This window comes from Bufo gargarizans, chromosome 11 (assembly GCF_014858855.1).
Source record: "Bufo gargarizans isolate SCDJY-AF-19 chromosome 11, ASM1485885v1, whole genome shotgun sequence".
Lineage (NCBI taxonomy): Eukaryota > Metazoa > Chordata > Amphibia > Anura > Bufonidae > Bufo > Bufo gargarizans.
In genome coordinates this window covers 87835434-87906989 of record NC_058090.1, presented here as the reverse complement: position 1 = coordinate 87906989, position 71556 = coordinate 87835434, and the positions used below count along the sequence as shown (strand labels likewise).

Genomic DNA, 71556 nt, shown 5'->3' with positions numbered 1-71556 from the left:
ATCACTTTATAACTGAAATGGTGCTTAAAAAAATGGTTTGGGTTGAAAAAGTACATCTAAAATTATAAGCCTACAAAAACGAAGCCAACATAAAGTAATAACTATTTTGTGAGGTATCACTATCTGCCATAAAAGAAGAGAAATTCATATTTAGAAAATAGTGATTTATTTTTCCAAAATTTCTGTCATTTTTGGGCTTTTTAATAAAAAAAAGGTGAAATATATCGATTGAAATTTACCACTGTCATGAAGTAGTATGTGTCATGAGAATCTCAGAAAGGCTTGGATAAATCTGAAGTCAGAATTGTTGTAAATTTTGCTATGCATAAGTATGCCTAAATAAATTAAGCACTTGGAAAGCATTGAATAATTGTGAACAGAACGAGTTTTACTCCAACAATCGCCTGATCTACATCAAAGTTTGCGTAGTAAACAGTGTATGAAAATGTAATGGAACAACAAAATTTCAAAAAGTCTTGTTTTTCAGTTTAAAAGTCCTACTTGAGCGAGGCCCAGTACTGGTCAAAGTGCTTCAGGCATCTGCTTTTGCGTTTGTGAACGATCATATTTTCCCATTGCAAAAACCAGCAGTTGGGATCATGTTGGGATTCCAGTGGCCTTGATAACTGATACCTGTTCTCCATTGTAGAAATATCTTTTTGGAACCACTCTCCGTGTTCGTCACTTACGTGTCCCAAATTGGGTGGGAAAAAGTCAAGATGGGAATGTAAGAAACGCACTTTCAATGACATCCGGCAGCCAAGTTGTTCATATGCTGTAAGCATGTTGTCTACTAATTCAGCACAGTTCGCAGCTCGTCTGTTCCCAGGAAGTTCTGCACCACTAGCACAAACGCATCCCAAGCTGCAAGACGCACTCGCTTTGTCAGATTCTTGCGCTGATCATAAGTAGTGGATTTGCCACATATGGAGCAGAAATTGTCTGGATCGTTAACACACTCGCATTTATCCATCTTAAGTTTCAAAACTGATAGCACAGTAACAGATCACTTTATTAAAATCTGTCCAGCTTGCCTTATATACTTACTGCTGACATCAGCATGAGTGCGTCCGGACAGCTCTGGACATGTCCACTGGAATATCTCCAATATAATGCATTCATATTATAACTGAATAGGCTTATACTTAAAATGTCAGGCAAATTCCGAGTTCATATTTGGAATCAGTGCGCTTATTTTAGTATAAATCACATGTTTTTCTCTCAGTAGCAAAATCATTGCAGCCCAGGCCTTGAAAAGAGTCAACTCTACCTGAGAAGAGTCCTGGTTATTCCTAATCTCCTGCTCTCTCGCCCATCTGCTGATGGTTGGCAGTTCTCTCCTAGAGAGAAAGGGAGAAAACTAGGTAGAAGACTGTCAATCATCAGCAGGTGGGCAGGAGAGCAGGAACTCATGAATAACCAGGACTCTTCTTAGGTGGTCGTGACTCTTTTCCAGGCCCGGTCTGCAATCATTGTGATGTCTGTTCTCGACAACCACTTACTTTTAACTTATAAATGACAGATCGCTGAAATCAACTCACCTGTCTCTACTTTATTCTGCCATTAGTATGGGCAGCACAGAGTGGATGACAGGTTCCCTTTAAGGTGAAAAGTGTCTTGGTGGGGAAGGGGTTAAAATTTTGTATTTTAGGAGCAAAACAGTAACAATGCAGTCACATGACAAGAATCTGCATAACTAATCATATGCTAAATAAAGTCCAATTTATGTATGAGATAGTCTATAGAATGATGGTGGTCTCACGTTCGAAGCTGTAGAAGATGGTGAGATGTGGAGCCTGAAAGTCAAAAGTTCTAAACATTGTTACCCTTTTGCTCAGTGTATAACTTAACATTAACAGTAAGACACATATACCCACATATTTTATAAATGTTCGAAATATTTAGTTTGCCTAGGGTGTTTTTAAAAAAAATTCTACATTGTACCATTTTGTGTTTTAGAATGGAGTCATCAGATTTCCTATTTCTTGAGTTTGCACGTATGTTTTAATAAAAGTTTTCCATTTTTTAAAGAAATTATGTGTTTTCTTTGTGTTTTACTCTATCTATTCTCTCCATACACATCGTGTATTTCATTTGGGATATTACTTCTGAAGTTGTGAGGGTTGAGTGGTGTGTCCAGAAGTTCATGATACATCTTTTAGCTACTAATAGTACGGCATGGATTATTTGTGGGATTTGAGATGTTTGATTTTTCCCGTCTTGTTCTTTGTAATGAAAAATATATGATATCGGGTCTAGTGGTATATTTATTTTCCAGTATGCTTCTAGATAGTGTTGGATGTTTTGACAGAAGTTTTGAATGTCCATACTCCCTGCAATACATCTGTGTTCGATGAGTTACATTTAGGACATTTTGTTATTCTTTTTGGATTTTTATCATTTTTGAGATGTTAAATCGTAGATATGCTTTATGTATTATCTTTCGTTATATATACATTTTTTTTTACTTTTGACCATCCTTCTATTATTTTTTTGTATACTTTGATCTGAAAGCTGAAGGGCCCATGTCCTAAAAAGTTTTTGGATATGTGCATGTGAATAGATATTTTGTATGTATGTTGATGTTTTTATATAGGTTTGAAATTGATAGATGATTTTGAGGTGTTTTCAATAAAAGATTAAGAAATGCTTCTTTACCTAAATTATTTAATTTAGATTGCAGAAAAGAGGATATTTGTGCGTAGGTGACGAATTTGTAATTTTTTAGGTTATATTTCATTATAATTCCTTTTTGTGTAATTACTACTATCATTAATGGGACAATGTCAATTACTAAAAATGATAACTTTTCCAAAATTACTATATCCACTTCAAACCATCCCTATATTATTAAAACACACAGATATAACAAACATAAACAAAATGTTCACAAAATTTCTATGGCAAAGCAAAAATACAAAAACTGCACTACAAAAACTAATGTTACCAAAAGAGGAAGGAGAAATAAACTTCCGAATATTCGAAACTACAATATTGTCTGTTTGAGTCAACACATTCTAGACTGGCTACAAGACTCAGTATTATTCCAACACTCCTTTAGAAGAAGCATTAAATCGCAAAAGTCTCTTACATACAAAATAAACCTACTGGCCAACCATAAATAGTCCTAAGAGACACATTGGTACGGCCACCCTAGCGCCGATGCCGTTCCCTCACCAAAAGAGGCGCGCGGCGTTACATGTGCTTCTTGTCTGTCTGGTACCTAGTGATACCCACCTCTTGATGAGCCGCATTGGCGAAACGTTGCGCATAGAATAGGGTCTTTGGTACAGACATAGAGCAAATTTTTGTAATAGATATAGGGCAGACAGCCGTCTACAATGTTAGCCAAGACCATCTAGCTGTTTGATATTAGGGGGAGTGAGGGGACATGCATACTACCAGTGAGAGTGCTAGTGTCACGGGTAATGGGGAAAACACCAGATACACACAAAAGAAATAGACAACAGTCTAGGCCTCAAAAGCTAAGGAAGAGGGATGTGACCTCCTAGTAATCCCTAGGCCTTTCCCTAACTCGTGCCAGTATGAGCAGATCCTGATGGTGGAAATGCTCATACACCGGATATGATAATGTAGGGATTCACATATCCTTCCTAATTTTAACGCATATCCAATAAAATATAGAAGTTTTATTTCACTTACGTTTCTCTTAGCTGTGGTCCCCATTAATCTGTAAATCTCTACCACTTTTTTGTGTTTCTTAGTAGACATTGGAAACATGGAAAGAGATCCGAAAAATACACAAACTACCGTATCGCTTATCTTAACACATGCCACTATAGAACCATATAGAATTTACTCCTGGAAAAGACAGACGATTATTCAAAGAATGCTCAATTGAACTTTTATCTGCTTTCCCTATGTGTATTCTCCCCGTTGGTGCCACTATCTTCAGAGAGCAGAATGGGTGGTCTGGGTGTCACTACGGTTCCCAGAGGCCCTCTGCTTCTCCTCTGGGCTACCTGCATCCTGTCCTCTCCTGTACACTGCCACCATTTCCACTTTATGGTTCCTCCGATATTCTGAAGCAACAGGAGCAGTACATCAAGAAGGAAGTATGCAGCGCACAATAATCTGTCCACTTTTATTACAATAATGCCCTACACGGCTGTCCTGGCCAGAAAAGCATGACCACTGGTGCTTCAGTGGGAGATAGTTATACTCCACTCGCTGATTCTTGACTGAAAGCAGCTTGTGCAGAGGCATGTGTCTGATCTACGCAGTGAAGACATCTCACTGCACAGAAAGAACAGCTGCTATCTACTAAGCATGCTTGACCGTAATAACTACAGGAGGACGTGTCCATGAGTAACCAGATATGAAGAAACTTGGACCATCTATGAATCCAGAGCTATGTTGACATTCACCTAGATTTGAGAAATTAATTTTAACAGTGAGGGACAACAGACATGAAATGATATTATGGGAATACTGAGTGCAAAAATTAAAAATCCCCCATGCCATCTTTCTGGGTCATGTGCTCCGTGATGCTCAGTACTGCTGAGGAGAGACGTTTCATGTTAATCTGTCGTCCACAGAAAGGAGACCACAAAAATATAATGGCAAATATGTAATCTCCCAAAAAACAAGGGGTGCTACTAGGTACTAACCATGCAAGGTGCCCAAACTTCCCAAAGGGAATGTGTCATCTTTAACTGTATGCCTTTTGTAGACCATTTCATCTTCAACTTGCTTTACAGTAATAGTAATTTTGGCCAGGGGTGCCCAAACTTTTTCATGCCACTCCGTCCGCTCCCAATCTAAGTATGGTTCATACATTAAGGTTTACAGTTTATTTTTTTTAAAGTGTTTTTTTGTTTCCTTAAATGCTGTTATTCTCGATTAAAGGGTTTATGCCACAAATTTAAAACGGTCTTACTCAAGTATCTGGTGGACTTTATTTCCCTTTCTGTGGGTGGGTATCAAATTATTTAGTACTTGCATCTCCATTACCTTCTTTGCTGTCTAGAGAATGATACTGCTATATATAGGGGTTGGGATCATTACCAGACTGAGGGGAGAGAAGCAGGGAAGCTGCTGAGCATGTTAGTCCACCTCTGAATGCAGGAGAAGATGGACCAGAAGAAGAAACAGCAGGGAGCGATACCAGAGAGGAGAATGTACTGTGCATAAAAAACTAACAATATGTTTATTGTATGTATATTACAAAACTACTTAGTAATACTTTCATAAGATAAGCCTTCAAGAATGTAGACAAGAAGACATACCCGATGATCCTAACCAGTTACGCGATCATCCAGGAGTGGTGCTCTTGAGGAAAGTGTACAGAAATGCCAACCCACGAGAAATCAGAATGTTGTGCTTAAAGGGGTTGTCCAGGCTTTTTCATATTGATGACCTATCCTCAGGATAGGTCATCAATTTCAGACACCCGGCACCCCCATAACTGTATGAGGAGACGACGCATGCTGTGTGCACGTGCCGTCTCCCTTCTCTCTTCCTGTCCCACAGACATACAGCGGAGTGCGGGAAAAGAGAAGGGAGGTGGCACGTGCCGCGCCGTCTCTTCATACAGCTGATCAGCGGGGGTGCCGGCTCCACCGATCTGATATTGATGACCTATCCTGACCTATGAAAAAGCCAAGACAACCCCTTTAATACTTTGAACCCGGGATGAGTTGTGTGACCGATTTTACTAAATTAACCAAAACATGAAAATCTCCTTGTAGAATTGGAATATTTACATGGTGTGTTCAATAAAAACATGGTAACATGTAATTCTTTGTGTGTTATTAGGTTAAGCAGACTGTGATTGTCTATTGTTGTGACTTAGATAAAGATCAGATCACATTTTATGACCAATTTGTGCAGAAATCCATATCATTCCAAAGGGTTCACATACTTTTTCTTGCAACTGTACGTCTCAGTTCGATAACCTCCGTACCTCTTGCAGATGTCCAGACATTCAGTGGAGAAAGTGGGAGACATAGACGAGCTGTGGGTGTATGGTTAGATGTACAACTATGCTCATTCTGCAGAAATATTATCATACCAAACATGTCCACTAGGTGGAAGTATTTCCATTGCCATGTGTGAGAACACAATTTTCTCTTCCCTTCTACTATCCAAATTGTAATACTTTTTTTCTTCAACCGATCTCGTCAAGAAAATGAGTTCATGCTGAACACCTGTACATCGGGCTTCTTTAAATCACTGGCACAAGAACAGAGTACTTCACTGCAGTGGACATGATATGACAGTGCAACCGACCTTACCCAGAGTTAGAAATGGTTGTAACTATGCCCCACTGTGACACACCTACCACTAGCTTTACGTCCAGCTATTAACCTAAAAGGGGTTTCCAACCCTTACCAGGTCCGCCTTCTGCAAAGTGATCTCATCGCATAGACAGCTGAATGCGGAGCAGCCAATCACAGCGGTTTTCTTCTGGCCGATTCTCAGTATTTTTGCCGGGTTGCGGCCAGAGCTCCACAGGGCCGGACAGAGACTATGGCAATGCAGGAGTGCAGATAGGTCCAGCAGGATCTTCTCTGCCAGAACAGACTGCCGAATCCCTAGCACTAGTGTGAAACTAGTGTGTGGCACACCAAGCATGAGTGCTTGGCCTGTGTTCTGGGGACTCGGAGCTCCCCTTTATTCAAACAAATAACTGTCCCTTCTCTCCCTCTCCATCTTCCCCCACATCCAAAACCAGACCACCACCATAAACCTCTTAGTCCCTGACCCAGAGGTGACAACGATCACTGGCCCCCACGACACTTTATATAAACATGTCTGTATAGTGGACAGCTTCAGAGGGGTTTAGTACTTGATGATAGGGGCACGCTTCCGGAAAGTGGGGGCAATCTGCTCTCCACACCTCGCTGTCACCGGAAAAATCTTACTCCGGTCATAACTTAAAAATACAGCTGAATAGAGATTATTGAGGTACGCCATTTTAACGGTCAGGGGGTGACGGTGCCACACATACCAAAATCCAACCACTTTTGTTAAATCCTGGCTCAGCACGTGGACACCCTGTGTTTGGTACCCCTGTGACCCCAATACTGAGAGCTGAAAAATGAGCCCACAATTATCGGGCGGGCATTCTCCTGTGTAGAGTTATGGGCAGAAATCCATTTTAGACCAGATTTCCGCGTGACGGACCGGTCATAAAAGTCACAGCCAACCCGTATGTCACGGCCTAAAGGCGGGTTTACAGACCGCCTGGACCAATTCTTATAAACTGGACAGAGCAGATTGTACCGGGTTCCCCATTTTGAGGCCAATCTGATTGCCTCAGGACCTGATAGCTGCAGGTCTCTGTGTGAGTAAAGTAGGCCTCCGTTTTCTTTCATCCTTTTTATTTTAAAAACTGTTCTGTGTATATTTGTATCTTTCAATTTTTATTAAAACCAATTATTTAACCTAGCACGGGCAATATTTTTTAAGGCAATTAGAGTTCCTAATTTTCAGTTACCCGTTTGCTTTAAAATGCGAATCTCAGAAGTTTATTCGTTGTTAGAAGGAACCGGCAACAATTTGATCTCTCGTGCAACCTGGTAGATTGTAGGAAGCAGGGTGATCAAAGTCCATAGTGTGTGTAGTGTCAGTACTTGTCCCCATTGACCGCGGGTACCTGATCCCGGTCTGATCACGAACTGCGACCTGGGGAATCTGGCAAGATCGTGGCACTGTACTACACCTGCTAGTAAAGTATTTGCCATGTAGAAATATAATTTCTACTAAAAACAGTGATTGATCAGGTTAGTGAAGTCTGACTGCTATTATTTTGAACACAACTGTAGGTATGGAGCAGCATCCAATCCTGTAGACATGAACAGGATCTGCGGACAATTCGCTTATGTTTCTGTCCAGTGGATGTGACTGGGGAGGCGATCCCTGTCAAATGTTCCACCAACCTTGATCTGGCCTTTAACATGCGACTGGGGAAAGGGAGGGGATTGTTAGCCGTAAATACGTGTGAAAAGTCTCATTTGCAGGTATCAATGTCACCGAAACCCAATGATCTCTGCGTGAACACAACTTATTTCATTCCTCAAAACTGAACTTCAAAGGTTCAGTATTTTATTGGCAAAAGCATTATTAGAGCAGTGAAGCTGTCAGACGGGTAGAGCGGAGCGGGGCGTGCAATTACAGCTCCGTGCAGCAATCCTGTAAAAGGACGGTCCCCAATGTGGGGGAGGTGAACTGTACAGCCTATATATAATATTCTATCTATTTCTGGATTTCCTACTTCCTATCCTAGCTCTTTAACTCTTAGGATACAGGAGGTTTTTTAATTTTTGCGTTTACATTTTTCTTCCCTATCTTTATTAAGCCATAACATTTTTATTTTTCCATTCACACAGCTGTATGAGGGCTTATTTTTTTTGCGGGAAAAGTAGTACTTTCTAATGCCACCATTTAATATGGCATATAATGTAGTGGGAAGTGACAGCCTGCTGAGTCTGTCACTATACTACGCTGCCCTTAGTGAGAACGGCAAACAGGCTGGCTTAACTCTCTCAGTCAGACCATCACTGGGACCAGAGGTAGCCCCTCTTTAGTGACTCACTTAAGACATGACACATTGATCGGCCCTTACCAGTACCTCATCTTCCGTTATTTTTCTGGAAAGTGCTTTAACCAGGTGTCCCACTTTAGTTTTATGTAATTGCTTTTCCCTAAACATATTCCATACATTTTTTCGCTTATGTAATTCCTTGAAACCATCTCAATTAAATTTTCTATCTTAGGGATATTCTACCTTCTTTTAAAAATAAAATATATCGACAAGACATCACACGTTACACATGGACATCTTGTCAAGAGAACAATAGAGCTATCATACTAATTATACACCTATTACTAGCATGTGGATTACCCTTCAGATTACATCTTCCTCTCACAAGAGAACAATAGAGCTATCATACCAATTCTACACCTACTACTAGCATGAAGATTACCCTTCAGATTACATCTTCCCCTCACAAGAGAACAATAGAGCTATCATACCAATTCTACACCTACTACTAGCATGCGGATTACCCTTCAGATTACATCTTCCTCTCACAAGAGAACAATAGAGCTATCATACCAATTCTACACCTACTACTAGCATGCGGATTACCCTTCAGATTACATCTTCCCCTCACAAGAGAACAATAGAGCTATCATTCCAATTCTACACCTACTACTAGCATGCAGATTACATTTCAGATTACATCTTCCCCTCACAAGAGAACAATAGAGCTATCATACTAATTCTACACCTACTACTAGCATGTGGATTACCCTTCAGATTACATCTTCCCCTCACAAGAAAACAATTGAGCTATCATACCAATTCTACACCTACTACTAGCATGCGGATTACACTTCAGATTACATCTATCCCTCACAAGAGAACAACAGAGTTATCATACTAATTCTACACCTACTACTAAGCATGTGGATTACCCTTCAGATTACATCTATCCCTCACAAGAGAACAATAGAGCTATCATACTAATTCTACACCTACTACTAAGCATGTGGATTACCCTTCAGATTACATCTTCCCCTCACAAGAGAACAATAGAGCTATCATACCAATTCTACACCTACTACTAGCATGTGGATTACCCTTCAGATTACATCTATCCCTCACAAGAGAACAATAGAGCTATCATACCAATTCTACACCTACTACTAGCATGAGCATTACCCTTCAGATTACATCTTCCCCTCACAAGAGAACAACAGAGTTATCATACTAATTCTACACCTACTACTAGCATGTGGATTACCCTTCAGATTACATCTTCCCCTCACAAGAGAACAACAGAGTTATCATACTAATTCTACACCTACTACTAGCATGTGGATTACCCTTCAGATTACATCTTCCCCTCACAACAGCAGTAAACTGATAATAGATTAGATATATTTGTAGGAGTTTTATGTGCTATCTGTGCTGATTGCTGCAGAAGGACCATGTTTTGTATCTAATTTTCAATGGTACAGTACTGCCAAATTGAAATATCTCTTTTCTGATGTAAGAGGTTCTTTAAAAAGTCACAGAGTTTTGGGAAAACTTTTTATAGGTCATAAAGACACATGAAAAGCTTTGCTCGGAGGGGTCTGAGTGATGAGACTCTCACCGATCTCTATTTCATCTATTTATAAAAAATAAAAAAAATCCTACAGTTTTCACAAACTAACAGGCACCACTAAGCCAATAAGCCTAACAACAGGCGCCACGTCTTGGTCTGTACAGATCACTTTTGAGCAGTTATCTTGTTATCATCACACTCAGGTTTACAATGACAGATATCACCTATATATCGATAACACAAAATCCACCACGCACAATAAGTGAGCTTATCTACTCCCTCCTGACCTCTGCACAGATCACACAGCATTTCTAGAAAACTCTCGCACGTAAGTAAATGAGATCCCCTCCTGTCCATTGTGTCTATAGCCCATGGTAAAGAATATCTTTAACCCCTTAAGGCCAAATTTCACCTTAAGGACCAGGCCATTTTTTGCAAATCTGACCAGGGTCACTTTATGTGTGAATAACTTTAAAACGCTTTTACTTATCCAGGCCATTCTGAGATTGTTTTTTCGTAACATATTGTACTTCATGACACTGGTAAAATGGAGTAAAAAAAATTCTTTTTTATTTAAAAAAAAAATACCAAATTTACCAAAACATTTGCTAAATTTGCAAATTTCCAAATTTCAATTTCTCTACTTCTATAATACATAGTAATACCTCCAAAAATAGTTATTTTACATTCCCCATATGTCTACTTCATGTTTGGATCATTTTGTGAATGCCATTTTATTTTTTGGGGACGTTACAAGGCTTAGAAGTTTAGAATGAAATCTTCCAATTTTTCTGAAATTTTCTAAAACCTACTTTTTCAGGACCAGCTCAGGTCCTAAGTCACTTTGTGAGGCTTACATAATAGAAACCACCCAAAAATAATCAAATTTTATAAACTACATCCCTCAAGGTATTCCAAACTAATTTTACAAACTTTGTTAACCCATTAGGCGTTCCACAAGAATTGATGGAAAATAGAGATAAAATGTCAAAATTTCACTTTTTTGGCAGATTTTACATTTGAATCCATTTTTTCCAGTTACAAAGCAAGGGTTAACAGCTAAACAAAACTCAATATTTATGGCCCTGATTCTGTAGTTTACAGAAACACCCCATATGTGGTCGTAAACTGCTGTACGGGCACACGGCAGGGCACAGAAGGAAAGGAATGCCATACGGTTTTTGGAAGGCAAATTTTGCTGGACTGGTTTTTTGACACCATGTCCCATTTGAAGCCCCCCTGATGCACCCCTAGAGTAGAATCTCCAAAAAAGTGACCCTATTTTGGAAACTACGGGATAGGGTGGCAGTTTTGTTTGTACTACTTTAGGGTCCATATGATTTTTGGTTGCTCTCTATTACACTTTTTGTGAGGCAAGGTAACAAAAATTAGCTGTTTTTGCACCGTTTTTATTTTTTGTTATTTCTAATATTCATCTGACAGGTTAGATCATGTGGTATTTTTATGGAGCAGGTTGTCACGGACGAGACAATACCAAATATGACTACTTTTTGGGGTTATTTGTTTCAGTTTTACATAACAAAGCATTTTATTTAAAAAAATGATTCTTTAGTGTCTCCACATTCTGAAAGCCATAGTTTTATTTATTTTTTGGGCGACTGTCTTGTGTAGGGGCTAATTTTTTGGGGTGCGTATAACTTTTTGATCGCTTCCTATTACACTTTTTGTGATGTAAGGTAACAAAAAATTGCTTTTTTTTACCCCTTTTTAATTTTTTTACAGTATTCACCTGAGGGGTTAGGTCATGTGATATTTGTAAAGAGCAGGTTATTACGGACGCGGCGACACCTAATATGTATACTTTTTTTTATTTATGTAAGTTTTACACAATGATTTCATTTTTTAAACAAAAAAAATCATGTTTTAGTTTCTCCATAGTCTGAGAGCCATAGTTTTTTCAGTTTTTGGGCGATTATCTTGGGTAGGGTAGGATTTTTGCTGGATGGGATGATGGTTTGATTGGAACTATTTTGGGGTGCATATGACTTTTTGATCGCTTGCTATTACACTTTTTGTGATGTAAGGTGACACAGTTTACACAGTTTCTTTTATGGTGTTCACCTGAGGGGTTAGATCATGTGATATTTTTATAGAGAAGGTTCTTACAGACGCGGCGATACCTAATATGTATACTTTTTTATTAACTTAAGTTTTACACAATACCAGCATTTTTTAAACAAAAAAAATGATGTTTTAGTGTCTCCATATTCTGAGCCATAGTTTATTTTTTGGGCGATTGGCTTAGGTAGAAGCTCATTTTTTGCGGGATGAGGTGACGGTTAGATTGGTACTATTTTTGGGTGCATATGCCTTTTTTATTACTTGGTATTACACTTTTTGTGATGTAAGGTGATAAAAATGACCTTTTTTATTTTTAATTTTTTATGGTATTTATCAGACAGGGTGGATCATGTGATATATTTATAGAGCCGGTCATTACGGATGCGGCAATACCTAATATGTGTGGTTTGTTTATTTTTCCTGTTTTTTATTATAAAATAAGGGGAAAGGGGAGTTTTTTTTTCTTTTTTTACTTTACTAATTTTATTACTTTATTAAATTTATTAAAAACTTTTATTTTTACTTTTTTTTCTTTACTTTATTTTCAATGTTCACTTTTGGGGGTCTGATCCCCTCTGCAATGTATTACAATACATCTGTCTTGTAATGCATTGCCTGTTAGTGTATTACACAGAGTAATACACAAACAGGTTACCTAGGTGACCCAGCCTGGGGACTCGATGGGCTCCCTCAAACACAAACCCCTTCTATGCCGCGGCATAGAAGGGGTTAATCCGCAGTGATCACCGATACGGGGGGGGTCACAGGACGGCGGTGGTGATCGGAAATGCACAGGGCATACAGGTATGCCCTGTGTCCTTAAGTACCGGGACATCAGGGCATACCTGTATGCCCTGTGTCCGTAAGAGGTTAAATGCTGTAACCCCCACAAAAAAATATTCTATAGTTTTCAACCCAGCACCTGGATCTGAATACTTTTGTAATTGCATGTAATTAAGAATTTTGTACAGCCACTGAGCTATTAAATAAAATGTATCTGTACAGCGCCACCTGCTGTTTGTATTTTTCCTTATTTCTTTGTCCAGCTCACTGAGAAGGTCGTACGTGCTCAGTTTCATCCTTCAACTGCCTCCTGAGCTGTGATAGGGAGAGAATGGACACGCCCCCTGAGCTGTGATAGGGAGAGCATGGACACACCCTCTGAGCTGTGATAGGGTAAAAACTGCAGCAGAAAAGGCAGCTTGGTATAAATCTAGCAGAGCAATGAATGGGGAGATCTCTGGATCCATGTGAGGTACAGGGCTGGTTCTAGCTTTGTTGGAAAGAGACTGTCTGGTTTTCATCTTTTACATTAGTCATGAGATAAAGGAATAGAAATAAAAAAATACGGCAATTAGAAAATAAAAACATAAGAAAAAAAGATAAGTATCTGGTTATCTCCTTTCCTTTAATATACTGTAGGAATACAGACCTCCTAGCTGACCTTTGTTTGCTCCCCGATGACCCGGTTCTGTTAGGTGGTAGAACCAGCAGTGTTTAATGGGCCTGTACTCCACAACCGGAAGAGCTTGGAGTCATCCAGGGCAGGATACGGCATGTGACCAGACTCCAGGCTTGCTGAACCTGTCCTCCCAGAGTAGCATCACTACTTTGAGTGACTGATCCGATAATGGGGCCTGTGAACAAGAGAAGACAGGTGACTATTACATCAGTGCTCAGGGACATGTTCATACATCTCAGTGTAATCTACGGCACTGCAAGATCTTCTGTTAAGTAATTCATTCCCAGATGCGGATGGATGTGCTTAATATAATATGTATATTTCATCATTTTAAATGCAAATGCCACATCTACAAATGTATGCAAATGTGTATATATCTCCAATCCATCCTGAATGCAGCAGCCGGGCTCATGTGTCCAACCACGACACCCACGTCTCCACCCTGGCATTGATCATGCACCCCCTACATCTTCTCCCACCCTACTAGTGCCCTCTATTCCACCAATAATTTACGACTACCATCCTCCATAACTTCTCACTCCCATCTCCAGGACTTCTCTCTGGCTGAACCAGTCCTCTGGAATGTGCTACCCCAAGCAGGTAGGTCCATTCCCAATATCCTCAATTGTAAGCATCCGTATCCCCCACACTTCATGCACTGAAATGTCCATCGTGTCTGTACAGAGATACAGGCTGGTGACCGGTTCATGCAGCATTGTATTACAAAAGATGGCTGGACCATTGCACCAATGAAGCACTTCTACATCTCATCTCAACCCCATTTCCTCATAGATCAGAACATCTTGTGATCAGGGCCATCACTCTTATTTGGTGATGCTGGTACATGTTCTCTCTGATCGTAAGGGGCAATTGTTTAAGAATCACCCCATCCTGAAGAGCTACCCTGTCTGAAGAAGCACCTACTGTTTTTGTTTTTCATCTACATTCACTACAATATCATTAATCATCTAAAACAATAAAAACTGCACATGTGAACATACTGTAAAGCCTCAGGGATGTGTTACAAACGCATTCCTTACATTACATAACATGAAGGAAGAACATTTCTTGCTGTTCCACACATGTAATAAGTCCCCATGTTCTTCTTCCACCATACCAAGCAGATCCCTCAGCACATCTAGACTGTGTACAGTCCATGCGCGTTACATCACCGGCCGTGCCAGACTGCATATAACACGTCAGACTGAGCCCCCAAAGTGAACGTCTCACCTGATTTTCTTCACTAAATGAACCACTTCTAATTCTTTCTAATCTTTACTTTTATAATTGTAGATTTTTTTTATGTATTTTACATGATACATGATTATGGGAGCGGTCATCTCGTGGACAGCACTTCAAAGATTTCCGTATGGACATAAAACTTCGATATGACTCACTGACTTCTGTGTGACAGTGTTGAGGGCATGCTCTGTGGGAGTTCACTGTGCAGAGAGGGGGAGGAGGTGAGCGACGTTCATCACCTGTCAATGCTGTGATCCTGTCTTACCTTCTTCTGTGATGACTGCTGACCCTCCAACGAAGTTCAAAGTGATACAAAGCAGGAAAAATACCAACCCCAGGACCCTGACAAAGGCTTCCCAGCCATTTAATGGAGCTTTTCAGACTCCTGACCAATGTCCCTGCGGGGCGGGGAGGGTTGGGAGGAGGTCATGTGAACTGGTCAGCACCGGTCACATCCGAGGTGAGGCAGGGGACACCAGTGTTTTGGGTCCCCTGCCAGCGCTGCGATTGGCTGGAACAACGCTCCAGCCAATGGCAGCGCTATTTCTAGCTGGTGACTGCATGCAGAGAGGTTCTGTGCTGCTGTGGCTTGCTGGGACTTGTGGTGTACCACCACTGCGAATTTAACCCCTTCACTGCTGAAAAGAAGAAAGAAGAACAACATCTTGAATAGCTGCACAGATTATTATTATTTTCATTTGCAGCTGTTCCAGATCCCTCTGTCCCTGTCCCTGCTCAGTAGCATCTACACATTTTTGAGGTTTATTTTATTTTCAATATTTTTTGTGTGTGAAAAAAATAACTGCAGTTAGTGGTAGTTATATACACTCACCTAAAGAATTATTAGGAACACCATACTAATACGGTGTTGGACCCCCTTTTGCCCTCAGAAGTGCCTTAATTCTACGTGGCATTGATTCAACAAGGTGCTGATCGCATTCTTTAGAAATGTTGGCCCATATTGATAGGATAGCATCTTGCAGTTGATGGAGATTTGAGGGATGCACATCCAGGGCACGAAGCTCCCGTTCCACCACATCCCAAAGATGCTCTATTGGGTTGAGATCTGGTGACTGTGGGGCCATTTTAGTACAGTGAACTCATTGTCATGTTCAAGAAACCAATTTGAAATGATTCGAGCTTTGTGACATGGTGCATTATCCTGCTGGAAGTAGCCATCAGAGGATGGGTACATGGTGGTCATGAAGGGAAGGACATGGTCAGAAACAATGCTCAGGTAGCCCGTGGGATTTAAACGATGGCCAATTGGCACTAAGGGGCCTAAAGTGTGCCCAGAAAACATCCCCCACACCATTACACCACCACCACCAGCCTGCACAGTGGTAACAAGGCATGATGGATACATGTTCTCATTCTGTTTACGCCAAATTCGGACTCTACCATTTGAATGTCTCAACAGAAATCGAGACTCATCAGACCAGGCAACATTTTTCCAGTCTTCAACAGTCCAATTTTGGTGAGCTCGTGCAAATTGTAGCCCTTTTATTCCTATTTGTAGTGGAGATGAGTGGTACCCGGTGGGGTCTTCTGCTGCTGTAGCCCACCTTTCTTTCCCATTCTGACATTCAGTTTGGAGTTCAGGAGATTGTCTTGACCGGGACCACAACCCTACATGCATTGAAGCAACTGCCATGTGATTGGTTGACTAGATAATCGCATTAATGAGAAATAGAACAGGTGTTCCTAATAATTCTTTAGGTGAGTGTATATATATATATATATATATATAAATTTCAGTTAGTGTCAGTTTAGATTTTTGCACTAATGCACCATCAGCGTACGTGCATTTTGCAACCACTGAGCACCGATCAGTAGTGTCCATTACTGATCGCGTCTGCTCAGTTTGCGCTGCAAGTTTTTTTTTCTACAGAAGACCTTTTTGTGCAGAAAATATTTTTTTTGTAGAAAAAGTTAAATTTTTTCTTCTAAATTTAATTTCAAATTTATTACAAGCCCCTTCACGTGTGAAAACACTACATACACACCCCACACTAAATAAAGGTTTAAACGTTTCACACGTCACACCCCATTAAAATAAAAATGTCCCATTCATCCCAACGACTATACTCAGCTGAAGAGGCATTCGCCATGCTTGCCTCCGATACAGAGTCTGCCAGTGAGGGAGAAGAGGATGCCACTTTCCTCTACCCCCTCATCATCATCATCATCTGCTGATGAGGGACCCTCTAGAAGGGACCCCAGGGTAGCAGCGGAGGCAGCCCCCCAGAGTGAGCCCACATGGACCCCATCCCCTGATGATTATCAGCCCCAAATTCCTGAGTTTGTGGGCAACTCAGGAGTTCTGATAGATTGTCCGGACTTCACTGAGCTAGATTTTGTAAATCTAATGGTGGCCCAAACCAATTTGTACACCCAACAATTCATTGCTCAGAACCCTAGTTCGCCATACACTAGACCCCTAGGTTGGACCCAAGTAGATGCAGCAGAGATGACGTTTTTAGGACTCGTGCTGCATATGGACGTAGTAAAGAAGCCAAACGTTAGGCAATATTGGAGTTCTGACATTTTCTACTAGACTCTAATTTACAGTCGGACCATGATCCGGAAGCGATTTGAATCAACCCGAAAATTCCTACACTACAATGACAATGCACACGCCCACCCCAAAACGACCCAACATTTGACCAACTGTTCAAGGTTAGGCCTGTCATTGACCACTTCAACAAGTTTACTGAGGTGTATAACCCAGAGAAAAATGTCAGTGTAGATGAGTCCCTATTATTGTTTAAAGGGAGCATTAGATTCCGCCAGTACCTGCCTAGCAAACGGCAAGGTATGGCATAAAAATATACAAACTCTGTGAGAGTAGCTCCGGGTACACCCACAGGTTCCGCATTTACGAAGGGAAAGATTCCAGGATAGAACCCCCAGAATGAACCCCCCCCCCCCTGTCCTAGGAGTTAGTGGGAAGATTGTGTGGGAATTACTGCCCCCACTGCTGGATAAGGGTTACCACCTCTATGTGGATAACTATTATACCAGCATACCCCTATTCAGGTCCCTAACTGCCAGGGGTACTGTGGCTTGCGGCACAGTACGCAAAAATCAAAGAGGCCTCCCTAGATCCCTGGTAGGGCAACCACTGAGAATGGGTGAAAGTAGGGCTCTCCGCAATGAGAATATGCTGGTGGTTAAGTACAAGGACAAAAGGGACGTCCTTGTACTGACCACCATTCACACTAACGCCAGCCCTCCTGCCGCTGTACGAGGTACCACTACCACTATCCCTAAACCAGACTGCATCCTTGATTACAACAAGCACATGGGAGGGGTGGATCTTGCAGATCAACTTATGAAGCCCTACAGTGCCACACGAAAAACAAAAGTGTGGTACAAAAAGCTGGCCGTACACATTGTACAGATGGCAATGTGCAATGCATACATCCTATTTCAATCTTCAGGCCTTCAGTTCCAAGAGGTGGTTATCAAGGCCCTAATTTTTCAAACCCAGGCAGGGGAGGGTCCCAGTACTTCAGGATGGTGTCCGTGTCGTACCAGGGCAACATTTTCCAGGTCAAGTCCCCCAGACAGCAAGGAAGGGAAGGACCCAAAAGATGCAGGGTGCGTCATAAAAGAGGGATAAGAAACCTGTCCTGAAAAACCTGGCCTGTGCATGCAGGACTGCTTCAGAACCTACCATTCTTCCATGGAATATAAATTTTTAAGCTTCCTGTAATATTTCCACTTTATATCTGATTTAGTCCACCTCACTTGAATATCGACTTTCCAACAACCACTACATATTCTCTTCTGTGAGACACCCGTTTGGTAAAAAGTACCCTTTCCACCATTTAAAATGTTCTTACGGGGGTACTGTTTCCGGAATGGGGTCATTTCTTGGGGTTTTTCATTTCTGGGGACCTCAGGAAATTTTTTAAATGAGACATGGCAGCCAAAATCTATGTCTGCCAATTCAGGCCTGCAAAAACCATATTTTGCACTTTGCCTGTAGAGGCTTGCTGTGCGCCAATATAGCAGGCTACGAGCACATATGGGGTGTTTGCAAAATGGGGAGAAAATGGGGAACATATAGTGGGGTGCACTTTCTCCTTTAACCCCTTGTGAAAGTGAAAAATTGGGGTCTGCTAGTAATTTTTCATTTTTACAAATGTGTGCTTTAAAATCCTCTCTCTAGTATTTCTGTCTTCTGTGAGACACCTGTTTGCTAAAAAGTACCCTTTCCACCACTTAAAATGTTCGTACGGGGGTGTAGTTTCCGGAATAGGGTCACTTTTGGGGGTTTCCACTATAGGGCCACCTCTGGGTGTCTTCATATGCGACATAGCTCCCAAATACCATTCCAGCTAAATCCTCTCTCCTAACCGCCATATGGTGCTCCTTCCACTCTGAAGCCTGCCGTGCGGCCTTACATGATTTTTTGAGCACACATGGGGTGTTGGCATATTCGGGGGGAAATGGGTAACAAAACGTGGGGTGCATTTTGTCCTGTTACCCCTTGTGATAGTGAAAAATGTGGGTGTAAAGCAACTTTTTCTGGAAAAAATTGTCATTTTTATTTTCACAGCCAAGCGTTTCCTAATTCTGTAAAACGCCTGATGGGTCTAAGTTCTCACTAGACACCTTGAAATATTCCTTAAGGGGTGTAGTTTCCATAATGGGGTCACTTTTTGGGGGTTTCCACTCTAGGGCCACCTCAGGGTGTCTTCATATGCGACATAGCTCCATTCCATTACCATTACCATTCCAGCTAAATCCGCTCTCCAAAAGCCATATGGTGCTCCTTCCACTATGAAGCCTGCTGTGCGCCCATACATCAGTTTTTGAGCCCACATGGGGTGTTCCTGTAAACTCCAGATTCAGGGTAATAGATTTAATGTGTTGAAGAAAAAATAGATTAAAATGTAAAATCTGCTAAAAAAAAAGTGAAATTTTGAGATTTCATTCCAATTTTCATTTAATTCTCGCGGGGCATCTAAAGGGTTAACAAAGTTTGTAAAATCAGTTTTGAATAGCTTGAGGGTGTAGTTTCTAAAATGGGGTGATTTATGGGTGGTTTCTAATATGTAAGCCCCAGAAAGTGACTTCCTAACGGAACTGGTCCTGAAAAAATTGGGGTTTGGAAATGTTCTTTAATATTTTGAGATTTGCTTCTAAACTTCTAAGCCTTCTAACGTCCCAAAAAAAAAAAAATGTAATTTTCAAAATGATCCAAACATGAAGTAGACATATGGGGAATGAAAAGTAGTAACTATTTTTGAAGGTATTATTATCTATTATAAAAGTAGGAAAATAGAAATTTTGAAGTAAATTTTTTTTCAATTTTTTGGGTAAAAAATGTATTTTTTTATAAATAAAAATGAAATTCTTTTACTCCATTTTACCAGTGTTATGAAGTACAATATGTGACGAGAAAACAATCTCAGAATGGCCTGGATAGGTAAAAGCGTTTTAAAGTTATCGCCACATAAAGTGACACTGGCCAGATTTGCTAAAAAAAATGGCCTGGTCCTTAAGGTAAAAAATGGCAGGGTCCTGAAGGGGTTAAATTCACTTACTGTAACCTGAAATTTGCCGAAATGTTTTTTTAGGAGCCATAACTTACGGTACTTTTTTGTTGACTGAGCCGTGTGAGGGCTAATTTTTGTGAGACAAACTATAGTATTTGGTGGTATGATTTCTGGGTACATTTAATTTCTTGGTCGCTTTTACCTAATTTTTTGGGGTGGTCAGGTGGGCAAATATTGCAATTCTGTCAGTGTTTTTATCCTTTATTTTATTAGAATTTTTTTTTTAATGTCCCACTACAGTACTTGAACATACAATGGTCAGATCGCTGGTATAATTCACTGCAAGAGCCTATGAGAACCAGCCTCTGACACCATAAATGTGCAGCACGGTGCGGGAAAAAGCTACGTGCCGCGTCATACATTTACCGCCAAGGTACGGGTAAATATTATACTTTTTAATTAAATTGCGCTGAAGGTCATTAATATAAAAAGTGACAAGCAACTGAAAAATAAGTCTTTGGGGGTTTCTTTCCCTATGAAAACAGGTCAGAAAAAACATGTGAATTAAAATTGATGCGTACGGCTGGGGGGTCATCAGGGACCTCTAAATGGTGGCCTTCCAGACTGGTTTCAAGTTTTATCAATTCCCTCCTATTTTAGAGACAACAGGGACACTTTTTTTTACGTTTCTGTTCACATAGCCGCACGTATTTTGTGGAAGAAGTTGCATTTTTTAATGGCAACATTTAATTTATCATATTATATATTGGGAAAAAAATATTTTTCGGGGTGAAATTGAAAAAAACACAATTCCAACATTGTTTTTTGTCTTTATTGCACTAAGAATGATGTTGACCTTTACGGTGCAGATAAGTACAATTACATTGACACCGCATTTATATAATTTTTCGTATTCTTTAAATTTTTTAAAAATTATATTGAAAAAAATACCATAGTTTTGTGTCACTATAGTCTGGCATATTCTGTGTAAAGCCTTGTCTTTTTTGACATTTTTATTAAATTTTTTGGTGAAGCCAGTTGACAAAAAAAACGGCATGTTTTTATTTCCATAACGGTATTCACAAAGCAGGATATTTTTTATATTTTTATAGTTCAGATATTTTTGGGCACAACGATACCAATGTAGTTTTTTTTATGATTTATTTCCATTAGTAGAATTTAAATTTTTAATACTTTAGAATATATATATATTTTTTTATTTTATTTTATTTTTAAGTCCTGAACATGCAGTCATTCGATTGCTTATAACAGGGATCAGCAGCCTCCGGCGCTCCAGCTGTTCAGAAACTACAACTCCCAGAATGCTCCAGTCACTTCTATGGGAGCTACAAGAACAGTTCAGCATGTTTGCATGCTGGGAGTTGTAGTTTCACAGCAGCTGGAGTGTGAAGGTTGCTAATCCCTTGCTTATGCCATATATTGCAGGTGGCATCTGGAGTAGAATGACTGGCATTGGAGTTGATCTTAGTCACTGCTGGCGGATGGCTGCTGTATTACACCACCAGTACCTGCCACATATGGAGCTGGCACAGCGCCACACACCCAAAAAAGTACACGGCACGCCAATAATTGTCTGAAAATCCTTCTTTATCTCATCAATGCAGGCATCCAAACTGCTCCATCAAACACTGTATATAAACCTCAGTAGAGCAAAGTCCATGTGAAACTCATGGGGACAGACCGAGCGCAGACCGCGATACCGCTACGTTTCTGTATTCACACCTGTGCACGCCAGATGAAGAGGGAACGCCCCTGAAACATGGCGTAGTGTGGTGTGCCTCTGTCAGTTTGATATGGACCAATATCTACTGAGGTGTGTATATATATATATATATATATATGTCATGAAGCCGTTTGTATAAGGATTTTTGAGCCATTTTTGACGTGCCGTGTACTTTTTTTTTACATCGAGGAAAAATTAGAGAATTTCTGGCGTTCGTGTGGAATAGATTGCTTTAGGCAGGGCCATACACTGGTTAACGTAGGCATATGTCACCGAGTTAAAGGGGCTGTCCCAGCTTAGACATAGGGGGCATACCGCTAGGATATGCCCCAACATCTATACTTAGAACGGAGCCTGCGAAGTGCCGGAGGGTGCACCGGGTGTGCGCAGCCACCCTCCATTCCACCCCAATCCTGGCTGAGATATTTCGTCAGCCCCATAGAGGTGGACGGAGCGGCAGCCGCGCTTCCCATTCATCGAGACTTTAGAAAATGGCCAAGCCACAGCTCCGTTCCATAGAGAATGAATGAAAGGCGGCTGCGCATGCGCTGTGCACCCTATTGCGTGCTCCGTTCTATGGATAGGTGGCGTTCTCAGAGGTGGGACCCGCACCTATCGGACACTGAGAGCATATCCTAGCGATACGCCCCAAATGTCCAAGATGGGACTCGCCCTTTAGGGCTGTTTGTGGTATGTTCTGGGGAAGAGCTCCCCATGTATCCAGAGAGCTCCAGTCAGGAAGCACCAGAGCCTTCTTCTGGCTTCTCTCAGGTCTCTATATGGAAGACCATGAGCTCTGTTTACGTCACAGACATGTAAAATAAGTAAAAACTAATTATCTGTGGGGAAAAATCCGTGAAAAATATGGCGCTAAAAGCAAGTCCTCAGCACAAGTCACGTGACCCTACTCCTAACGGAGCCGCAGCAGCACAGGGCGCCTGTGTACAGCTGCGGCGGCGAGCGGCCATTACTGAGCAGCGCTCCCTCCACGTCACGTCCTGGGACGCACGAGCTCCTCCGCAGAACAGCACGTACAGAGACGTGCGGCCCGGTCACATGACTCTCGTAAACTTTTTACGCCAGCTCCGTTACGTAACTCCTTGCGGTGCACGCTCGCTCCGCCCCTTCGGTGGCAGTGAACCAATCGCAGCCGTCTGAGGCGAGGGTGTGATTGACAGCGGTTGTTGCTTACCCAGAAAGCCCTGCGGGGCAGTTTGAATGGCGCAGCGTCCTGTCAGAGGGGATCGTCCGGTTATTGTATAGTGAGCTCGAGCGGCGGCCGGAGCAGGAGGGCAGTGCGATAGGTCTCGTCAGTGAAGCCCACGGCAGGGCCATGAGCCGGTAAGTGTACTCGGTGCGAAGGGGGTGGTGCGGAGGTAGGCCGGGCATGTTGTGGCCTCCGGGGCCCTGCTTGTGGCCAGTGCGGGGAGCTGAGCGCTATCAGGTGGTTACTTGTACTGTCCCTGGTGGTCTGCGGCAGATGCATTTTATTCTGGGTGGTCCCTGGTGTTGTTGAAGAGATTAATGGCAGGAACTGGTGGTCTGGGCCATGGAGGGAGGTAATGTCAGCCTGTCGGGTGGTCTGGGCCATGGAGGGAGGTAATGTCAGCCTGTCGGGTGGTCTGGGCCATGGAGGGAGGTAATGTCAGCCTGTCGGGTGGTCTGGGCCATGGAGGGAGGTAATGTCAGCCTGTCGGGTGGTCTGGGCCATGGAGGGAGGTAATGTCAGCCTGTCGGGTGGTCTGGGCCATGGAAGGAGGTAATGTCAGCGTGTCGGGTGGTCTGGGCCATGGAGGGAGGTAATGTCAGCGTGTCGGGTGGTCTGGGCCATGGAGGGAGGTAATGTCAGCGTGTCGGGTGGTCTGGGCCATGGAGGGAGGGAATGTCAGCGTGTCGGGTGGTCTGGGCCATGGAGGGAGGGAATGTCAGCGTGTCGGGTGGTCTGGGCCATGGAGGGAGGGAATGTCAGCGTGTCGGGTGGTCTGGGCCATGGAGGGAGGTAATGTCAGCGTGTCGGGTGGTCTGGGCCATGGAGGGAGGTAATGTCAGCGTGTCGGGTGGTCTGGGCCATGGAGGGAGGTAATGTCAGCGTGTCGGGTGGTCTGGGCCATGGAGGGAGGTAATGTCAGCGTGTCGGGTGGTCTGGGCCATGGAGGGAGGTAATGTCAGCGTGTCGGGTGGTCTGGGCCATGGAGGGAGGGAATGTCAGCGTGTCGGGTGGTCTGGGCCATGGAGGGAGGGAATGTCAGCGTGTCGGGTGGTCTGGGCCATGGAGGGAGGGAATGTCAGCGTGTCGGGTGGTCTGGGCCATGGAGGGAGGTAATGTCAGCGTGTCTGGTGGTCTGGGCCATGGAGGGAGGTAATGTCAGCGTGTCTGGTGGTCTGGGCCATGGAGGGAGGTAATGTCAGCGTGTCGGGTGGTCTGGGCCATGGAGGGAGGTAATGTCAGCGTGTCGGGTGGTCTGGGCCATGGAGGGAGGTAATGTCAGCGTGTCGGGTGGTCTGGGCCATGGAGGGAGGTAATGTCAGCGTGTCGGGTGGTCTGGGCCATGGAGGGAGGTAATGTCAGCGTGTCTGGTGGTCTGGGCCATGGAGGGAGGTAATGTCAGCGTGTCGGGTGGTCTGGGCCATGGAGGGAGGTAATGTCAGCGTGTCGGGTGGTCTGGGCCATGGAGGGAGGTAATGTCAGCGTGTCGGGTGGTCTGGGCCATGGAGGGAGGTAATGTCAGCGTGTCGGGTGGTCTGGGCCATGGAGGGAGGTAATGTCAGCGTGTCGGGTGGTCTGGGCCATGGAGGGAGGTAATGTCAGCGTGTCGGGTGGTCTGGGCCATGGAGGGAGGTAATGTCAGCGTGTCGGGTGGTCTGGGCCATGGAGGGAGGTAATGTCAGCGTGTCGGGTGGTCTGGGCCATGGAGGGAGGTAATGTCAGCGTGTCGGGTGGTCTGGGCCATGGAGGGAGGTAATGTCAGCGTGTCGGGTGGTCTGGGCCATGGAGGGAGGTAATGTCAGCGTGTCGGGTGGTCTGGGCCATGGAGGGAGGTAATGTCAGCGTGTCGGGTGGTCTGGGCCATGGAGGAGGTAATGTCAGCGTGTCGGGTGGTCTGGGCCATGGAGGGAGGTAATGTCAGCGTGTCGGGTGGTCTGGGCCATGGAGGGAGGTAATGTCAGCGTGTCGGGTGGTCTGGGCCATGGAGGGAGGTAATGTCAGCCTGTCGGGTGGTCTGGGCCATGGAGGGAGGTAATGTCAGCCTGTCGGGTGGTCTGGGCCATGGAGGGAGGTAATGTCAGCCTGTCGGGTGGTCTGGGCCATGGAGGGAGGTAATGTCAGCCTGTCGGGTGGTCTGGGCCATGGAGGGAGGTAATGTCAGCCTGTCGGGTGGTCTGGGCCATGGAGGGAGGTAATGTCAGCCTGTCGGGTGGTCTGGGCCATGGAGGGAGGTAATGTCAGCCTGTCGGGTGGTCTGGGCCATGGAGGGAGGTAATGTCAGCCTGTCGGGTGGTCTGGGCCATGGAGGGAGGTAATGTCAGCCTGTCGGGTGGTCTGGGCCATGGAGGGAGGTAATGTCAGCCTGTCGGGTGGTCTGGGCCATGGAGGGAGGTAATGTCAGCCTGTCGGGTGGTCTGGGCCATGGAGGGAGGTAATGTCAGCCTGTCGGGTGGTCTGGGCCATGGAGGGAGGTAATGTCAGCCTGTCGGGTGGTCTGGGCCATGGAGGGAGGTAACGTCAGCCTGTCGGGTGGTCTGGGCCATGGAGGGAGGTAACGTCAGCGTGTCGGGTGGTCTGGGCCATGGAGGGAGGTAACGTCAGCGTGTCGGGTGGTCTGGGCCATGGAGGGAGGTAACGTCAGCGTGTCGGGTGGTCTGGGCCATGGAAGGAGGTAACGTCAGCGTGTCGGGTGGTCTGGGCCATGGAAGGAGGTAACGTCAGCGTGTCGGGTGGTCTGGGCCATGGAAGGAGGTAACGTCAGCGTGTCGGGTGGTCACTGTACATGTATGGCACATATGGTGCCTGCTTTTGTACACAGTAGACACCCGGCGTCACTGTCTGTGATCAGCGATAACCCCAATCAGACATTTCACCCCCTCCTATGCCGTGGGTAATTGCAACCATGGCACCGAGAGGCCTATCCCAGTGAGTGCTGCGCTCCCGGGTCCCGAACGGCTTCCCCGAGCAGCGATTGAGTGCCATTCATGCCCTCTGAAGGACCCAAGACCTGCCACTAGCTGTGCCGCTATGGCTACAGTGTTAAATCGCTGCCGCTTACGCGAGAAATGATTTGATGATAAAATATTATAGTTCTCTGGGGGGGGGGGGGGGCTAAAAATATAAAAAACATAAGTTTAAAAAATAAGAAAAACTAAAAAATTAATTCAAATCGCACCACTTTCCCTATATTAGAAATAGACTATAAAAAGATGATTATTAGCACCACCATATCTCAAAAAGAAAAAAATATTTTTTTCAGCATTCTTGGCATGTTTGAAGGGATTATCCAGCATTCGTATCGGACCTTTTAACCTTTTCCACGCCACTTGGTTTGGTCTCTCTCACTCCGTGGTGCGCTGATGTTAACATCCTTTTGGGGGGATGTCACATGACCACTGCAGCCAATCCCTGGCTGCAGCTGAGACAAGCTCCCCTTGCATCACAGCAAATGGTCACACGATGCAAGGGGGGCATGCCTGTCCATGACATAGGGTACAGTGCTGCCCATAATTATTCATACCCCTTGGCAAATTTTGACTTAAAGTTACTTTCATTCAACCAGCAAGTAATTTCTTGATGGGAAATGACATAGGTGTCTCCCAGAAGATAATAAGACTATGTACAAGAGGCTTTATTGTGGGGGAAAAAACTTTTCTCAGCTTTTATTTACATTTGAGAAAAAAATACAAGATGTTCCGCACTGTGGAAAATCTCAGAGGACGTGGTCGGAAGCCAAAAGTGGCACCTGTGCTGCCAGGAGGATAGTTAGAGAGGTGAAAGAGAATCCAAGGATCACCACCAAGGCCATCCTGGTGAATCTGGGCTCTGCTGGTGGCAATGTCTCAAGGAAGACAATCACACGGACACTGCACACTGCAGACCAAGGAGGACGCCACTTCTCCAGATAAGGCACACAAAAGCTCGCTTGGCCTTTGCAAAAGCTCATCTGGACAAAGAAGAAGACTTCTGGTCTTCTGTGTTATGGTCAGATGAAACAAAAATTTAATTGTTTGGTCACAATGATGTTTCCTTCATTTGGCGTAAAAAAGGAGAAGCCTTCAATCCAAAGAACACCATCCCCACTGTCAAACGTGGTGGTGGGAACCTAATGCTTTGGGGGTGTTTTTCAGCCAATGGACCAGGGAACCTAATCACAGTAAACGGCACCGTGAAAAAAGAGCAATACATGAGGATTCTCAACGACAACATCAGGCGTCTGCAGAGAAACGTGGCCTTGGCCACCAGTGGACATTTCAGCATGAAAATGACTCAAAACACACAGCAAAAGTGGTGAAGAAATGGTTAGCAGACACCAACATTAACGCTTTGGAGAGGCCCAGCCAGAGTCCAGACTGGAATCCATTTGAGAATCTGTGGAGGGAGCTAAAGATCAGGGTGATGGCAAGAAGACCTCCAACCTGAAAGATTTGGAGCTCATTGCTACAGATGAATGGGCAAAAATACCTGTGGAGACCTGCAAAAAGCTGGTCTGCAATTATAGGAAGCGTCTGATTGCTGTAATAGCCAATAAAGGATTTTGATTATTGAGAAGGGTATGATTAATTTTGGACTGGACACTTTTTGCTCAAATGTATATAAAAGCTGAGAAATGTTTTTTCCCCACAATAATGCCTCTTGTACATCGTCTTATTATCTTTTGGGAGACGCCTATGTCATTTCCCATCAAAAAATTACTTGCTGGCTGAATAAACGTAACTTTAAATCAAAATTTGCCAGGGGTATGAATACTTATGGGCAGCACTGTGGCAGCTGCCCTACAGAAGGGAATAAAGGATTGGGTGCACTGAAGGATATGCAGTGTGAATGGCCGCTTTGCTTAGGTTCTGCAGGCAGCAACAAGTCCTGACGAGACTGCATCGCCCTCACATAGCCCCCTCTCGGGTACAGAGGGGGCTCTGCTTAAAGACAGTCAGATAGGGGTCCGTACAGTATAGGGGCTTCACTGTACAGCTACTCCCGGAGTAATGCTGTCACAGCCTCATTCTTTGTGTTCTTCGGGTCAGTAGGGGCCCCAGAAGTCGCCCCCTCCACTGATCATTAAATTATGGAAGTACCTGCTTTAAGAGAAGAGAGGCAAAGCATCCGACCTCAACATGTATAATGTATAAAGGGCAGTGGTGCGGATCTAACGTTACAGCTGCAGTCAGTGGTGTATATGACGGTGCTATTTATTTTAGATGATGGCCTCCCCCATCATTCTACCGACATATACACATCTATGCGTTATACCCACACGGGAAGCAGAATCTCTCGTATTTGCACTGTGCAAGCTCATTCAGCGCCTGTACAGTAGAGGATGCAGAAGGTGGTCACGTGGCTAAGGGCTCTTTCACACTTGCGTTCTTGTCTTCCGGCATAGAGTTCCGTCGTCGGGGCTCTATGCCGGAAGAATCCTGATCAGGATTATCCCAATGCATTCTGAATGGAGAGAAATCCGTTCAGGATGCATCAGGATGTCTTCAGTTCCGGAACGGAACGTTTTTTGGCCGGAGAAAATACCGCAGCATGCTGCGCTTTTTGCTCCGGCCAAAAATCCTGAACCCTTGCCGCAAGGCCGGATCCGGAATGAATGCCCATTGAAAGGCATTGATCCGGTTCCGGCCTTAAGCTAAACGTCGTTTCGGCGCATTACCGGATCCGACGTTCAGCTTTTTCTGAATGGTTACCATGGCTGCCGGGACGCTAAAGTCCTGTTTGCCATGGTAAAGTGTAGTGGGGAGCGGGGGAGCAGTATACTTACCGTCCGTGCGGCTCCCGGGGCGCTTCAGAGTGACGTCAGGGCGCCCCACGCGCATGGATGACGTGATCGCATGGACACGTCATCCATGCGCATGGGGCGCTCTGACGTCACTCTGGAGCGCCCCGGGAGCCGCGCGGACTGTAAGTATACCGCTCCCCCACTCCCCACTACTACTATGGCAACCAGGACTTTAATAGCGTCCTGGCTGCCATAGTAACACTGAACGCATTTTGAAGACGGATCCGTCTTCAAATGCTTTCAGTTCACTTGCGTTTTTCCGGATCCGGCGCGTAATTCCAGGCAAATGGAGTACACGACGGATCCGGACAACGCAAGTGTGAAAGAGGCCCTAAATTGTGCGACCTGCCACTGTCTGCTTCAGCTTCTTGATTATGTCACTTGCCCATGGCGGCCATTTAGTCATCACCCGCCACAGTCCTTCCGAACCTTTTCACTACTTGTTCTAGAGGCCGCCCTCTGCTCGGGGGACAGTCTACATGCCGCGTCTCTCACCTTGTCTTCTGTATTCTCATTGCAGACTTCCTGGGTATTATGGCATTTGAAGCCTGCGATGCCAAGAAGCGGGACCTAGATGAGGGTTGTACCAATGACCACCCAAGGAAAAGACTCTCGGCTGCAGCCAAGCAGAACATGAAGGAGGTACAGACAGTCTCGCTTTGTCCGCTACATCTATATTTCAGAAAAGCGTGGTTAGAAGCTATCCCCAGGGTATAACTATCAGATCGGGGAGGGTCCTACTGCTGGGACTCCCACCTATCAAGTGCCCCATGAAATCCGATCGAGCAGTCATGTAGCCGCTCCATTAATTTCGGATATAGTGGAGCAGGGATAATTTCTACCGATCAGAATTAGCGTTGAGCGAAGAGAGCTTGGTATGCGTCATCCGAAGTCGCTTCGTTCAAACCTTCGGAACAATACTGTACGGAGATTTGTCTTTGTACAGTATTACAATGTATGGGCTCCAATGACCCGAAGTAAGTTATTCACGAAGTCGCAAGTGATTTTGTGGAATAACTTCAGTCGTTGATTTTAAAAAAATTGGAAAACCGCTTTAAAACTTGAAACCGAACTCCAGCTAGTACCTCGGAACCGAAGCAGAGTTCTGTTCCATCAGAGCCCATACATTCTAATACTGTACGGATCTCTGTACAGTATTCTTCCTAAGTTTTGAACAAAGCGACTGCGAATAAAGCATACGAAGCTGGTTACGGCCACCCTGCAATCCATCAGCGGTGGTCGTGCTTGCACACTATAGGAAAAAGTCTACGTGCACGCCCACGGTTCTGGCCACTAGAGAGGCTGGCGTTTATTTCCTATAGCAGTGTTTCACAACCAGTGTGCTTCCAGCTGTTACAAAACTTCAACTCCCAGCATGCCCGCACAGCCAAATGCTGTCCGAGCATGCTGGGAGTTGTAGTTTTGCAACAGCTGGAGGCACACTGGTTGGGAAACGCTGTCCTATAGTGTGCGAGCACGACCACCACTGATGGATTGCAGGGTGGTCTGTAACCATGGAAACCAGCGTTGGAAAAATGAATCCAGCCAGCGAAGGAAGCAATATGGAGAATAACCTTACAGTAGTAAATGGCTTGCATTAACTTTCTCTACATGATGAATGCGATTTGCTGAAGTGAGAGAGCCCCTTTAAGTATAAAACCTTCATGTTGGGTGCACAGTACATGAGCCCTGCTCGAAGGAAACCTTTTGACATTTTGGATGGGTGGATTAAAGGCCAGATCCAAGCGATAAGGATAATATGTGAAAAAGCAGGATCTGGGGCGCTGATCACTCGATGGAAATGTAATAGTAAAACATGGATGGTTTAAGCTGCTACACGTCTCGGAGGTGGACTGAGACAACCCTAAGGCCCCTCTCACACGAGCGAGTTTTCTGCGCGCGCGGGTGCAATGTGTGACGTGAACGCACAGCACCGACACTGAATCCTGACCCATTCATTTCAATGGGTCTGTGTACAAGAGCGTTTTTTTTCACACATCAGTTCTGCGTTGCGTGAAAAACGCAGCATGTTCTATATTCTGCGTTTTTGTTTTTGTTTTTTTACGCCGCCCTGGCCCCATAGAAGTGAATGGGGCTTCAGTGAAAAACAGAAGGCATCCGGGTGCAATGCGTTTTTCACTGATGGTTGCTAGCAGTGTTGCGCGAACTTGTGTTTTAAGTTCGGCGTCTAAAGTTCGGGTTATCGAAGAATCACTACTACGGACCATAACACGATTCTTCAATAACTCGAACTTTAGACGCCGAACTTAAAACACAAGTTCGCTCAACACCAGTTGCTAGGAGATGTTTTTTTTTTATTTTTTTTGTTTTGTTTTTGAAAAACGCATTGCACCCACGCCGAAACAACTGAACGCAATCGCAGACAAAACTGACTGAAGTTGCAAAATGGTGCGAGTTTCACTGAACGCATCCGGAGCCGATCCGTATCGTTTGTGTGGAAGAGGCCTAAGAATTCAGGTTTGATGGAGTAAAGCAGAATCTTTTCCAGGGCCCTTGTACTGTAGACCTACTGCAGCCTCCTCGCAGCCTTGCAGAGGAACATGATGGCTTTTATTTTTATTTTTTTGTTTTATTTTATGTTTTTACGACTTTTTGCTATGTACTAATGTTGTTCTTTTTAAACAGGGTAACATTTCACAGGAAGAGTCGGTATCTGTAGTAAACAGGTGAGTGACATCTTGATGAATTTATGATGCTGTAATATTTTACATAGGTTTTCTTATTAAATGCTTACTACTCCGGATCTTCTAGATAGGCCATCACTAGCTGCTCGGTGGCCTGACACCCTACAACGCCACCATCAGCATTGGCGCTGGAGCTCCTCAACCTTGCAGTGGAGGAATCTCGCTACTACTGCACTGCTCCCATTGACTTTAGTGGGAGCAGCCCCGTAGGAGCGATCTCCCTCCACTACAGTGCTCTGTAGCTCCTCCGAACAGCTAATCATGGCCCATCCTCAGGATAGGACATCACTGGATAAACCTTTTAGCATGACCACTGCAGCCAATTACTGTCCTCACCGGTCACATATGCATAAACGTCATGTAACTGCTGAGGCCATTGATTGTGATGTGGCTCTTCATTGCAGGACCAGTAGGGTCCAGAGTGGCAGCACCATTTTCCCCCAATAAAAGTGCACACTTGGTTAAGTTGGACAACCATGGAGAAAAGAGTAAGGCTCTGCCAGATACCCCTGACCGAGGCTCATGTGAAATCCATGACACGCCCAATCTCTTTCCCTGGCTCCGTGCCTTTGGGGTACAGTTGGGAGGCCCAGATCTCATGGGGTGGTCAGACAGTCCTGCTTATATTGGGATGGCATGCTGAGCTATCATGGACTGCAGGGTAGGGAAATCTAACTGTCCCACTACATTATATGATCTGTCGACAAGATTGTTGACTGTTTCCAATAGCAACCAGCAGGATTGTACAGGCAGTTGTGATTGATTCCCTTTAATGATGGAATGACTATTATCTTGTGGTGGGCTTAGCCCTCGGCCACCACAGTTCATAAATGCTTGATGACAGGGTTGTACATATCCGTATCCACTTTCCTGCAGAAGTCCAGGTCGGCAACCTTCAACCAGTGATCGTCAGCTTTACAAAGTGGTGGTTTGTAAGAGGAAAGCCCCGCAGCAGGCCCTGAGACCCGCTTACAGAAGAAAGCAGCATCAGAAAGGCTGGGGCTGTGACATGGCCAATAAGGAGAATGAGCTGGCGGCAGGGAACCTGCACGAGAAGCTCCAGAACGACCGGCACACCTTCGTGCTGAACTCCACTGATTCCAGCTCCTCACAGACTGAAGGGGCCTCCTCAAAATATAGCACTTTCTTCGCAGAGGTATGGCTGTCCTGGCCCTTGTCCACACTCCATTCTCTTACAGAATTTCACCAGGCCAGTTTTAAGCAACCATCTAGTTCAAGGGGAAAAATCAGAACCCGTTCCTGGAGCCATGAAACAACTAGGCTCCTCTTCTGTGCATCAGCGGTCCTAGACCTGTGATGGTCAACCTCCCGCACTCCAGCTGTGGTAAAACTACAACTCCTAAGATGTACACTTGCTTGGCTGTTCTCAGAACTTCATAGACTTGAATGGAGTATGCTGGGAGTTGTAGTTTCACCACAGCTGGGGTGTTGATTTTGATGTGGATTTTTAGGCTATTAAAGGGGTTCTGTAGGCATGTCCTATTCCTTTAGAATAAATGATCAATATGGGATCTGCAGAGGCCTCACACCCCCACCAATCAGCTGTATGAAGATGCCACTGTGCTCCGTGATTGCTTAGGCCTCTTCTTAAGTAGTGTTGAGCGAACTTTTTTTTTTTTTTTAAAGGGCTTCTGTCACCCCACTAAAGTCATTTTTATTATTTTGTTTGGCTACTTAAATTTCTTATATTGCGATATATCAATATATAATGTTCTTACTCATTTTCGTTCAGCAGTTTCTTCAAAAAACGCACTTTTATAATATGTAAATGACCTCTCTACCAGCAAGTAGGGCGGCTACTTGCTGGTAGCAGCCGCATCCTCCTTTCATAAAGACGCCCCCTCCTCATGTTGATTGACAGGGCCAGCAAACGCGCTCGTCCTCTGGCTAGCCCTGTCTGCGTTCAAAATCTGGCGCCTGCGCCGTACCAGCCTTCAGTCGGCGCAGGCACACTGAGAGGAGGGCGCTCGCTCGGCTGCTCCATCCTCAGTGCGCCGATGACGTCACATCTACACCCGGCGCAGGCGCACTGAGGAAGGAGCAGCCGAGCGAGCGTCCTCCTCTCAGTGCGCCTGCGCCGACTGAAGACCGGTGCGGATTTTGAACGCAGACAGGGCTAGCCAGAGGACGAGTGCGTTCACTGGCCCTGTCAATCAACATGCGGAGGGGGCGTCTTTATTTAAGGAGGATGCGGCTGCTATCAGCAAGTAGCCGCCCATACTTGCTGGTAGAGAGGTCATTTACAGATTATAAAAGTCCGTTATTTTTAAAGAAACTGCTGAACGAAAATGAGTAAGAGCACTATATATTGATATATCGCAGTATAAGGAATTTAAGTAGCCAAAAAAAAATAAATGACTTTAGTGGGGTGACAGAAGCCCTTTAAGTTCAGGGTCGGGTTATCGAAGAATCCCTGTTATGGATTCTAAATTCCGTTATGGTCCATGGTAGCAGAATCCATAACGCAATTCTTCGATAACCTGAACTTTGGACACAGAACTTAAAACACAAGTTCGATGCAGTGAATAGAAAGAATAAAGATAGCGGCACTCACCCGGATGTTGCAAATAATAACTTTATTCCTGTAGATTCAGATACAAGGTTCAGCAGGCTGGGGCGGACATTAGTGTGTATTGCTGAGTGATCAAACAGGCGACGGCCGTTTCGCGCACTTTGCGCTTCCTCTGGCCTTAAAACACAAGTTCGCTCAACACTCTTCTTAAGCCCTCACTCCCGTGGCCTAGGCACATCTCGGTCACATTCATGCGAATGGGCTTGATCTGCAATACCCAGCACAGCCGCTGTGCTTGGTAATCTGCGAGGAGGCCACGGAGCTCTGCTGAGTACCACAGCCTCTTCCAGCAGCTGATTGGGCAGGGGGTGCGAGGAGTCAGACCCCCAGAAATCCTCTTTTAATATCATTGGGAATTTCCACGTGGAATCTGCACCCTGAATGTGCCTGGCAAGAGAAGGGTGGTCCTATTCAAGTGTGTAGTGATATCACATTTATCCCTGTGCTATAATTATATATGTTTTTTTTGTTTTTTTCACATGTATATATGTTCAGACTATTTGCTCAATTGCTATGAAATTCCATTGAGGTCATGCTCTCCTTATTTGTCCCCGTAGTTGTCCAAGGATCACGATACAATGGCACAGGTCCTTTTCAGCCGAAACCTCAGGCTTAATGTAGCCCTCACTTTCTGGAGGAAGCGCAGTGTGAATGAACTTGTAGCCTATCTAGTCAGGTATGTCCATGTGGTGCCTCTGCTCACCAGTTTTGACTAATGGATTGGGGTCTCTAGTGGAGGACTCTCCTTTGTGATCTTCATATGCCCTAGTAGGGCAGGTGGACAGGGGACAATCCCTTTATAGAGGGGGTTCTTCGTGTTACAGATATTGATGACCTGTCCTCAGTATAGGTCATCTGTCTCAGATTGGTGGGAGTCCAACAACTGGCCTTCCCACCTATGGATCAGCGGAGTGTCAGCAGAACCCTCTGTACTGAGTGGTGTAAAAAATCAGCTCCCCTTCACTTGACTGGAAACAGAGCTGCAGTACCTCGAAATGACCAGCAAAAGTGTACGGCGCTGTCTGCCTCCAGCTCCCTGCACTGTATAGCTGCCGGCACAGTGGCAGCCCAAAACATGGGGTGTCAGACCCCAACGATCTGATATTGATTACCTATCCTAAAGATGCGGCATCAGTATCTATAGCCCTCCTTTAACGTGTACTTACCTTGCTAGCGGTATCTTGGGCTCCTTCACACGTGTCAGATTTGGAGTTTCTGTTGCAGTCAGAATGACTGGCACCATGACGGACCCTAATGGATCCCACTGTAGGTCAGGGTCTGTTGGGCACCATTGAGCATCCACGGTACAACAGATCCAGCGCTGCATCGTGGTTTCCAGTATAAATGAAAATCAAGACACAGACTCCGGGCGCATTGTAATATCAGCGCGGCATTTTCATACGCCACCTAGCGGTATGTGTGCATACTCCCTGGACCACAGACGGTGGCAGCGTTGGCAGGCTGAGCGGTCTGACCGCAGGTGACGGATGCTAATGTAGGACGCTGAGCTGTAATTACTTTTCTCTTTCACTCTAGGATGCAAGATTTAGGTGTAATAGCGGATTGTCTTCCAGTCCTCACAAATAGGTAACATCTACTTCATTTTACTATTCACTATATCTTTACTACAGATATCCCACTGCGGAGTGTCCCTTATTGTATTGTTTTATGCCGACCTCAGACCGTCAAGTTTCAGCAAGAAACAGGCAACAATAACCTAAAATTATGCAGCAGTACTTGCCTAGTATATCCAGGGTAACCCCGTGTCAACAGCTGGTGACCACTGCAGCCAGCCACGTGCATCTTTTTTTTTTCTTTCCCCCCCCCCCCCCCTTTTTTTCTTTTCTTTCCTTCCTCATCAATGTACTTGTATGAGGTCTTATTTTTGGCAGGACCAGTTAGTTTTTAATGCAATAATTAATTAAAGCCAGCTGTTTAGCTAAAAAAAAAAAAAACGTTGTTGCGTCACTAAGGGGTTAAACTCGCTGTTGGTCAAGAAGTAGTGCCAACATCTATAAAACAGGGCTGCCGTGATGCACAGAGGGGCTTGGGACCTGTCGCCTTTCCTGACGTGTGTGGTTTAGTGACTAATTGCATTCCCCAAGTAATCCCTATTCTGGAGCATCTCTTCTTATGTCTCTGTGTTGTGCCGTTCCTCAATTATTTCTACTAGAAGTTATGAAGGAATTGCTAGCAGTCTGCAGTAAGGGTACAGGGGGGAGGTAACCAGTTGGGGGGTGTACCTGCACAGTCTGACACCAGCAGCACTGATTGGACAGAGTCGGTAACACCCAGCAGTACCTTTTCTGCAGACTGCTGGCAATTTATTAGTAAACTTCTAGCAGGAATAATAGAGGAACGGCACAACATGAAGTCATGAGAATAGATGCTTTACAATTGTTTTTCCAATGCAAGTAGTTACTAAACCAGACATGAGGGGAGAGGTCCTCTTTAACGGCCAATAGGAGCCTAAGAGACTCCATGGCAGTCTCTGTGACGTTCTTCCGTATTCCTGCTGTACAGTCCCGTATTGCGCCGCCATGTCACGGACTGGAGATGCGCTGTAAGATTTGGTAACTTTCCTTCGACCTTGTGTTTCAGCCTTCAAGAAGACAAGGCCTCCATCTCGGCCGGCTGCTGTGTCGATCTGTTGCCACTGGTTAAATCCCTGCTGAGAAGTAAATTTGAAGAGTGAGTTTCCCTGGTCTCTCGCGCTGTCACAAGGCTTCATTGTTCACCGGCCGTCGCTGGTTCCCTTCACAAGTGCCAGATAGTCATAGCTGAATGTCCGCAGACTTCCTACTTTCTCAGTCTGTGGGTTCCTCATGTGGTTTGTGCCGTTCAATATTTGGAAAGGGTGGGGATGGCAGAGGTCTATTTGTATGATACTCTGACTGTTCAAAAGCAGCAGAGAAAACAGAGGCCAGACCGCTGCACTCTTCCTCCGTTGATGTGCATGTTGGCTTCTGTTTATAACGAATAGCACCTGCGCCTGCACCGGTACGATTGACCTGCTGGACTCTGCTGCTGTCGCAGTGTCTGTCGCCTGCATCGCTAATCTTTCCATCGAGTCAACCTAGGTCTCAGTGGAGCCCAAATGTGTCTACAGTCTGAGTCTCTGCTGTGCTCTGCTGCCATCTGGTGGCTGAGATGTGAAAGCCCTTGGCCAACAATGATTCTTATCTGCTACTAGGTGACTGTTGCTTCTTCTGTAAAATCTGCTTTTGTACTGTTTCAGCACACTGGCTTATGAAGGAACAAGTCAGTTACATTTCTGTTAAAAAATAAATTATTTATATATATATATATATATATATATATATATATATATAATTATAATAAAATTTATTATCCTATAGGTTCAGCATGGTTTTATATACTGTAGCTATTTCTAGTATGAGTGTAAGGCCTCATGCACAGCAGCATATGTATTTTGTGTTCTGCTAAATACTTATTCTGTCTGTGTTGTATTAGCATTTTTTTGCAGACCCATTCACTTCAATAGATTCATGGTCCGCATTAAGACATATATTCCTAATTTTTTTTTTTGTTTGTTTTTTGTTCTCAATTTCAATCAGAACTTTTATTTTTTTTTTGTTTTTTTAAGACATACAGTACATATAAATAAAAGGTATAACAAATACAAGTCCTAAAACAAAATATATTAATCTATAACTTTAAGGGGTTATCCAAGGGAGCGAGGTAATACAACCTCTGAGGGGCAAGGGCATATGGGGGGGGGGGTGCATTCGATCTTGGATAACCCCTTTAACATTAATATTAAAGTCATGAAATGGTCATACGGATGCAGAGGGCACACCGCTCATCATTAGAATTCCACAAAAAGCAGACCACAGACCTGTTTTAGTCAGTGGGTCTGCAAAAGAAAAAGTGGCTGGCACATGGGCCGCATCCGCGTTTTGCAGATCCACAATTTGTGCACCGCCAAACGGATACAGAGGAAGGGAAAGGGGGCTGCAGAAAGCTGCTTTAAACTATGCATTTCGTGTGTGTGTATGTATGGATATTTTTCAGTAGCTTGTCACCAGACCATGATTTGCACAGGGACTGGTTGACTGCAGAATCCCTAATTGCTGGGTACTGAAAGTGTTTCCACCATTGATTCCTATGTCTACACTGCATATAAAAAGTAAGGGTACACCACCTATGGTCGGGGGCCATACAGAAAGAACTCAGTGCCACATGTGTTAATGCCACGATTTCAGTGTCTGACTTGACTCCTTCAACTTGCAGATATGTGATCGTCGGCCTTAACTGGCTCCAGGCAATTGTGAAGAAATGGTGGACGCAGTTATCTACAAGTTCAGAAGAGGCCTCTGACGAGTAAGTGCTGGGACTGCCCCTTAGATGTGGTGGAAAGTAAGCCGATGACTAATCTGTGAGGCCATGTACAGTGTCATGTATCACTGTCCTCGCTGTGATCTTGATGGGCTAGCCGCGGCTTAATGTGACGTGCCACCATCGCTGAGTTACTCCTTCTTTCTTTTCAGAAATGTCCTGATACTAAAGCGACAGCTAAGTGGAATGTGGCAACAAGAAAGTCACCTTGCATCAGTACCAGGTTATACTGGCAACATAGCCAAGGTAAGGACCTCCTGTAACCGTGTACAGAGGTGGTGGGCAGTTAGCACCTTCTAGTGTCAGAAGATGGCGGTCCACGGTCCAGCAGTCTGACCATGTTACAACGAAGTAGATGCACTTCCGTATCACTGGTTGATGGGAGCCCCTATAGTTCAAGTGATCACAAGACTGAGGGTCTCCATGAACATGAAGCTACTCTTTATTACGAGGTTGTCCATGCTCAGACTGTATTAGAATAATTAAGAAGAAGAGCGTACTTTATGTCCTAAACCCCCTCCGTTCCTGTGCCATCTCCTCACCACACATGACCTCTCTCAGTGGTATGAGACCGATGTGGCCAATGATAGGCTGCAGCAGTCACGAGACTTCTGTGTTGAGTCTCCCTTGTATTTCATTGACCAGATTTCCAGGGGCAGTTGGAGCTTTTGTTATGGTGGCCTTACACAGTTGTAGTAATATTGGGGGGGGGTCGGCATTGTGAGCATTCTTGATGGTGGTAACATCCTGGCTTTGGTTTCTTCTAGGACTTGGATGGCTACTTATCACAGCTCCGCTGATACGAGGCTTCACCAAATATCCTGCATATGTTTTGGGACTTCATGAGACAGCAGACTTTTGCAGATCTGTCAGAGCTCTGCTGCAGGAAGAAACTAGTAAAACCACTAACTAGTCCAAGAGGGCTTCATCTCCAGAACAGGCCCTCGTTGTGCCACCACAGACAAGGTGGCGTCTGCCTGCTTCATATTGAAGTAGTGTTCTTTCCAGATAGTGGTTTTGAACTTACTGAGGTAACGTTTACCTAATGCTCCTGCGTGACGGACTTCACAAGAGTCACTTCTCCTCGGTTTCTGAGGAGCAGAGCAGGAACCTCAAGTTTTCCAGCCGTTGCATCACTGGGATGGAGATCTAGGAGAAACTGGCATATTGGAGAAATGCGCGGTGTCTACAAGTCCGTGCAGAACGCTGTGCCTGAAACTGCGACATTTTAACCCGGGACACTGGATATTGCAGCCGTTTTTTGTTTATTTTGTTATGTTATTTGAAACCCTAATATTAAAGACGTTTTTGCAATAGTATTACATTTGGGGCATGTGTGAGGTATGGCTTCTGGGATGCCTGAGCTGAAGACAGGAGCTACGAGGAATGAACACCGCGTATCCCATCAATGTACACGAGGGACAAGCAGGACATGGCAGCCAATCACATTTCAGCTCTCAATTCTCCAGGGCAGGCTGGAAACTGAAAAGCTGAAATCCGATTGGTTAGTATGGGAACACTTCATTAGGGTGTAGATTTGGACATTGGGACTGGGAGTAAGGTTACGGAAGCTGAGGTGCCGGTTGCCTAACAGGTTTCGCCTCTACCCTCCCCTAGTGGTAGTTAAAGGGACACTTTCATCGGAACGGAGTAAGTTTTTACACATTATTCAATGGAAACAATTTAAAGGGGTATTCCCATTACAGGCAATGGGGGCATTTCATTTGGATATGCCCCCATTGTCTGATAGGTGCGGGTACCATCTCTGGGACCCGCACCTATGCCGAAAACGGAAGGGGGAGGGTGGTGGCCGGAGGACTCCCCATAGAAGTGAATGGGAGTGCGCCGCGCTTGTGTGGCCACCGCTCCCATTAATTTTTATGGGGCCGACGGAAATGGCCGAGCCAGCGCTTGGCTATTTTTGGCAGCCCCATAGAAATGAATAGAGGGCGGCTGCGCATGTGCAGTCCGCCCTCCTCCACCTTCCCCGATCCGTTCTCAGTGTAGGTTCGGGACCTGCTCCTATCAGACAAAAATTCTTAAAGGGGATGTCCTATCACAGACAATGGGGGCATGTCGCTAGGATATGCCCCCGTTGTCTGTGATAGGACAACCCCTTTAAGAATTTTTGGTTGTTTTTAGAATATTGTCCTTCTGTAGCGATCAGCAAAACGGGATGAAACTCGTAGATGGGGATCCTGTTTAGTTTACTGCTGCTGTGAGGAGGAAAATGTTATCTGTTAGTATAATAGTCAGTAGGATTGGGATAACAATATGACAGCTCTAGTGTTCCTTTCATAGGCCTAGATAAAGATGTTCACAGAAGATCATTTCACATATCAGTGTATTTTGTGATGCTGTAATTGAGTCACTCATCCCCTTCCCTCTCTGGTCCCAGTGATTGGTCTGACAGAGAGTTAAAGGGGTTATCCTGGAAAATATGGTGGTGTCCCTTTAAAGGAACCTGTCCGCTCCGGCAAGCTACCCTCGCTGTCAGTTGTGTGATGGCGTTGTGTAGTCTGAGTACTGGCCTGCTAGAGCGGCAGCAGAGATGAGTCTGATGTCACGCTCCGCAGGCACAGTACACGTGAGATCCGCAAAAATACGGTTGTGTGCTTGAGGCCTATAGGTCCTACAATATGGTGCCACCACTCGTCCTTACAGGCAGCCTGTGGGTGAACGCACCTAAGGATTTCTGCCCTATACCAGATTTTGGCGCGGATCTCGGTGTTCACTGGAAAAGGGTGAAATCCACAGCTAAAACCGCTACCTGCATAATAAACATGCTGAGGATTTCTAATTTTTTTGTATGGAAAACATCTGCAAAAACGTGCATGTGAATTGTCTAATCCCTGCCTGCGCTGCGTTTTTTTCCACACTGGAATCGACGCAGAAAAAAACGCACGTATTTTGCAACATGTGTGGGCGGCCTAAATGTACAGACCTGGTAGTGTACAAGCCTAGTGGATGTCGCCCAGGTTATACCAGCTGGAATTTCTTGCTCAGGTAAGTGGGGGAAACAGAGGCGTAGGTGCTGCTGCTGCCGCCACTAGGAGGCGCCACAGTTTGGAGGTAATGCCCTACAGTCTCTAGATGTTGAAATAGAGATAAAAGGAGTGATTATAGGAAGATAGATATGATAGTCACCACCCTGCATACATTACACAATCCTTACCACTCCGAAGGATTAACCGTAGCGCTGAGCTCCCTCTTGCACATGAATGTTGTGCAGCCATTCCGTGCATTAGGGACCACAATTTGCAGCCCCCAATGCACAGGCAACATCTGTGCGGCGGTCGGGACCGATCGAGACCGATTCGTCCGCACCGCAAAAAAATAGAACCAGTTCTATTCTTTTTTTGCGGTGCGGAGTCACGGACAAACACTACGGAATAACTCCATAGTGCTTCTATGGGGTTCCGATCCATGCTTCCATGCCGCATCTCCGTGATTGGGGACCCGCAAAACGGCCACGGACCCACAACAGCCGTGTGAACAAGCCCTGAGGCAGAGAGAATATCCCTGTAAAGTTATAGAGGAGTCCTATTAGGCTAGGTCTACACAACGACATTTGTCGCACCAATGTCGCGCAACAATTTTTTTTAATGGCAGTCTATGGTGTCGCACTGCAACATGCGACTGCGACGCAACAGACGCAGAAAATCCATTTGAGGTGGATTTTTCTGCTACTGTTGCGTCGTAGTCGCAGCATGTTGCATGTTGCAGTGCGACACCATAGACTGCCATTAAAAAAAAATTGTCGCACGACATTAGTGCAACAAAATGTTGCGCGACAAATGTTGCAGTGCAGTTGTGCCCTATCGGTCGCGCAACAAATGTCGTCGTGTAGACCTAAGACTCGAGGTCAGGATCAATATATGTTACTACAAAGAAAAAAGGTTCACGTTTTCTTTCCAGTTTAGTCCTATGGCGGATGCAATCAAGGACAGCTAAAAGAGGTAGCTAGTCTCCACTGGTTTTAGATACAGTAAGTACCTGCGAGACTTGCTAGTGAAGGGTAGCTTTGTGAGACAGTCTGAACAGGGACCAACAGGGGCTACTTTCACACTAGTGTTTCTTTGCGGATCCGTCATGGATCTACAAAAAACGCTTCCGTTACCATAATACAACCGCATGCATCAGTCATGAACGGGTCCAGTTGTGTTATGTCTTCTATAGCCGGTTGTATTATATGTAACATAGCCAGGACGGATCCGTCATGAACTCCATTGAACGTCAATGGGAGACGGATCCGTTTGTATTATATGTAACATAGCCAGGACGGATCCGTTTGTATTATATGTAACATAGCCAGGACGGATCCTTTGTATTATATGTCACATAGCCAGGACGGATCCGTTTGTATTATATGTAACATAGCCAGGACGGATCCGTTTGTATTATATGTAACATAGCCAGGACGGATCCGTTTGTATTATATGTAACATAGCCAGGACGGATCCGTTTGTATTATATGTAACATAGCCAGGACGGATCCGTTTGTATTATATGTAACATAGCCAGGACGGATCCGTTTGTATTATATGTAACATAGCCAGGACGGATCCGTTTGTATTATATGTAACATAGCCAGGACGGATCCGTTTGTATTATATGTAACATAGCCAGGACGGATCCGTTTGTATTATATGTAACATAGCCAGGACGGATCCGTTTGTATTATATGTAACATAGCCAGGACGGATCCGTTTGTATTATATGTAACATAGCCAGGACGGATCCGTTTGTATTATATGTAACATAGCCAGGACGGATCCGTTTGTATTATATGTAACATAGCCAGGACGGATCCGTTTGTATTATATGTAACATAGCCAGGACGGATCCGTTTGTATTATATGTAACATAGCCAGGACGGATCCGTTTGTATTATATGTAACATAGCCAGGACGGATCCGTTTGTATTATATGTAACATAGCCAGGACGGATCCGTTTGTATTATATGTAACATAGCCAGGACGGATCCGTTTGTATTATATGTAACATAGCCAGGACGGATCCGTTTGTATTATATGTAACATAGCCAGGACGGATCCGTTTGTATTATATGTAACATAGCCAGGACGGATCCGTTTGTATTATATGTAACATAGCCAGGACGGATCCGTTTGTATTATATGTAACATAGCCAGGACGGATCCGTTTGTATTATATGTAACATAGCCAGGACGGATCCGTCATAAAACCCATTGAACGTCAATAGGAGACGGATCCGTTTTCTATTGTGCCAGATTGTGTCAGAGACGGATCCCCGTTGACTTACATTGTGTGTCAGGACGGATCCGTTTGGCTCCGCTTCGTCAGGCGGACACCAAATCGCTGCAGGCAGTCTCCAGAGCGGAAATGGTGACTGAACTGAGCAAACTGATGCAGTCTGAGCGGATCCTTTTCCATTCAGAATGCATTAGGGCAAAACTGATCCGTTTTGGACGGCGTGTAGAGCCATGAACGGAAGCCAAAACGCCAATGTGACAGCAGCCTAAGACGCATGATACCGGAGGGTAATCATCGTTGTGGTCAGTGTCGGTTTTGTAACAATTTAGTAAAAGGATCAGATGTAAGATTGGGCAACAGTGAATTATTTTTAAAGTGTAACAGTCATTAGTTTATTTATTTTGGGAACGTATCGGGGCAGTGATACTGACCATTTTTGTAATATACTTTAATTACTGAAATTGTACATTTCTATTAGAGAAATAGCTGTAAAGTGGCCCATTGTGAGCCTTAGCGACGCTCCTCTGTCTTCTGTTTACAGAACAGTCAGTATTGAGCAAAGTCTCCACAGTTATGCAAACAGAAGACAGAAGAGCGTCGCTAAGGCTCACAATGGGCCACTTTATAGCTATTTCTCTAATAGAAATGTACGATTTCAGTAATTAAAGTATATTACAAAAATGGTTAGTATCACTGCCCCGATACGTTCCAAAAATAAAAAAAAAGAATGACAGTTAGGCCTCTTGCACACAACCATGGGGTCCGCGATCTGTCCTTTCCGCAAAAAGATAGAACAAGTTCTATTTTTGTGCGGAATGGAAGCACTCCGTAGTGCTTCTGTTCCGTGCTTGTTTCACGCACCGCATCTCCAGATTTGCGGATCCATTCAAGTGAATGCACACGGCTGTTGCCCCGTGTTTTGCGGAACCGCCGTATGCGGCCGCGGGCACGAATACGTTCATATGAAAGAGGCCTTACACTTTAAGGGTACATTCACACGACCGTATTATTTTTTCCGCGTCCGATCTGCATCCGTTCCGCATTTTGCGGAATAGAGGCGGACCCATTCATTCCTATGGGTGAATAAAATGTGCGGACAACGTTCAGTATGTTGTCCGCATCCGTGTGTCCGCATTTCTATTCCGCAAAAATATGAAGCTTGTCCTACTATTGTCCGTACAGATCGGTCCGCAGCTCCATTCAAGTCAATGCATCCGCAAATTGCAAAACGCCTTTAAGGGGCGTGCCACAGTGTGTGTGTGGGAAGGCCAGGCGGAGTGCAGGTATGCACGAAAGGGCCGTCGCCCAGATGTTCATGTCCATGTTGAGTGCCGTGTTATGCTCTACTACACAGTGTGAGCTCCTCCCTACAGCTGCCCCCACCTACAAGCTCTGAGCTAGTCCGCTTTAGCACAGTGTCTGTGGGAGCCTACCCTCACAGGACCTGGCTCCTCCCCTTGATGCCTTAGCTCCGCCTCCTCCTGATGTGATAAAGCCTGCGGCTGAACTTTTACGCATGTGCACAGCTCAACTCTGCTCATGCCTGCAGGAATCGGCGTCATCAGGTTGACGAGCGGCTCGATGATGTCAGCACCAGAAGTAGGCGGGGAAGAAGCACCAAGGGGAGGAGCCAAGTTCCATTCATTTGGAAATGCCTGGCCATTTTTAGTGATGGGGCCTGGCGCACAGATACAGCAGTATGTTTGGGGCTGGCGTGTGTCAGTGCAGGGTCTCATCCTGATCTCTCGTCCTCGGACAGAATCGCACAGCAGTATACGGATTTATAATGCTGTGTAATCCTCAGAGTCCTGGAATCTACTGAATTACACCGACATAATGCAGTCAGTGTAATACAATAGATTCCAGGACTCTCAGGGTCACACAGCATTATAAATCAGTATAACGTGTGCTTTCCTGTTGCCGTATTGCGGACCCGCAATACACGGGCACCGTTCCGTGTACATTCCGCATCACGGATGTGGACCCATTCACTTCAATGGGTCCGTAAATCCAGAGATGCGGAACGGAAGCACGGAACGGAACCCTACAGGAGCACTACGGAGTGCTTCCGTGGGGTTTCGTCCCGTATTTCCCTTCCGCAAAAAGATAGAACATGTCCTATCTTTTTGCGGAACGGCAGGATCGCGGACCCATTAAAGTAAATGGGTCCGCGATCCGATGTGGCTGCCCCACGGACAATTTGCGATCCTGTCAGAGGACCCCGCACTGACACACGCTGCGAGTTCATGGCTGGCCTAAAAGTGGCAGGCATATTGTAGGTGGCTCTATAATGGCAGCGATCTGTGTCAGGAAGCCGTCAGCCGCAGCCACATCGGTGGTAGGTGGGGTCGGAGAGTGGCTCATGCACATGAATGTTTTTTGCATTCAGTATACGGGACGTTTTTTGCGTTCAGTATGCGTTCCTTATACTGAACCATTCACTTCAATGGGTCTGCAAAAAACGGAAGTTACTCCGTGTGCATTCCGTTTCCGTATTTCCGTTCCGTTGAAAGATAGAACATGTCCTATTATTGCCTGCAAATCACGTTCCGTGGCTCAATTCAAGTCAACGGGTCCGCAAAAAAAACGGAACACATACGGAATATACTGTATGTCTTCCGTATCCGTTCCGTTTTTGCTTAACCATCTATTGAAAATGTTATGCCCAGCCCAATTTTTCCTATGTAATTGTATACTGTATATGCCATATGGAAAAACGGAACTGAACCGAAAACACTACTGGAACAAAAAACAAATCCGTTAAAAACGGCCCTCAAAACACTGAAAACGCCATATGGTCGTGTGCATGAGCCCTAACTCTGTAGTTAAATATAGGGCACTGTCATTTTATGTACAGCCCTATAGTGAACTCACGCTTTGTGGGGGGCAGTTAACATACAAAACATTCATTGAAGTTGGGAGGTTTATGTAGAGATGGTGATATATATGTTTATAGGCGGTGGTATACATGCGGTGTATACGTCTATAGGTGGTGGAATATACGTCTATAGGCGGTGGTATACATGAGGTGTATACGTCTATAGGCGGTGGTATACATACGTCTATAGGTGGGTGGAATATACGTCTATAGGCGGTGGTATACATATGTGTATACGTCTATAGGCGGTGGATATACATGCGGTGTATACGTCTATAGGTGGTGGAATATACGTCTATAGGCGGTGGTATACATGATGTGTATACGTCTATAGGCGGTGGTATACATGCGGTGTATACGTCTATAGGTGGTGGAATATACGTCTATAGGCGGTGGTATACATGAGGTGTATACATCTATAGGCGGTGGTATACATGCGGTGTATACGTCTATAGGTGGTGGAATATACGTCTATATGCGGTGGTATACATGAGGTGTATACGTCTATAGGCGGTGGTATACATGTGGTGTATACATCTATAGGCGGTGGTATACATGCGGTGTATACGTCTATAGGTGGTGGAATATACGTCTATAGGCGGTGGTATACATGCGGTGTATACGTCTATAGGCGGTGGTATACATGCGGTGTATACGTCTATAGGTGGTGGAATATACGTCTATAGGCGGTGGTATACATGAGGTGTATACATCTATAGGCGGTGGTATACATGCGGTGTATACGTCTATAGGTGGTGGTATATACGTCTATAGGCGGTGGTATACATGCGGTGTATACGTCTATAGGCGGTGGTATACATGCGGTGTATACGTCTATAGGTGGTGGTATACATGTGGTGTATACATCTATAGGCGGTGGTATACATGTGGTGTATACATCTATAGGCGGTGGTATACATGCGGTGTATACGTCTATAGGCGGTGGTATACATGAGGTGTATACATCTATAGGCGGTGGTATACATGTGGTGTATACGTCTATAGGCGGTGGTATACGTCTATATGTGGTGGTATACATGTGGTCAATGTGCTACATACACATTACATATAAAGCATCTTGATTCCAGAAAAACAGGACGTGAACTGGTTAATATAATGGGATAAGTGACTGGAAATTTCACCCACAGCAGCCAATCCACCACATCAGACGCCGGATGTGCAGCCATTTTGCGGAAGATCCTGAAGGTGGTTTTGAGCGCCAAGTAAATGTCACCTAGTCTGGAGACAGGTGGCGCTGCGTTACCGCACCTCTAGCGCCGCACGTCACAGGCTGAGGCCAGAGTGCATGCCGGAAGAGAAGGGGGAGAAGCCGTGTTCCTGCCTCCGACATGTCGCCTTCTCTGTCCAGATGCAGCGTCTTCCTTCTGTCCGTCCTGGCGCTGTGCCGGGCGGACACGGAGGGCTTCAGCTCCGGAGCCGAGAAGTTTCGGGTGGAGGGACGGGCGGTGGTCCCGGGGGTCAGACCCCAGGACTGGGTGAGCGGGGCACGGGTCCTGCTGGACGGAGAGGAGCACGTCGGTTTCCTGAGGTAAAGGTCCTAGTTACCCCCCGACCATTATCTGTCTATGCAATAGGCTGGACTGGCCCTTTAAATCTACACAATTCGCCATTCTCAAGATCTCTGCTTGCTTTCAATGAATGGAAAACAATCTTGTTTACATTCAAGAGCTGAAAAACAGGGCTAGGTTAGGTCAGGTGCCAATAATGCCTTGAGATGTTTCCATTCACTGACAGCTAGCAGAGTTGTTATTGGAATCCAGCTATGTTCAGGTTGCTTAGTAACAACAGATGTGACCCCACCGGGTGTCGTTCACGTAGGGGAGGGCTGGTCGCTGACAGCACGCCCTGAAGTCTGCACTGTGTGTGAACAGGAGCCTAATGTCCTCCTGGTAATTTCCATGTTTAGGACTGATGGCAGCTTTGCCGTCCATGATGTTCCTTCCGGCTCCTACGTGGTCGAGGTCGTGTCTCCCGCTCACCGCTTTGAACCCGTCCGTGTGGACATCACGTCCAAAGGGAAGATGAGGTAATGTGATGATGCTGTATGTACCACGGAGGGGGCATTAGTGGCCGGCTAGTATCACAGTGAGGAGAAGGAGGGGGCATTAGTGGCCGGCTAGTGTCACAGTGAGGTGGAGGAGGGGGCATTAGTGGCCGGCTAGTGTCACAGTGAGGTGGAGGAGGGGGCATTAGTGGCCGGCTAGTGTCACAGTGAGGTGGAGGAGGGGGCATTAGTGGCCGGCTAGTATCACAGTGAGGTGATGGAGGGGGCATTAGTGGCCGGCTAGTATCACAGTGAGGGGGCATTAGTGGCCGGCTAGTATCACAGTGAGGTGACGGAGGGGGCATTAGTGGCCGGCTAGTATCACAGTGAGGAGACGGAGGGGGCATTAGTGGCCGGCTAGTATCACAGTGGGGTGGAGGAGGGGGCATTAGTGGCCGGCTAGTATCACAGTGGGGTGATGGAGGGGGCATTAGTGGCCGGCTAGTATCACAGTGAGGTGACGGAGGGGGCATTAGTGGCCGGCTAGTATCACAGTGAGGTGATGGAGGGGGCGTTAGTGGCCGGCTAGTATCACAGTGAGGTGATGGAGGGGGCATTAGTGGCCGGCTAGTATCACAGTGAGGGGGCATTAGTGGCCGGCTAGTATCACAGTGAGGGGGCATTAGTGGCCGGCTAGTATCACAGTGAGGTGACGGAGGGGGCATTAGTGGCCGGCTAGTATCACAGTGAGGAGACGGAGGGGGCATTAGTGGCCGGCTAGTATCACAGTGGGGTGGAGGAGGGGGCATTAGTGGCCGGCTAGTATCACAGTGGGGTGATGGAGGGGGCATTAGTGGCCGGCTAGTATCACAGTGGGGTGATGGAGGGGGCATTAGTGGCCGGCTAGTATCACAGTGAGGTGGAGGAGGGGGCATTAGTGGCCGGCTAATATCACAGTGAGGTGGAGGAGGGGGCATTAGTGGCCGGCTAGTATCACAGTGAGGTGATGGAGGGGGCATTAGTGGCCGGCTAGTATCACAGTGAGGTGATGGAGGGGGCATTAGTGGCCGGCTAGTATCACAGTGAGGGGGCATTAGTGGCCGGCTAGTATCACAGTGAGGAGACGGAGGGGGCATTAGTGGCCGGCTAGTATCACAGTGGGGTGGAGGAGGGGGCATTAGTGGCCGGCTAGTATCACAGTGGGGTGATGGAGGGGGCATTAGTGGCCGGCTAGTATCACAGTGGGGTGATGGAGGGGGCATTAGTGGCCGGCTAGTATCACAGTGAGGTGATGGAGGGGGCATTAGTGGCCGGCTAGTATCACAGTGAGGTGATGGTGGGGGCATTAGTGGCCGGCTAGTATCACAGTGAGGTGATGGAGGGGGCATTAGTGGCCGGCTAGTATCACAGTGAGGTGATGGAGGGGGCATTAGTGGCCGGCTAGTATCACAGTGAGGTGATGGTGGGGGCATTAGTGGCCGGCTAGTATCACAGGGGGGTGATGGAGGTGGCATTAGTGGCCGGCTAGTATCACAGGGGGGTGATGGAGGGGGCATTAGTGGCCGGCTAGTATCACAGGGGGGTGATGGAGGGGGCATTAGTGGCCGGCTAGTATCACAGGGGGGTGATGGAGGGGGCATTAGTGGCCGGCTAGTATCACAGTTGGGTGATGGAGGGGGCATTAGTGGCCGGCTAGTATCACAGTGAGGTGATGGAGGGGGCATTAGTGGCCGGCTAGTATCACAGTGAGGTGATGGAGGGGGCATTAGTGGCCGGCTAGTATCACAGTGAGGTGATGGTGGGGGCATTAGTGGCCGGCTAGTATCACAGTGAGGGGGCATTAGTGGCCGGCTAGTATCACAGTGAGGGGGCATTAGTGGCCGGCTAGTATCACAGTGAGGAGACGGAGGGGGCATTAGTGGCCGGCTAGTATCACAGTGGGGTGGAGGAGGGGGCATTAGTGGCTGGCTAGTATCACAGTGGGGTGATGGAGGGGGCATTAGTGGCCGGCTAGTATCACAGTGGGGTGATGGAGGGGGCATTAGTGGCCGGCTAGTATCACAGTGGGGTGATGGAGGGGGCATTAGTGGCCGGCTAGTATCACAGTGAGGTGATGGTGGGGGCATTAGTGGCCGGCTAGTATCACAGTGAGGGGGCATTAGTGGCCGGCTAGTATCACAGTGAGGAGACGGAGGGGGCATTAGTGGCCGGCTAGTATCACAGTGGGGTGGAGGAGGGGGCATTAGTGGCCGGCTAGTATCACAGTGGGGTGATGGAGGGGGCATTAGTGGCCGGCTAGTATCACAGTGGGGTGATGGAGGGGGCATTAGTGGCCGGCTAGTATCACAGTGAGGTGGAGGAGGGGGCATTAGTGGCCGGCTAATATCACAGTGAGGTGGAGGAGGGGGCATTAGTGGCCGGCTAGTATCACAGTGAGGTGATGGAGGGGGCATTAGTGGCCGGCTAGTATCACAGTGAGGTGATGGAGGGGGCATTAGTGGCCGGCTAGTATCACAGTGAGGGGGCATTAGTGGCCGGCTAGTATCACAGTGAGGTGACGGAGGGGGCATTAGTGGCCGGCTAGTATCACAGTGAGGAGACGGAGGGGGCATTAGTGGCCGGCTAGTATCACAGTGGGGTGGAGGAGGGGGCATTAGTGGCCGGCTAGTATCACAGTGGGGTGATGGAGGGGGCATTAGTGGCCGGCTAGTATCACAGTGAGGTGATGGAGGGGGCATTAGTGGCCGGCTAGTATCACAGTGAGGTGATGGTGGGGGCATTAGTGGCCGGCTAGTATCACAGTGAGGTGATGGAGGGGGCATTAGTGGCCGGCTAGTATCACAGTGAGGTGATGGAGGGGGCATTAGTGGCCGGCTAGTATCACAGTGAGGTGATGGTGGGGGCATTAGTGGCCGGCTAGTATCACAGGGGGGTGATGGAGGTGGCATTAGTGGCCGGCTAGTATCACAGGGGGGTGATGGAGGTGGCATTAGTGGCCGGCTAGTATCACAGGGGGGTGATGGAGGGGGCATTAGTGGCCGGCTAGTATCACAGGGGGGTGATGGAGGGGGCATTAGTGGCCAGCTAGTATCACAGTGGGGTGACGGAGGGGGCATTAGTGGCCGGCTAGTATCACAGTGAGGTGATGGAGGGGGCATTAGTGGCCGGCTAGTATCACAGTGAGGTGACGGAGGGGGCATTAGTGGCCGGCTAGTATCACAGTGAGGTGACGGAGGGGGCATTAGTGGCCGGCTAGTATCACAGTAGGGTGGAGGAGGGGGCATTAGTGGCCGGCTGGTACTGATTGAACTGAAGTGTTAAAGGAGAACTCCAATCATTTTGTGTTATGAGACCTCACCAAGATGTGCTGTAACGTTCTGGTCAGTGGTGGTTCTCCACTGGTCCAGAGAACGAGGGGACTACACAGCGTGCGTCCACTAGCGGAGCCTGCGACCCTTCATGTAGATCAGGGATGTCCAACCTGTGGCCCTCCAGCTGTTGCAGAACTACAACTCTCAGCATGCTTGGACAGCCTACAGCTCATAGGGCATGCTGGGAGTTGGGCATCCCAGGTGTAGATGGTTGGGCCCTCCTCAATCGCCTCCTTTCTTGGGTGTTTACCTCCAATGCAGATTTTCAGTTGAGCTTCCTTCAAGTGTATTGACTTCCTTCATGTTTCCCAAGGGCAAGGTTCGTCAACCACATCAAAACCTCAGAAGTGGTCCGCCTGCCCTATCCTCTCCAGATGAAGTCGTCCGGGCCCCCTTCTTACTTCATTAAACGGGAGACCTGGGGATGGACTGACTTTCTCATGAACCCCATGGTAGGTGCTCAGTGGGTATTCTCCATCGGTAACACTTCTCTCTCGATATATAGAGGAGCTCCATTGCTCCAAATCTCTTGCATAGACACGTAAAAGAAGACATTCTGGCTGCTTGCAGTCACCACTAGAGGGAGCCTGGATTACTGCATGAGCTCTATGTATGCAGTCAGCTCCGAGGCGCCCCCTAGTGTCAGCATGTTGTATGTCTATGCAGGGAATTTGGGGCTGTGTAGTAGATAAAAGGAACTTTCAATGCTGTAAAGGTATTCGAAGATACTAATAAAGGGGTTGTGCAGTGGGTAAGTATTGAATATCCATCCTCAGGATAGGTCATTAATATCAGATCGGCGGGGGTCCGACTACCGACACCCCAGCCAATCAGCGGTAGTAGCACTTGATCGGCCAGGAGTCGGACCCTCGCTAATCAGATATTGATGACCTCTCCTGAGATTATATTCACCCCCTGCACAACCCCTTTAAACTGTACACAATTTTGTACCTATTTAGATTTAATAGAGAAAGGTACAAAAATGGTGTTCCTTCACTTAAGTTTTTTTTTTTACTTTTTTATACTGATGACCTGTCATCAGTATCTGATCAGCGGGGGTCCTACACCTGGGACCACCACCGATCAGCTCTTTCGTGGAGACCATGGCGCTCCTGCCTCCTCACAGCATACTAAGCACAGCGCCGCCCATTATATAGTGGCCATGTTTGGTATTGCAGCCCCTCGAATGAGACTGAGCTGCGCCTAAGTCATGTGACCAACGAACGTGAGGTCAAATGGCCTAGGAAGAGGCTGCGGCCTTCTCAAACAGCTGATCAGCAGGGTCCCGGGAGTCGGACTCCCACCGATAAGATACTGTTTTAGAGTGTTTCCCCGTATAGAGGGTAAGGGTCTGATTGGCGAGGGTCCTACTGCCGATCATGAGAACAGGGGCCAGACCGATTCTTTCGGTAGAGGATAAGTTCTTGTAATGGGACACCCCTTGTCAGGGTGTGCACTCCACCCAGGGTTACAGAACTCGTCACACGCTTTCTACAGAGTATTGCACGCGCTTTAAAGGGTATTTCATCACCCTGCCTTTAACTGTGGCAGACGTCCAACCAATGGGATCTCCATCAGCCTGAGGATACGGAACCACTCCCAATAGGATATTCAGGAGGATATCTCTGGTTGGTAGAGACACTGAACTGGGTAAGAGCCAAAGGGACTCCTACATCTTACCGAGGACCATGGGCCCTTCATTCTGGGGATTGGTTATGGTCAGAGTGGCCTAATCCAGGGGTCAGCAACCTTTAGCACTCCAGCTCCAGGAGTTCTGAGGACAGTAGAACAAGTGTGCATGCTGGGAGTTGTAGTTTTACAACAGCTGGAGTGCCGGAGGTTGCCTACTCCTGGTCTAATCAACGTAGTTATTGGTGGCAAGACCCCTTTGTACGGAACCTCCATATTATTTACTGGACTAGTAACATCTGGCTTTGATCCGTCCAGGTGATGATGATGGTACTACCACTGCTGATCTTCGTGCTGCTTCCTAAAGTGGTGAACACAAGTGACCCAGAAATGAGACGGGTGAGTGAGAGCACCAGTCATGGAGTGTGTGGAAGCCACTTTAGATGACAACCAACCTCAGTATCTCATCTTCTTCTTCTCCAGGAGATGGAGCAGTCCATGAACATGCTGAACTCCAACCCTGAGCTGCCCGATGTGTCCGAGTTCATGACCAGGCTTTTTACGTCAAAGTCCTCCAGCAAGTCCAGCAGCAGCAAATCCGGGAAGAGCGGAGTAGGGAAGAGGAGGTAGTGATGCGTGAGCGCCCACATAACCAAGCATGCAAGTCTCCGCGCCCGACTCCCCCACACACACACATGTTGTTGGTTACATGGATTTTGCCTTGTTTCTTCTTAGGAAGCTGAGTTGTGTTTTGTACTTTTATGTTGTTCGTGGTTCGGCAGGGATAAAACATTAAAAAAAACAACTGTGGATGGAGAGGCCTATACTTGTGTCTTTATACACCATGTACTGTCAGGGTACGACCACGCGGCACGGTTGCTGTCGAGTACCGCGTGGCTGCACGAGTCACAGTGGGCTCTATTTAGTGATGCATGAGTCACAGCGGCTGCTAATGAGGACTGCGCTGTTTAGTCGGTGCGCATTCTTTTGATCGCGCCGCGTGGCACCCAAAATACCACATGGCCATTCAAAATGCAGACTGACTAAACAGTGCGGTCCTAATTGGTTCATTGGAGCTCGCAAGGCCACATCGCAACCACAGGACAGCGGCACCTTGTGGTCGTACCGTATGCCTAGTACCCTACCCTGCCGGGTTAAGGCTTGAGCTTTTGAACTGTCTTAATTTACTGAAAAAATAATACATTTTTCATTGTTTGTATAATTATTTTTATTTTTTTTATTTTTTTTTCCTTTAATTTCACACAGAGCAGAATCTGTAAATGTGACTGACAACGCACCCGAGTCACCTGATAGAAATGTATGTGTGCCGTTAGTGGATGCTTAAAAAGCTCGCATGAGAGCAGAAAAAAAACATGGCATCCTGAAACAGCGCCACCTTTTTCAGTAGGCTGTGTCTGGTACTGCAACTTCATCCTGTTCATTTAAATGAGCTGCAATACCAGAAGCAGCCTGTAGACAAGAGTGGCGCCGTCTGTAGCCATGTTTTTCTAATTGAATACGAAAGTGCCCTCACTTTTTAAAGGAACACTCCAGGCAAAGTTTTCAGGCCCACCTGGCGTATTGGGCGATCCCTTCCACCACTGCAAGGGCCTGTCACTGGATACCATATTTATGAGATTAACGTGGGAGGTTTTTGGTTGGGTCTGCCTGCGACAACAGCCCTATCTTAGCAGACGCAGCCCTGTCCTGTGCCTGTTTTGTTCTCCACTAGGGGGCGTAGTTGCTCTGCTTTTCTTCACCACTCCTCCAGTCTATGGAAGGAATGGCACTTGATGACGGTAGTAGAATGTGACAGGAGAGCAGTCATTTATCTGTTAGTAATGTTTGTCTGCTCATGGGTACAGCTGGTAATGAAAACTGATCCTCCAATAAACTGAACCGGTTTTTAATCCCGAGAAGCCTCCAGTGTTTTTCCTGGCTGAGGATGAGTGAGCAGTGGAATGGCCGGTGATGTGGGTGAACCAGTTTGTTGCTGTCTGGAATGTGCAGTCCTATATGCCGAACCGCAGATCCGCAAAAAATGGATACCGTCCGTGTGCCATCCACATTGACTTCACTATGAACGTGCCCTCCCTTTGTATTTCAAGGGACACTCTAGGAAATGAATGGGACACGTCCTATAACTTCCCGAATGGACATATGACGCACGGATGCAGGAAAACCCGCTAATGTAAGAAATTCACCCAGAAATAGAGGAAGTTTTCAAAGAGCTGGGATGGCAGCCAGTTTCAGCAAACTTTCTCTGTTATAGGCCTCATAGGTCCGCAAAACACGGATGGCGTCTAATATAACTGCCTCTTCTTGTCCGGACAAGAATAGGACAGGTTATATTTTTTTTGCGGACCACAGAACGGAAGCAACAGCTGCGGACAGCACACGGAGTGCTGTCCGCATCTTTTGCGGCCCCATTGAAGTGAACGGTCCGCATCCGAGACGCCAAAACTGCGGCTCTGATGCGGACCAACACAATGGCCGTGTGCATGAGGCCATAGACATGAAAAGTTTTAATCAGTGGGGATCTGAGTGCCAATCCCTCAAACGAGGAGAGAGAAGCACTCGCCTATCACACGGTCTCCTCGCAGCAGGACAGCCTCGATAGAAACTCTATGGGCCAATTCCATGCTATGCAGCGAGGACAGCGCAACGTGAGAGCGCTTCTCTCTCCTCATTCTAGTGATCGGTGGGGGTCTCGGCACTCAGACCCTCACAAATCAAAACTTTTCATATGTCTTTGACTTATCAAAACAAAAAAAAAAAGCCTGCGCTCTATTATCCATAGACTTAAAGGCTATGGACACCTTTTGGGGTTTATTTTTTTTTTTTAAATCCTTGCTTTTTCCTCATTTTGGGCTAAAAATCTTTTTTTGGTTTGATCTTTGTTAAAAACTGTTGACCAGTTTTTGTTCTGCAGCCTTCCTTATCTACAGATCATTGCTCTCTGTTTTAAACTGAATCGGTCAGGTATCAGGGGGAGAAAAACAGAACTGGATCGCACATCCACAATGCTCAAAAGGCATAAGCCCACTCACCACGCCAAGGTCACCTCTATGAGTGGGACCTACTCTGACAAATAGGCCCAGCACAATGCGGTGACAAAGCGGCACTGCCCTAGTAGGCGGCAGGAGCCAGGTGTAGGGTCCCATTCAAATAGGCAACCTTGTCGCGGTGAGTGGGCCTATGCTTTTTGATCAGATTGTATACTAATGCCTCATGTACAGCATAGGGGTAGGTATACGATAAATTGTGCTGAGAAGCAGTTAGGTAAAAGCATAGTATTGAGGATGTGCGATCCAGTTTCTTCTTATATTTGACATGAATCGGTCAGGTTGCTGCTCTGATGGCTCGATGTGTAGCCCTTATCTCTGAACTCCTGGCAGCTCATAAACATTCATTTACACCATATTCAATCGGAGGCAATCCTCGCAACTATGTCTTGTCACGGCCACGGAAAGGAAGCGGGTGTTGCGGGTTGGGTTTAGGCGGGGGCTTAAATGTTGGCAAGTATTCAGAATTCATGTGCATTTTATAGCAGCTTGTATTCTTCTCTGTATGCGCTGCAGACAACCTTTACGGTCCATTCACACGTCCGTGTGTGTTTTGCGGATCCGCAAAACACAGACACCGGCAATGCGCGTTCCGCATTTTGCGGACCGCACATCGCCAGCACTTAATAGAAAATGCCTAATCTTGTCCGCAATTGCAGACAAGAATAGGACATGTTCTATTTTTTTCGGGAACGGAATTGCGGACCCGGAAGTGCGGGTCCGCAAATCCATATCCGGGCAGCACATTGTGCGGCCCCGTAGAAATGAATGGGTCAGCAATTTGCTGAACAGAATTGCGGACGTGTCAATGGAGCCTTACACTGATGGAAAACTGCTGGGAGTTGGTTAGGGACCCCTGGTTTAGGGCTCATTCAGACGGCCGTATGCTGTCCGCAAAAATGCGGATCCGTTTTTTCTCGGACAGTTCAGCATGTCCGCAAAAAAAACGGATTGCATTCCATTTTTTTTAATTTGTTTTGCTGAGCCGTGCAATAGAAGAAAAGGCCCCGCAGAAGTGAATGGGACAGCATCTAAACGGATCCGCATTTCACGGCTGTCTGAATGAGCCCTTACACTGTGAATTTCATTAGAAACTGAGAAAATAGTCAGAAATTGGTCATTTATTTCTTCTGTGACTGGATCCATTTTTATACATTTCTTACAGTTTTCTTTGGGGGGGAAAAAAGTCTTCATGGGAAATCATCATATCTAGGGAAGATGGGGAGGTAGTCATCAGGTTCATAGCGAGAAGGATCCATTGGGGGAAACAAGATTGGAGGGAGACGGGGTCGCTCTGGAATGGGGTTAGGCGGTTCGTATGGGAAAGGGATGTGCGGTTTAGGTGGAGGACGGAAAGGTCCAAAGAGGGGGGGCTCGGTGGGGACAGGAGGGAGACCTGCAGAGAAACACAAGGATTATGTTAATGGTATGTAGACACGACTCCTTCAAGGTATTTAGTGGCATCTGGCCCATGTTTAAAAAAAATACCATATATGGCACAGTGTACATTTTGTTTTACTGTAGGCCTCGGTTTGGAATACCGCAGCCTTCTGTTATAGTCCATGCGGCAAAGCTAGCGAGGCAACTTTCTCCTCTCCTGGTTACAAACCTCACACCAGATCTGCCTTGCTGTAAGGCGACCGGCTGCAGCAGGAGCTCTCCCCCAATGACCACGTCCTATAGATGGAGACCACCCCCCTCAGCAGTCCATCTACTGGAAATGGAAGGACATTAGAGATGTTGTCCCATGCCAAATACATATCCTTTATCCACAAGATAGAGGGGGGTGTCCCGGTGGTCGGACCCCCACGATAACAAGAGGGGGGGGGGGCCCTGTGTTTTCCAGTTTGAATGGCGTGGCGATTACACAGGCTCCATTCAACTCTTTGGGACTGTCGGAGATCGCTGAGTATCGGATATCTTTGGCAGTCCCGTATCATTGAATGGAGCAGGAGCTTGCATGTGTGACCACCACTCCACTCAAACAAGAGAACATAGGGCCTTAATTCTCATGATAGGCGGGAGTCTGACTGCTGGGGCCCCCGCCTATCACATACTTATCACCTACTTTTTGTTCTCTGCAGAATTTCTACAGTTCTTCAGGAGTTGGCAGAAAATCTTGACTGGACGCGCTTTTTCCTTCTACATTTGTAGGTCTAGTGTAGCTGGTATTTTAGTATGCCCTGAGTACACCCCCCCCCCCCCCCCCCTCCTCTGTTTCTGGTCCTGCGCCCTGGCTCCCATTCGCCCAGCTTGTTAATTCCTAGCTGGAGTATGAACGGGGCCACGTGCACCGCTACAGCCAATTACTGGCTTCAATGATGAGGTGCCCCCAAGTGGCTCATCACAGGACTCTTGGAGACACATCACCACTGAAGCCAATCATAGGCTGCAGTGGTGAACATGTCCCCATCCTTACTCTGCCCGGAAGACTGGATGATGGCCAAATGGGAACGAGGATGCAGGACCGAAATGTCAGGGAGCAGGGGAGTATCATTACTAGTTCTATGGACTCCTGCAATGGCCTCTGCTCAGTAGTCAACATGAGGCACAAAGACTGGCACTGCTGAGGCACAAAGACTGGCACTGCTGAGGCACATAGACTGGCACTGCCGAGGCACTAAGACTGGCACTGCCGAGGCACAAAGACTGGCACTGCCGAGGCACAAAGACTGGCACTGCTGAGGCACTAAGACTGGCACTGCTGAGGCACTAAGACTGGCACTGCTGAGGCACAAAGACTGGCACTGCTGAGGCACAAAGACTGGCACTGCTGAGGCACAAAGACTGGCACTGCTGAGGCACAAAGACTGGCACTGCTGAGGCACTAAGACTGGCACTGCTGAGGCACTAAGACTGGCACTGCTGAGGCACAAAGACTGGCACTGCTGAGGCACAAAGACTGGCACTGCTGAGGCACAAAGACTGGCACTGCTGAGGCACAAAGACTGGCACTGCTGAGGCACTAAGACTGGCACTGCTGAGGCACTAAGACTGGCACTGCTGAGGCACACTAGCCCAAATAGTGACTTTTGGCTCACTTCTAGGACTTGTGATTCTAGTGTAGAAATCTCATTTCCAGGATCAGACATCAGTTCCAAAGGGATCTGAGCCCTTTCTTCCATTTATAATACATAATGTTGGACTAAGTTATCCATTGTCATTGTAATTCCCCTTCAGATTTGACTGGTGAGTAGAGTGATGATCCACCCCTAAATAGGTCCAAATTTCGCTGTCGATTTATTAAATAATATATTTTTATAGGATAGGGGTCTGAACTTCATTGTTCTGATACAGAGCTCCAAATCCTCAAAGGAAGTAATTCTAACTGCCAACAGCTGCCACTAGGGGGAGCTCTGCGCATACCCGACTGTATATACAGTAGTGAGGCACGGAAATGTCTCGACCACTTTATAGACGTGGTACACGGCCCGTAGGTCAGTCTTTTGGTGCGTTTTGCTTTGTAAGCGGTTTATATTCTGTCCAAATGATAGCCTGCACGCTCTTACCTGACGAGACACTCATGCACAGTTTTACGCATCCGTTACTACAGCACTTCTTGTTCCAATCGCAGTCATTGCTGTCTTTACACAGATTTCTCGCAGGAATGCAGTGAATGCCTGGCTTGCCTGGCACAGTCGGAGGACATTGCCCTACAGAAAAATATTGCATTGTGAGAAAACATTAGACTGTACAATAATCAAATAAATCTCTACGATCCTGTTTCTGCCCATATAATAGGATATCCCTGACAAACCGCAATGACAGATGCTAAACGCACGTTTTTTTTTTTACCTCCGAAGCACCGTTTTCCCCAATGTTTCACTTGCCTTATTTTTCTGGATAACCCTTTTAATTTTTTTGTACATACAGATCACTTTCTATAGCTTGTCTCTATAAGGCCCCTTTCACACGAGCGAGTTTTCTGCGCAGGTGCGATGCGTGACGTGAACGCACAGCACCCGCACTGTATCCGGACCCATTCATTTCTATGGGGCTGTGCACACGAGCGGTGATTTTCACGCACAAGTTCTGCGTTGCGTGAAAAATGCAGCATGTTCTATATTGTGAGTTTTTCACGCAACGCAGGCCCCGTAGAAGTGAATGGGGTTGCGTGAAAATCGCAAGCAAGTGCGGATGCGGTGCGATTTTCACGCACGGTTGCTAGGAGACGATCAGGATGGAGACCCGATCATTATTATTTTCCCTTATAACATGGTTATAAGGGAAAATAATCGCATTCTGAATACAGAATGCATAGTACAATAGCGCTGGAGGGGTTAAAAATAATAATATAACTCACCTTAAGGCCTAGTTCACACGAACGTTTTTTTTTGCGAGTGTACGGGCCGTTTTTTTGTGTTCTGTATACGGAACCATTCATTTCAATGGTTCCGCAAAAAAACGGAATGTGTTCTGTATGCATTCCGTTTCCGTTTTTCCATTCCGTTGAAAGATAAAACATGTCCTATATTTGGTCCGCAAATCACGTTCCGTGGCTCCATTCAAGTCAATGGGTCCGCAAAAAAAAAAGGAACACATACGGAAATGCATCCGTATTCGTTCCGTTTTTACGGAACCATCTTTAGAAAATGTTATGCTCAGCCCAATTTTTTCTATGTAATTACTGTATATGGCATATGGAAAAACGGAACAACGGATCTGTGAAAAACGGACCGGACGCAAAACACTGAAAAAGACATACGGTCGTGTGAAAGAGGCCTTAGCCTGTGGAGCGCTTTGTCCCTGGATATTATTATTTTCAGTTTTCCATTTTTGTATGTTCCTCAGTGATAGTCAGTGATCACTTTTTGTTATGTTGACCAATTGCGATTCAAGCAATTAGATTTTTTTTTCAGTTATTTACGTTTTTATGTAAAATTTGAAAAGGGATGCAATTTAGTTTTTTTTATTGAAAAAAAGACTTTTTATTACTTAGGAACTTTGAACATGCAATCACTGGATTGTTTGTACCCAACACTGCGATACCTTATTATTGCAGTCTATGGCGATTGTGACGTCTTCCTGTTAAGACGCATGTCAAATGTTGAGAAGGGGTTAAAGGGGATTCGGACGAGCATATTGAAGACCAGGCTATCCACACATACATATACTAACTGGGTGATATCCTCCACCACTACCACATAAGGGCGGGATGATAAGTAGAACTAGATGGGTCTCTTTACCTTACCAGTAACTCTGGTATTTAACGATTGCCTCCATATATAACCCAACCCATTGTGGTTTGACATAATTTATGGGCCATTGATCACGTTCCAGGTGAGTCACGGCCGCGCACAATGCAGATCTTTTGTAACCAGTGATGATTCACTTTTTAATTTGAACATATGACAAATATTGTTTAGATAAAAAAATATACCAATATCAAAAGGGGCCGCCATCTCTTCAAAGGGGGATGTCTCATCAGAGACAAGCCCTTTCAGTTTGGAGAGAAACTTGTAGGGAGTGGGTTGGCGATCAATTCTACAGGGTTAGGGCTTATTCACACGGCCGTATTGCTTTTTCAGTGTTTTGCGGACCTTTTTTTATGGATTCGTTGTTCCGTTCCGTTTTTCCGTATGACATATACAGTATACAGTAATTACATAGAAAAAATTGGGCTGGGCATAAAATTTTCAATAGATGGTTGCGCAAAAACGGAACGGATACGGATGCATTTCCGTATGTGTTTTTTTTTTTTTTTTGTGGACCCATTGACTTGAATGGAGCCACGGAACGTGATTTGCGGGCAATAATAGGACAATACTCAAAATGTAGCGGAACGGAAATGCGGACATATGGAATGCTCACGGAGTACATTCCGTTTTTTTTTTGCGGCTCCATAGAAAGGAATGATTCCGTATACGGCCCTTAGACACAGCCTGAGCTTCTAGAGTGGGAATTAGCAACCTCCGGCGCTCCAGCTGTTCAGAAACTACAACTCCCAGAATTCTTCATTCACTTCTATGGGAGTTAGAAGAGCAGCCGAGCATGTTTGCATGCTGGGAGTTGTAGTTTCACAGCAGCTGGAGTGCCGAAGGTTGCTGATTCCTGTTCTAGAGTGAGCAGGACTTTAACCGCCTCCAAACCGCCATGGATCGGATCCGCAAAACACATACGGACGTCTGAATGGAGCCTTACGGGGGGTGATCAATGACAGGGGGGTGATCAGGGAGTGTATATGGGGTGATCACCCCCCTGTCATTGATCACCCCCCTGTCAGGCTCCATTCAGACGTCCGTATGTGTTTTGTGGATCCGCAAAACACGGACACCGCGGATCCGCAAAACACATACGGACGTCTGAATGGAGCCTTACAGGGGGGTGATCAATGACGGGGGTGATCAGGGAGTCTATATGGGGTGATCAGGGGGTTAATAAGTGACGGGGGGGGGGTAGTGTAGTGGTGTTTGGTGGTACTTTACACAGCTACCCGTGTCCTCTGGTGGTCGATCCAAGCAAAGGGGACCACCAGAGGACCAGGTAGCAGGTATATTAGACGCTGTTATCAAACCAGCGTCTAATATACCTGTTAGGGGTTAAAAAAATCGCATCTTCAGCCTGCCAGCGAACGATCGCCGCTGGCAGGCTGGAGATCCACTCGCTTACCTTCAGTTCCTGTGAGCGCGCGCGCCTGTGTGCGTGCGTTCACAGGAAATCTCGCGTCTCGCGAGATGACGCGCCGGTGCGTCAAGGAGGAATGAATCGACCGCCTCCGGAACGCAATCCTGCGTTAGGCGGTCCGGAGGCGGTTAAAGATGGCGCCCGCACCTGCTGCCCTGAATTGTAATATACAAGCCTAGAAGCCTCATTAGTTACCCCAGAAACATGCTCTTCTGGATTTTAGGCCTCTTAGGGGTTAAATGTCAGCCATCGGCATTATTGCCGATCGCAGACATTAACCATGGGTGTCTGCTGTGTGATATAGCCACCACACGGTTGCTATGGCTCTCAGAATACGGTGACATTAAAACAATTTAAGTACAATTACCAGTGTGGCTCCAGCTGGGGGAAGGAAAGGGGGAACAAGGGACAAATTCATCATAGCTGGGCAGCGTATGCCGGCTATGATAACCAGGGGCGCTGCCAGATGCTGCGCTTGATTCACAATGAGACTAGCCATGGCTGACGTAGATTTCAGTGTTCTCCCCACATTTGCCCTGCCCCTTTTGGAGAAAGTGGCAATGCCACGGCATTTGCAAAAATATTTTGCTCAAGTGCTGTTGAAAGTCACAAAGCGTTAATTTTAACGTAAATTTGTTTTCCCTTAGTCCTAACAGCAGCACAAGCGGGGAGTTCTCCCCTGTGAAACTGGTAGGACAGGTGGAATTTTTATTGATAAAAATTTACTACCAAGCTAATTAAACAATTAACCCACCCCTATAAAGGGACACCCGCCCTTCTGCCAGTGCTTTATCACCAAGTACACAAACAAAAAACTGGGTGGGAAATTTGTGTGCTGCTGTTAGGACTAAGGGAAAACAAATTTACGTTAAAATTAATGCTTCCCTTACGTCCTAACCAGCAGCACAAGTGGGGACCTAGCAAGGAGCAAAACAGACAAATTGGGAGGGTCCCACAGTTTTTTGATTTTTTTTTAGGAGAGGGCCACACTCAGAATGGTACGTCCAAACGCCACTCCCTCAGAGCGTCTAGATCTAGGCGGTTATGCTTAATAAAGGTGCTGTGGGAGCTCCAAGAAGCTGCAGCACAGATTTGCTCTAGCGGAACCAAACTTTTCTCCGCATACGAAGTAGATACTGCCCTTGTAGAGTGGGCAGTGACAAAGGATGGAGGAGCCAACCCCTGAGCTAGAAAAGCTTCATGGCAGAAGGGCGGGCGTCCCTTTATAGGGGGTCGGTTAATTGTTTAATTAGCTTGGTAGTAAATTGTTATCAATAAAAATTCCACCTGTCCTACCAGATTCACAGGGGAGAACTCCCCACTTGTGCTGCTGGTTAGGACGTAAGGGAACGTAGCATATTTATCAGAGGAACAAAAAAATGTCCATTTTAATTCCAATTTTTTTAAAATGCTGTCAGTGTAATACCATAGATTTCAGGATGCTAAGGGTTACACAGCATTATAAATCAGTATAAGGGCTCGTTCACACAAACGTTTTTTGCGTTCCGTATACGGAACCATTCATTTCAATGGTTCCGCAAAAAAAACGGAATGTACTACGTATGCATTCCGTTTCCGTATTTCCGTTTTGTTGAAAGATAGAACATATCCTATTATTGCCCACAAATCACATTCTGTGGCTCCGTTCAAGTCAATGGGTCCGCAAAAAAATGTACTCCGTATGTCTTCCGTATCCGTTCCATTTTGGCGGAACCATCTATTGAAAATGTTATGCCCAGCCCAATTTTTTCTTTGTAATTACTGTATATGCCATATGGAAAAACGGAACCAGAAACACTACTGAAAAAAAAAGAAGGAAAACGGATCCGGGAAAAAACGGCCCGCAAAACGCTGAAAAAGACATAAGGTCGTGGAGCGAGCCCTAATGCTGTGCAATCCTGTCAGAGGAGCAGAGGCGAGAACAGGACCTCACACTGACACACGCTGCAAGTTCCTTGAATTGAAGTCGCTCAAGTGCGTCTGGCCTTAGGTTTAGGATGTTAGTCACAATGTAAATGAACGTTCTTCAACTTCCTAATATACCTTATGTTTAAAATCTTTACCATTTTCAATTTGTTAGATTTCTGTCAGCAAATGAGAATATTCTTGCTGCAAACCTGTCCATAGCTAGCCATGCACTCAGCTGAGAAGTGGATACAACTGTATACAGCCCCGGACATGGTTGCAAACCACCTGAGAGATGTGGCGCAAGCTGCATTGCCTAGGCCAGGGATCAGCAACCTCCGGCTGAAAACTACAACTCCTAGAATCCTTCTTTCACTTCTATAGGAGTTGCAAGAATAGCTGAGTAAGTGTGCAGGCTGGGAGTTGTAGTTTTCACAACAGCTGGCGTGCCGAAGGTTGCTGATCCCTGGACTAGGCATTACATCTCTCTGGTGGTTTGCAACCATGTCTGGGGTGCGGGCTCTCTAGGCAGTAGCAAACATAAAGAAGTAAATTTATGCTAGTTTCACACTAGCGGCTGGGGACTCCGGCAGGCAGCCGAACAGCCTGTTGGATCCGTGCTGCCGCTAGTGCACGTGTGCCGCCGGAGGTTGACTATAATAGGGGCGGAGCGGAGTTCTGGCGGCAGCACGGCAGCGCACGCCAAGAGGCGGCCGGAATAAAAGTACTACATGCAGGACTTTTATTCCGGCCCCTTCTCGGCGTGCGCTGCTGTAAATCCATTGACTATAATGGGGGCGTGCATACCTCTGGCGGTACACGTGCACTAGCGGCAGCACAGATCTGACCGGCTGTTCACCCTGCCGGAGTCCCTGACATTAAACATTAATAAATCATAGAATCAGGCTCTGCATGCTGAGCCGTTTCCAGATTTTCCACAATAAAGCATCTACATATCCGTCTTAAGACTACAATGAATGACATCACCACGTCCATACAAGCCTGTAGGATCCGGAGCTCCAGCACAAAATCTGTACAGCACCCCACATCTACCATGTGCTTTCTATCATAATGGTGTCTTCGTATAGGGCAGAGGGGTTTTGGGGGAACCTGGGCCTGGTAGCAACTGCTATCTCTGTACCTCCCCTGCCCGTCAAACTGACTGCCGCCCCACAACCACGTCTAGCTAATCAGTTTATGCCTTAGGCTGGTACTGCATTGTCCTATGCTCACCATCTGGTCTTCTAATTATGAATCCGGAGGTGAGGTCTGTCCCTGCTAGGACGGCGCATAGTGTCAGCAGGACAATCCGACCTGGAGGCATCATCTTGCTTCTGCTGTCTAATGGCTTCATGGCTTTATATACGTCCCACGATAAGGAGGGCAGGGAGTTGTCTCTCCATCACAAATATGTTCATTCTTAATTAAGCTACTCCCTATATGTATTACATAACACGCGAGAAGACAGAAAAACCTGATTATCTAGAATGGGAATAGAAGCGTCTTCCTTGTTGGAGGTAAATGGACATGAAATTGCTGATATCGGCATTTTGTTCAGTGAAATTATATGCTTTATCTCCACCGAATACTCCCTATTTTCCTGTAGCAAAATAAAATTGCTTAAGTCAACTCTCATGCATACACCCTTTAGCTACCAGGGAGCTTAGTTGGATTTATTGACATTGGGACACATGCTGGCGATATTTACATTACATGTAGAGATCCCTGATGACATCACAGGTTTAGGAGCAGGTAGACAAGGTATGACATCAGTTGAAGATGGTTTCACTGAGGGTCATAGTCAACGTGATGCGGTTTGTACCTGAAGATGGTTTCACTGAGGGTCATAGTCAACATGGTGCGGTTTGTACCTGAAGATGGTTTCACTGAGGGTCATAGTCAACGTGGTGCGGTTTGTACCTGAAGATGTTTTCACTGAGGGTCATAGTCAACGTGGTGCGGTTTGTACCTGAAGATGGTTTCACTGAGGGTCATAGTCAACGTGGTGCGGTTTGTACCTGAAGATGGTTTCACTGAGGGTCATAGTCAACGTGGTGCGGTTTGTACCTGAAGATGGTTTCACTGAGGGTCATAGTCAACGTGGTGCGGTTTGTACCTGAAGATGGTTTCACTGAGGGTCATAGTCAACGTGGTGCGGTTTGTACCTGAAGATGTTTTCACTGAGGGTCATAGTCAACGTGGTGCGGTTTGTACCTGAAGATGGTTTCACTGAGGGTCATAGTCAACGTGGTGCGGTTTGTACCTGAAGATGGTTTCACTGAGGGTCATAGTCAACGTGGTGCGGTTTGTACCTGAAGATGGTTTTACTGAGGGTCATACTCAACGTGGTGCGGTTTGTACCTGAAGATGGTTTCACTGAGGGTCATAGTCAACGTGGTGCGGTTTGTACCTGAAGATGGTTTCACTGAGGGTCATAGTCAACGTGGTGCGGTTTGTACCTGAAGATGGTTTCACTGAGGGTCATAGTCAACGTGGTGCGGTTTGTACCTGAAGATGGTTTCACTGAGGGTCATAGTCAACGTGGTGCGGTTTGTACCTGAAGATGGTTTCACTGAGGGTCATAGTCAACGTGGTGCGGTTTGTACCTGAAGATGGTTTCACTGAGAGTCATAGTCAACGTGGTGCGGTTTGTACCTGAAGATGGTTTCACTGAGGGTCATAGTCAACGTGGTGCGGTTTGTACCTGAAGATGGTTTCACTGAGGGTCATAGTCAACGTGGTGCGGTTTGTACCTGAAGATGGTTTCACTGAGGGTCATAGTCTAACGTGGTGCGGTTTGTACCTGAAGATGGTTTCACTGAGGGTCATAGTCAACGTGGTGCGGTTTGTACCTGAAGATGGTTTCACTGAGGGTCATAGTCAACGTGGTGCGGTTTGTACCTGAAGATGGTTTCACTGAGGGTCATAGTCAACGTGGTGCGGTTTGTACCTGAAGATGGTTTCACTGAGGGTCATAGTCAACGTGGTGCGGTTTGTACCTGAAGATGGTTTCACTGAGAGTCATAGTCAACGTGGTGCGGTTTGTACCTGAAGATGGTTTCACTGAGGGTCATAGTCAACGTGGTGCGGTTTGTACCTGAAGATGGTTTTACTGAGGGTCATAGTCAACGTGGTGCGGTTTGTACGAGAGCTGGCACTTACTGAGATATTTTGCCCGATTCTCAAGTAGCAAACCTCCTGGATGTGTCCAAATGCGACTGCGTATTCATGAGGAACGTGTCACTAATTTTGGGGTTACTAAACCACTAGCATGTGCTTATGCAGATGAGGTTTTTGGTTTTTATGATGACTGTGTGAAAACTGAAAATTTCGGTATTATTTAGCTAGAAAAAAACTGGCGCTACAGCGCTGTCGGAGATGTGACATCCCACCAGTTTTTGCTCCACTGAACCACCAGCCTGCTTTTTTTCAGTTTGGATTTGGCCTCCTAAAAAGGTCCACCAGCTGCTTCAGGATTAACTAGACATAGAAAATACCTGGAGATGAATTGGGGACATGTGCCAAGGACAGTGCACCTCACTTTATGTGCAATCGAAGCAGGTTGCACTGTCCTCGGCTTTATATGCACAATGCACATGTACCCGATGCTACTGGAGATGAGTCCCGGACACATCTCCAATTAACTTATTTTTTCTTGCTCATTATCATTGGGGGACACAGGACCGTGGGTATAGCTTGCTGCTGCCACTAGGGGGCCACACTAGGCTATGCACATGTACCCGATGCTACTGGAGATGAGTCCCGGACACATCTCCAATTATTATTATTTTTTTAGTTCATCCCGAAATGGCTGGTTTTTACAGGGGCATCTTTAGGAAGCCAAACACCAGTGGCAAAACGCATGCTGGTGGTTTAGTGGCCCCAAAGCTAGTGACATGTTCCCTTTAAAGTGCGCCTGTGGTCCCTGACTAATGAGGCAGATAGATCAGTGTATTTATGCCAGCTTTCTGGAGTCAGTACTGTACATTGACAACATGGTGTTCAGACCAAACACTATACTTATGAAGTCTCTGTGCCAACTGTGCCAACTGGGCCAACATGTCTGAATGTGTCTAACAAATGGGCAGGCCTTTTCTGTCATGCTCCATTCTAGGACTTGTTTAAAGGGCTTGTACAGGTTCAGGGCTGAACCCGGACCTACCCGCATCTTCACCCCTCCGGCCCCCCTGATATGAGCATCGGAGCATTCCATGCTGAATCATGCATGACAAAGGCATTTTATGGAGTTCCGGTGACGTGACGGGCTCTCCATAGGTTTCCCCCTAGTAGTGAGCCTGGTGACTTCACCGGCACTAATGGGTGGGCTTTAGCCTGTAAAACGGCCAGGGCAGTGCTAAAGTCCACCCATCAGGGCCCGTGACATCATCGGCAATACTGCTAGGCGGAAGCCTTTGCCTAGCAGTGTGCTGATGTAAACAAACAAGCCCGTGGTGGAATTAGAAAAAAAAACGCAATTCCGCCACATTTTAATAGGTTTTGTTTTTATAGCATTCCCCATGTTTAAAACAGCAGGCACCCGGCGGCTATGGCCTCTGCTGCAGGCACCATCTTTAAAGACCCGCTCTACTCTGTACATGTACAGCGCTGGACGGGAAGGGGTTAAAGACCCAATATCACCATGCATGTATACAGTAGCGGTCGGGTACCAGAAAGGGTGTTTTTTTACTTAAAACTCTTCAAATATAATGGGGGACATTTATCAAGACTTTTGTTCCCATACTCCAGTCTTGATCTCCATGGGCTACAGTAAGGTGCGCCTAATTTGTTAAGAGGCAGATGCGCCTCTGTGCGCCAGAAACAAAAATCACCGCCATCTAGAGTCTGTAGACATGAACTACAACGTATGCCAAGTTATAATAAACCCGCCGCAATAGTGCAGAGTAAAAGTATTTAGAACCTGAACATAATGCAAAAAAGTGTATGTACCACTAAACCGTTTTGAATTGCGCCTGTATTTATCACAAAGACCTCTACTGACCTGAATGAGACATGTCTGTAGGCGATCGGCAACGTCCTCCACATGATGGCATCTAGCACGTTCTCATTGAGATGTGTCAGTATACACTGACTTTGGGGCATTCTATGGGTTTTGAATGCTGTCTAATTATTTATTTATTATTAATTGATCTATTTTCTAATGTGATTTAGCTGGCAGCATACAGCCAGGCCACGCCCACCCACAGCAGCCAATGAGTGCGCAAGTTTGCAGCAAACTCATGTGGCCATTGGTTGCTGTGGGTGGGCGTGACCTGGCTGCATGCTGCCCCCATACAATTGAATGGCTCTGTTTTTAACGTCCGTTTCTCAGAATCAGTGAAAAAAATGTTCGTTAAAAATGTCAGTTTTTAACAGACTTTTTTTTCACTGTCGTGTGCTTGTAGCGTTAGGCCACCTGCACACGTTGCAGATTACATGCAGTTTTTCCGCACAGCTTCCTGTGCAAAAAAAAACGCAGCATAGTACAGTACCAGCAAAGTGTAGGAGATTAGACAGATATCATGTACACGTTGCAGATTTTCTTTTTCAGTGTGGAAATTGACCTGCGGTGCAGATTTACAAATCCGTCAATTATGCGGTTTTAGCTGCGGATTTCACCCATTTCAATGGAAAGGTGAGATCTGCGACAAAACCTCAGCAAATCCACATCAGAGTCCGCAATTAGAAATTATATGCAGCAGAAATGCACATAAATCCGCATGGAAATTCGTGCAGATCTTAAGTGCGTTCACCCGCACTTGTGTACAGCCGGCCTCAGGGTGTCTGCACATGGTGCATGAAAACTGCCCCAAAACCTCATAAAAACGCACATAAATACGCACTATTTATTACTGTTTTGGTGCGTTTTTTTGTGCAGTTTTATGCTGTTTTTGTTGTGGATTTTCAAAGTTTTTTCTGTTCATATAAACAACCTATTGTAGTCTATGGGGAAAACCCTTCTACAGAAGGTGCAGAATCGCATGAACAATTCACATGCTGCAGATTTTAAAATCCGCATGGCAGGCACCTAAGGAAAAAAAAAGCTAAGTGTACATTAGATTTGTCAAATCTCATTCACTTTGC

At 46.1% G+C, this 71556-nt stretch overlaps 3 protein-coding genes across 3 annotated transcripts; 2 read left to right on the top strand and 1 right to left on the bottom strand.

The window, feature by feature from the left end:
• Positions 1 to 23220: 23220 nt before the first annotated feature.
• On the top strand, positions 23221 to 40075 carry KATNBL1 (katanin regulatory subunit B1 like 1). Its single transcript, XM_044271887.1, has 10 exons — positions 23221 to 23460; positions 29626 to 29747; positions 31752 to 31792; positions 32687 to 32966; positions 34961 to 35079; positions 35940 to 35990; positions 37005 to 37094; positions 38658 to 38747; positions 38915 to 39008; positions 39530 to 40075. Exons 2-10 carry the CDS (start codon positions 29640 to 29642, stop codon positions 39560 to 39562), a joined length of 906 nt encoding a protein of 301 aa, XP_044127822.1. The 5' UTR covers positions 23221 to 23460; positions 29626 to 29639; the 3' UTR covers positions 39563 to 40075.
• An 8084-nt stretch (positions 40076 to 48159) lies between these two features.
• On the top strand, positions 48160 to 55795 carry EMC7 (ER membrane protein complex subunit 7). Its single transcript, XM_044272593.1, has 5 exons — positions 48160 to 48425; positions 48804 to 48923; positions 52566 to 52704; positions 54200 to 54280; positions 54365 to 55795. Exons 1-5 carry the CDS (start codon positions 48226 to 48228, stop codon positions 54509 to 54511), a joined length of 687 nt encoding a protein of 228 aa, XP_044128528.1. The 5' UTR covers positions 48160 to 48225; the 3' UTR covers positions 54512 to 55795.
• Positions 55796 to 58051: 2256 nt separating this feature from the next.
• LOC122921998 (leucine-rich repeat extensin-like protein 6) lies at positions 58052 to 66865 on the bottom strand. Its single transcript, XM_044272385.1, has 3 exons — positions 66709 to 66865; positions 60456 to 60599; positions 58052 to 58342 (listed from the first exon to the last, which is right to left on the bottom strand). The coding sequence occupies exons 1-3, from the start codon at positions 66827 to 66829 to the stop codon at positions 58137 to 58139; spliced, it is 471 nt and encodes a 156-aa protein (XP_044128320.1). The 5' UTR covers positions 66830 to 66865; the 3' UTR covers positions 58052 to 58136.
• Between the last annotated feature and the right edge of the window lie 4691 nt (positions 66866 to 71556).

Excerpts from the sequence above, each read along its gene's own strand:
- KATNBL1 (XM_044271887.1), top strand. The coding sequence starts at position 29,640 with ATGGCATTTGAAGCCTGCGATGCCAAGAAGCGGGACCTAGATGAGGGT. Across the intron at positions 35,080-35,939 it reads CTTGTAGCCTATCTAGTCAG|GATGCAAGATTTAGGTGTAA; the intron begins GTATGTCCATGT and ends CTTTCACTCTAG. Across the intron at positions 35,991-37,004 it reads CTTCCAGTCCTCACAAATAG|CCTTCAAGAAGACAAGGCCT; the intron begins GTAACATCTACT and ends CTTGTGTTTCAG.
- EMC7 (XM_044272593.1), top strand. The coding sequence starts at position 48,226 with ATGTCGCCTTCTCTGTCCAGATGCAGCGTCTTCCTTCTGTCCGTCCTG. Across the intron at positions 48,924-52,565 it reads ACGTCCAAAGGGAAGATGAG|GGCAAGGTTCGTCAACCACA; the intron begins GTAATGTGATGA and ends ATGTTTCCCAAG. Across the intron at positions 52,705-54,199 it reads ACTTTCTCATGAACCCCATG|GTGATGATGATGGTACTACC; the intron begins GTAGGTGCTCAG and ends TGATCCGTCCAG.
- LOC122921998 (XM_044272385.1), bottom strand. The coding sequence starts at position 66,829 with ATGAAGCCATTAGACAGCAGAAGCAAGATGATGCCTCCAGGTCGGATT. Across the intron at positions 60,600-66,708 it reads CATAATTAGAAGACCAGATG|GGCAATGTCCTCCGACTGTG; the intron begins GTGAGCATAGGA and ends ATTTTTCTGTAG. Across the intron at positions 58,343-60,455 it reads GTGCATGAGTGTCTCGTCAG|GTCTCCCTCCTGTCCCCACC; the intron begins GTAAGAGCGTGC and ends GTTTCTCTGCAG.